Raw genomic sequence first — 72089 nt, 5'->3', positions numbered from 1 at the left:
AAACATATTAAATTACCCTTTGAGGAATGAGAGTGTAGTTTTTATACCAAATGAGATTGAAACTTTGTTACCTAAGACTAATAGGGTGTCTATCTTTGATTGACAGGGTTCTCTCCCCAACAAAAGAAGATTTTTAATTCCGGCACAAGACACTTCACCCTGAAGAATGTCCTACATGTTTGTATAATAAGGACAGAAACTTGTACAAGTCGGGTTGTTTGAAATACACTAATAGGAAATAGGCTGAAAGTAGTGAGGCATAGGAACCAGATCCTTAAGAAATTATTGCAACGTTATTCACCCATGGTGTTCCTACTTGTGTTGTTTTAACATAGTGTATATGTTTTATGCACTATGATCATTTTTATGATTGTTTTATGAAATGTATTGATTCTTAACTAATACAATTTTGAGATAATTAATTCCACCTGATGTGGGAAGAGTGTTAGATGACACCTAATAAAATATCAGACTTTCTTTTTGTATAATAAAAGTATATGCCCACAGCGCAAGAAGTCTGTTGATCCCTTTCTGTGACTTAGAACCGTTTTGAGAATAGAATTCTCACATTCATTACATGTGTGGGAATGTTTGGGTGCGTGAGGATGCCTTTTGGCTTAGTTTCGGCCCCCAGTGTATTCCAGAAAGTGGTGCGCAATATTCTTGGTGGTGTGGACGGCATCACGTTTTTTTAAGATGACATTCAAGTTTGGGAATGTGACAAGAAGGAACATGATACCAGGCTACGGAAGGTGTTAGAGAGACTGGGTGAGGCTGGGGTCACTTTGACTTGGGACCGGTGCAGGTTTGGTGAGTCAGTGGTTGATTATTTGTCGGGGGGAGGGTTATGACCCAATCTCAGTACTGTTAAGGATATTGCAGAGATGGCACCTCCTAAGAATAAGGCTGAAGTGGCTTAATTCATGGGTCCTATTGACTATTATGCCAATATTTTTAAGGAATTGGCAAGTAAGATAGTTGCTCTGAGGAAATTGACTAGGAAGGTTGTGAAGTTTCAGTGGTCAAAGTTATGTGAAGGTGAATTCAGTGGCATAAAATGTGACATATGCACCATCCTTGTATTGAAGCGGTTCAAAGAGGGTTTGAGAACTGTTGTTTACATGGATGCGTCTGTGTACGGTTTGGGTGAAGTTTTGGCAAAAGAAGATGACTCTGGTAAACGCACCATAGCATTTGTCTCAAGGATGTTAAAGGAAGTGGAGGGATGATACGCCATCGTTAAACAGGAGGCCATAGCATTGGTTTGGGCTATAATGAAGTTTTGGGTATACTTCTATGGAAGGTTGTTTGTAATTCGCACTGATAATAATTCATTGGTGGCAAAAAACAAGAAAGGGTTAGATGGTATATCAAGTTGGATTATTAAGTGGATAACCAGGCTGCAAGGGTTGGATTTTGTGCTGGAACATGTTGCTGGGAGGAAGAATGTTTTAGCTGATGCTCTGTATAGAAATCCTATAGTGGAGGTGGAGGAGGAGTTTAACATGTTAATTGAGGATGACATCAATGATTTTGCTTCAGTAGAGAAGTGCCCCTAGGAGTGTGACTGGTTGAAGGTGTGCCGGGAGAATGAGGTTTATCAGAAAGTGAAAAAGTTGATAAGGCTCAAATGGAGAGTGGATGACCAAACTGCAGGAATTGGGTTTAGTGAGTATGGGAGAGCGAAAGATGAATTAAGTGTTGAGGGAGAACTTGTGTGTAGAGGGCAAAGGTTATTAGTTCTGTGAGGGATGAGAGAAATGTTTGTTGATTTGGGACACAGAGGTCATATGGGTATGATGAAATCAATAATTCGATTGGACTTATGGTGTCTGCATATATATGAGTTCATTGAGATGCGGGTTAAGGAATGTGAAGATTGTCATAATACTCACAACATTTTGGAGACTAGGATTCCACCCATGATCATTCCCCAAGTTCCCAGAGTGCTGCGGAGCACAGATGTGATAGATTTGTTTGGGCCCTTGAATGTTGCTGGTTCCTGGGATAGTTACATTGTGGTGGGACTGGACCTCCTTTCCACGTGACCAGAAGTGGGGGTAGTCAAAGACACTTCCTCCAGAAATATCATTAAATTCTTTGAGAATGTGTTTTGGAGAGAAGGTTTTACAACCCAGCTGATGAGTGACAATGGTCCACAATTTGTCTCGAGAGAGTTCCAAGTGTGGCTCAAGGAAAAGGGGCTGGTGCATAAGAGTACAGCCTTGTATTATCCTCAGAGCAATGGTTCCGTGGGGAGATTCAACTGCACTGTGATGTATGGTGTCAGGTTGTCAGTGATGAGCAATGAAGATTGCCAGATGGATTTGTTTTGGAGGGCATGATATAAGATGGCATTTATAACGCGCCTATACACAAGTGTTTCAAGGCGCGACGAGGCAAGGGGGGGACAAAGGGAAGACAGACAACGATCCTACTAGGCCCAGTGCGATTCAGATCGTGCAAGTGCAAGGGAAGGGCAAAAGGGAGAAGTGCAGGGGGAAGAGAGAGGGTAAAGTGCAGTACATGGAACTGCAGGGTACATGGGTATTTCAGTATAGAGTGACTCTGCACTCTACCACTGGAATTTCTCTGTTTGAGGTCATCAAGTGTCGCAAATCCAACACGTTAATGACTCCTGGTTGGTTGAATCATTCAGAAATTGTAGTTACCGACATTGGGCATGTTGAGGATCAAATAAGAGAGAGTGGTGAAGCCTCCAAATTGAAGTATGATGTCAACTTTGGGTGTAAGGTTAGAGAATTTCTGCGTGGTGACATGGTGAAAATTAAACTTCCAAGAAAGGTAAGGAAAGATGAATCTAAGTTTTCAGGATCTAAAAGGACTGAGAAAGAGGATGGCAGTTCTGTGAGGGTGGAAGGTGGAAATGTCTGTAATAAAAAAAAGAGTTGCAAATTAAGATATCGTTAGAAAGCCTGTATTTTGTATGCACATCATAAGGGCGACATGTGCATAGCCTCAGCAAGTTTGGTCACCTATAGTTTATATGTTGTTTGCTGGTCATTTATTTATTTATTTTCGGAAGCTAATTATATATTGTAGTATGCTAATTCTTTTCTCTTCTCCCTATCTGTTCCCCCTGCACATTTCCTCATTTTCCCTGTTTGGCTTTGTAAATTGCACTCAGTCAAGTTTGTTAAACAGTTTAGAGGGAAGGAAATGTGTTGTATAGTAATATATCCAAACATCAATATGCATGCTGCAACATATCTTGAAACAGTCCCCCATAGAATGTTTATTATTGAATATTAGAATGTTGGAAGGAGTGAATGAGAATTTACTGGGACAGTTAAAGAGAGAGTTAGAGAGAGGGAGAGAAAGAGAGGGATAAGGAGCTTGCAGCTGAAGAAAGGAGTTGTACTGCAGTTGGCTCTGTGATGATTCACCAGGTGTCATCCCTTGCCTATGAGGGTAGGGAGGTGAGTTTGCTAACTGATAGTCTCCCTAGAGTTCGTGATATGCGGGATGACCTCGTAGGGAGGGACTCCCCTTCTGGGGATAAGGACATTCGCCTGGGGAAAAGCCTCCCTAAAACCCTGTTACATAAACCCCTACCATCATATTCACCATGTTCTCCCACCATTAGTAGTGGAATCATGTGCCATTGTAAAGCCATGAATGTGACACATGTAAAACATACTGGGAGAACGAAGAACATGAGAAGGATATGGAATAACAATAGGCAAAGTCAGCTAAGTACTGTAATGAGGTGGCTCACTGGAGGCATGAAGAGCGCCATAGAGAATGTCCAAGATGGTGTTGATGTTTTATGCCAGGGCGGAGTCAACAGTATAAAGTATAAAGTAAGAATGGACTAAGGAGAACTCACAGGGAAAGCCAGGAGTACGCAACTGACAACCGGGAACTTCAAAATCAGAACGCTGCAGCTGAAGCAGTGGCGTCTCGCCAGAAGGTGGACAAGAAGAGTGGGACTTTAATGGAGTGTCTTGGAAGTCAGGAGGGAACAGACTCACCTGGTGGTTGTGTGGCTGCAGAAAGGTTGCCCATCAGGTTCAGAAACAATGCTGAGACCACCAGCCTGCTGCAGGAGTGGCAGGAAGACTGGGAGGGGTCCAGGAAGAGGTCCAACTCAAACAGAGTGCATTGGGAGTCATCTCCGTCGTCATCCTGGCTAGCCCACCACTTTCCAAGCAGAGTACATCAGGAGCCATATCTCTCATCGCAGTGGTCAGTTCAATACCACTGCTTAAGCAGAGTGCTATGGGAGTTATCTCTCTCATCACAGTTGTTTATCCAAAACCACTAATCAACCATACTTTGTTGGGAAACATCTTCCTCATTGTAGTAGCCCACCCAATACTGCTGCCCATGAAGAGTGAAATGGGAGCCACCTGCCTCATCACAGTGATTCACCAAATACCTCTGTTGAAACAGAGGGCACAAGGAGTTGGCTCCCTCGACGCTGTGGCCCAACAAACGTCATTGGAAAGTATGAGAGCTTTGGGAAACAATCCCCTCATTACGATATAGAAACCAGTAGAGAATCACACAAGAAAGACATAGAAAACTCTGTAAAAGATATCCATAATCAGAGTGTTGAATGGAAGGCAAATAAGGCTATGAGTTTTTCTACTTCCTGGAAGAAGTTAAAGAGACTTATCCAAGTTTTCTGTAAGAGTGCTTAAAGACCACTGTGGAGAACATTTATAGAAGAAGCAGGAGAAGGCAGTCATTTACCTGGTCCCGTGTGATGGGACATTGAAGGAGTTACTTCTACTAGAAGACTGAAGCAGCCAGGAGAAGGGAGTCATTCTCCTGGTGAAGGAAACATGAGCTTCACTTTAGTTAAAAGACTTGTGTTTATAGTGTTAGAGTTAGATTAGTTGGCTTTTGATGGAATATGTTTAATTATGACTGACATTCTGACAGCTCACTAAAGTTTTCCTAGGTTGGGGCAGGAAAAGCCCTTTAGAAGTAGGGAGAGATAGGTTTTCTTGAGGTACACAATAAAGGTTTATAGCCCACAAAATGACCCCTCCGTGTTCGTCTCCTTCTTCTACACCCCACTCTCCAGCTGTCCAGACACCTCACACCGAATGGGTGACATTGTGGAGGGACCACAGACAACTCAAAGCCGAGTTCTGCTATTGAAGGGTTTTATTGTTCAATCAGAAACCTAAGGGAATAGGTTCACCTGACATTGCTTATTGGGAAAACAACAAAACAGAAACAACTTAGGTTTCTCTTGAGGACTATGATCCCGAGTCCTTTCTTCTCTCTTATAGACTCTGCATCCTGGCAGCTAAACCTCAATCAGTGTCTATGGGGCTTTACGTGACCCACACTTTGTTATTGTCCATTGAGGTTGATTGCTTGTCTTTTGTAGATGTTGCCAGAATGTCACACTTCTCAGGAGAAAGTGGAACCACCAACCTTAGTGCCTTAAATTGTCCGCACATGAGACATTTTGAGATCTTTTGTAAGATTGTGTTTGGTCTTGAAGTTGTTTGGCCTAACCCCTCAGTAGGCTATGTTGGACTTAGCTACAGGTACTACTCTTCCACCAGGTGAGGAGTCTCTTCAGGATCCTAGGTCTCAACCTCAACCAGTCTTCTCTCTTGTTTTCTTTCCCCTTGGCCACATCCTCCTTCTTATCACTTCCCCTTTCCTCATCTCTAGATTTCATTACCTTTCTCTCCATCCCCTTTTCTCAACTTCTGCCCTTCTCAACTCTTTGCATGCCCTGCTCCTCCTCCATGTCACTCTTTTAACTTTCCTTGTCTTCTGCATCTTCTTGATGTTCAAATGATCCTCTTCTCCACCATCCTGGTTGATCCTCCAACTTCTTTCACTTCTCTCCCACCTCTTCCTTATTATTCTTGTCCATGTCCTCGCCTTCTGCTCCTCTTTATTCCTGCTATGTTCTCATCATCTGCTTTTTTGCAGCACCACTTTACCTCATCACATTCCTTCTGCTCTGTTCCTTCCTACCTCTCTCTCTGTCTCTTTCTCTGTCTCTCTCTCCAGTGCTCTCCCTTCCACCTCATTGTAGCTCATCTTTGCTTCCTTCATCTTCTAAATCAAAGCTCATTCGCCTCCTCACATCTTACTCTTACTAATCTATCCCCCTCTTCCATTCTGCTCATCTGCACATCTTCTACTACCTCGCTGCTCCGCCTCACACTCACCTTCACCTCATGCTTCCAAGCTCTGAATCACACACATCCCTCAATTTCACCCTCCTAATCTTTTGTACTTGGCTCACTGACCACCTGCAGCTGTTTGACGAGTGGGTTGTAGGTTACCGCCATTTGCATTAACAATTCTCTTCATTATGGAGATGTGCTCTAGCTCCTGACGTTTCTCACTGTTTGTCATAGATATGCAAGGGATTTCCCCCCTTACATGGGGTCTTGTGAACACCAGCATTCAGGGATAGTGTAGGCATGCACTTTTACTGACCATTCCGGAATGCTGCAGACAATAGCATTTCTCTATTTCAGTGAATTCTTCACCATGGACACCCTTAAGTGCGGGTCCGCAGACTGCAAAAGTGCCATATACCTGCTGTTTTTTCGCATGTGTTGGTTTTTAGGGCATTAGCAACATATTCCTATTGTAGCCCATCAAAACAATTTCTCCCAGGGAGTTACCTCTAGTCAGGTTTGGAAACCTCTCGATTAAGGTGGACAGTAAACCTTCCCAGGACATACCTAATGTTGTATCATACTAATAGGCTGTGAGTTTCCCCTGAGGTGCTGCAGGGGTTACCTGGCAAAGGGTTTCTCCCTGCTGGACAGCGGCAGGAAATCGATATTCACCCCTCCTGGTGCACCAGAGGGGTTCAATACAGATTTATGGGATGACCAATTGACATGGACTATTACTTCTCCCTTCTTTGTTGCTTGGCCCTGGTAGAGCACTTTTGTGATCCTTGGTCACATTATTTTTCAAGGTCCCTTTCACCGGCTTCTAGGCCCAGTCATTGCTTGATGGCCAAGGGGTGTCAGGCTTCCTGGAGGAGGCTACTGACCTAAGGATGGTGCTGGACTCGGGAGCTTTGGGAGAATCCTGCGTGTACTATGTACATGGCCTGCAACATGGAGAGGGTGGTGGCGCTCTTCTACCAAGGTCACTGCAGTACCATCAACCCACCTTCAACGTGGGACTTTTTCCTAAGGGGTACCTGCAGAAACCATATCAGCAGCCAGCTCGCCAGCCTTGGCCACTTACCTGGCACTGAAGATGGAGGTTTTATGAAAGCATTGGTGACACACAATAATTTTAAGCTAAAGAACACCGGCGAGCACAGTCCACCTCTAATGTACTTAACATGGAGCTATCTGAGTGGTTAAACAGGAGCTGAGACCTCCACTATTGTTTACTAAAATGATTCCATTCAGCTTCAGCATAAACCACCTAATGCGTTTTCCCACTTAAGTCAATATTTTAAGGAACATCAGATGGGGACCCACTTGACAGTATGGATAAATAATACCTATATTGTTTGGGGGGGGGCGGTGATTATCCTCTTTTTATTGTTTGGGGTACCTTATGATAATGTGAATTTCCAGTTCTTGTAGACATTCAGTCAAACCTAATGTCACCTGTAAACAGTGCTTAAGGGCACCACTACAAAAGCCATTGCGTTGGGAGAAACCTGGGCCCATCTGATCATTAGCAAACAAACAAGAGTTTTGCAGCGACCAGGGAGCGACATCTTAGTTTGACTTCAGTCAACACAAGTCAGACAGGAGATTTTTAACCACAACAGCAGAGATGAGCTGCCCTTTGTCATCTGTATTCTGTGCGAGCGGGAAGAAGCCAAACCGGTCTGGCAAGAAAGGCGGCGTTGGACATGATACTGTACTGTTGGGAATGTGCACATTGCACTGCTCTGTGCTCAGCTGGGAACAAAGTCCCTTTTCATAACTCCATCAAAGGCAGGACCGTTTTCAATGGCTCTGGGAGGTTTGGATGAACATGATGGGCACACAAAGAACTAAAGAAAGCTCAAGCACCCATCACATTCCGAATACCGGCGATGACCTTGACTGGGGGGACTGTGCACTGTGAACAGTCCCAACACATACCATGCTCTAGCTAGTTCCAAGAGCCACCGACATGCCACAGGTTCTACTATGTAATACAACATTACAGCACATTCTATTACTTTAGGCAAGTGTGACCCCCGTGTCAGTATCCAGCCTAGGGGTCTCTGGGGACCTGGGATGCACACCCACCATGTAATTTGCCAAATGCGGGAGGAATATGGGGGACTACCTATGCTCCGTCCACCCGCATAGGTTCCAGCACATCATGTCTCATACAAACAGGAGGAGCAGTTGTGCAGCCTTTACATAACGGTCCTGGGGTAAATGAGAGTGGCGAGTCTGTGCTGTGTTTCTCTGCAGTGACATGCCCATTCATATGGTTTCACTTCGCCCACCCACCATTTAATTTTTTTTTAAATTGGCTATTTATAACGTGCTTAATACCCAGAGGTTTCTAAGGGCGGACCGGGGATCGAACCTGTGTTGCTCCACACCGTTGTAGCGCGTTGCCTCTGAGCTATCCTCCCGAGACATCTTCAAAAGCAGGAACTGCTATGAACCCCGAATACCAGTAATGCCCTAAAAGAGCTTTTGTACTAGTCAGGGAAGAGGCAAAGGACTGTCTTTCGCCAACTAGTCAGAATGTCGCTCCTCTACCTACACACCTTCAGCAAAGATCGCCTCTGTAGATGATAGGACTGTGGACACCTACAGCTGCAGACGTGCCTGCATTGTAAGCCATCTCACTGACACCTAGATGCACCCAAGTTCTAGAAGTTTATCCAACAAAAAAGTACAATCTGGTTCCACTAAAATAGGCACATGCAAGGAAGGAGGGTGGCTGACTTCTCAGAAGTGATGAGAAGAGCTATAATGGCTTATCCTGTCTGTTCCACTGGGCTATGAATGTGCAAGCAAAGCTAGACGGGCCACTTCATGACTGACCCACAGGCCTAGCAGAGCCTCTAGTCCGGCCCTAAGTACAGTACCAATTCCCTTTGTACCTGGCCGCTAGCTGTGAGCTCCAGAAGGAGACCGGACCCAGAAGCCTTCAGTACCTCATAAGTGAAATTGGTCTGTGGACCCACTGACTGACCCACACATTATGTCAGAGTTACAAGCCCTCGGGCTGCATAAATACAAAAAGGGTTCCATTTCAAATCTAAACCATATACATGTGAGGACAAAATCTTCCAATTTGTCATTCTTGGAAGCACTTTTGTGTGCACCCTTGGAGGACCAATACCGAGATTTCATCACTCAATTGCTGAACCAAGAACTGGAAAGCAAATTGTGCTGTGGTTTATCCTGTGCTGATCTCTCCGTTGACCTACCAAGCTGCATTACAGTGGATATTTAGGTGTTTTCAAACTTTATTCCGAATTTAAATTTTTTCTTTTTTTTTCGTTTGCTACTGTTTCCCTTCAGCAGTCCTCCTTTTTTCATTTCATAGAGGGAAGTACCTTTTTCCTAATTAATTGTAAATTACTGTGTTCTGTGATTAGTTGCTATTTGTAATCTGTAGTGCGAGTATTTATTTGATTACACAACTTCCCAAATTATTCTGATAAAATAAAATGTTTTGGGGGAAAGAGCGTTGAAGATCTTTAATTCCAAAATGGAATATTGTATACACTTTATTGTAATGTCATACCTCTAAGCCAGTTTTCCAGTATCTCTTTTTTCCCTTGTTGTCTTGTGTGGAAATTCGCAGAAGGTTTTGTATCTTTTCAGAACTTGGTTTTGGTCTTCGCTGTCATGTTGGAGCACTAGGTCCTGTGAGGTGTCTGGGCATTGTGGAGCTGGTGTGGCATTTTGTGCTCTCGGGTGAGTTCCAATTTTGGGAGAGGCGACATAAGAGTAGTGCTCGTTGTGAGGACCCTGCAGACTCCTCATGGTGCCAGGGGCCTTATGAGTTATGGTTCCTTTTTTAAGATGGCAGCATCAGCCCGCAGTTACTAATGCTTCTGCTTCTCAAGATGCCACCCTCGAGCACCTTCCTCTGCCATGCATGGCTGGCATGGCTTGTGATGCTGTTGAGATGCTTCACAATTCTTCTCTTTTAAAGAGAGATGCCATCTCTTAATTGGACTAATTTCTGAAGCCTTATGCTGTACTCCAGTTAAGTCATTACCTTCCTATGGGGCTGTATGCCCAGAGGCTGCCTCGCCATTCAAGCTTTTTCCCCTTTAGGCTCTCTGATCTGGTATGCCAATAGAATATAAAGGCTGCCCCTTTCGGCTGAGATCCAGGGAAGGACCAAAACGGAAGTGTGCAGACCTCGATAGGTTGCAGTGCACGCACTTTCTATTAGGAGATGAAGGCACTTCCAGAAGTTTACAAGCATGATTTGTGGTTAAACTTTGGAGGTGCAAAAGGTCAAAATAAAGAATGTCAATTTGAAGCTCTCTCTAGATAACCACCGTGGTGTTGTGATTAATGTTTTAAGGGGGACCTTCTCCGGGATTAGCATATCTGAGGAGGAAACAAGGAGAGTCAAGGGATTTCTAGATGTCTGCTTGGTCCAATTTACTTGTTGCCTTTGTGGCATATCTCAAATCCCCATCTGCCAGTCCCTGTGCCAGCATACAGCCTCTGTGCCATCACTCGCAACCAACTTTGCCATCGCTTGTCTTTGCTAGTCCGCATCCCATCCGGTACTATCCCTCAGAAGCAAGGTCCTCATTGCCAGTGCTGGAATTGGCACAGATATGGCTGGATTTGAGATATGGCAACACATGTCTAGCCGGATCTAGGATCAGGCCCACCTGACTTGTGGGCCATGCCGGGATGTTGAAGGCTTTCATTTAGCTGTGGTGAAGGAAGGAGGCTGCATTTTAGCTGTGTTTACCTGTGTAGCCATGTTAAATGTGTGCAGATTGTACACTGTATTCTTTGGCTGTAGAGCGCCTACTTGTTCCAGTATTTATCTTGCGGTCATTCCCCCTCATAATAGCTGTCACTGGAACGTTTTTCACAGCTTTATATGTTTATTTTTTCTAATGAATGTTCTTGACAAGCTGGTGATAGTTTGTTCTGATTCCCTTCCGCCCTATTCTAGCAACCCCTGCACCTCTACCCCTCCAAAACTTACTTTAGTAAAATGTGTTAAGATGTCCCACTGGCCCGATGCGGTAAGTCGGCTGCAACCAAATGGGCGGATAGGGCAAAAAGAACATGCCAGGAGTCAACGAGATACAGGATGGCACCCTCTGCACCTGCCCTTGCTACTCCTTGTTACATATCAGAAATGGTCATGAGCCGGCCTCTAGTCTGTACCATCGCCCACAGCTACCTGCTTCTGCCCTCATGGCACCCTGTCCTAGCTGTAATAGGCATGGCTCTTAGCCACATCTAGAACTGGGGAGGATGTTTACGCCTGGCTTACATTGTTTAGCCAGATCTTGGACCTTACCTGTCTGAATTGAGGACTACAGCAATTCTGATACGAGGCTTTACATACACACCTAAAGTGCTGTGAGTAGCTTTGTGTATAGGAATCACTGCAACAGGTCACCTGGGTGTGCACATAGCGATTGTCCGAGGCCGGGGGCTGTTGAATGAATGCAACTTTCCAAGCCATTCCCGCCCAGCCACTGCCCTTGCCTTTTCTTTACCGTCACGCGTCGTTATGCACTTTGCTCCTGTAGCTTTCACAAAACTTTTGTGTAGCATGGTGGACTATTTTGCGTGTATATGACTGTGCGGCAATTTGGAAATATCTTGGCTATGTATTATGCGAGTGTGGCTTCGGGAGAGAGGGAGAGAGGGAGAGAGGAAAAGAGGGAGACCCTTCTGTGTGGAAGAGGAAAGAGATAATGATGTTCCGAGTGGGTGGGGGAGGGGTCATGTCTGGGGCATGGCCGAGATGATGGTCCTAGCTCTGATGGGCGTGGCTCCCAAGCCTGTAAAATATTGTCCAGGCTTTTTATTGAAAGAGGAAACTCCCAGCATTTCCCCTTCTAGACCAAGCTCCTAACTCTAGAAAAGGGTGGGCCGGTGAATTCCCCACCTATGGTCTGATAGATTCGGATGATGGAGCATCTACTTGGCTGTTTGTTTATTGTGGGACGATGCAGCAGAAATGGAGCTGACGACGGAAAACGTCCGCAAAATGGAGGAGGCAGCAGGGTAACCCCTGCGGGGTCATGCCGCCGGGAGCCGGGGCCCTCACCCGGAAGGGCAAAGGACAAAGGGGCGAAACGGCGCCAAAGCTGAATGGGCCAGAAAGCCCGCGAAGGATAAACAAAAGGAAGGGGGCGGGGCTTGCAGGATATAAGCAGGCGGGACCAGGGACCAGGCATCTCGCTCCTGCACTGGGACCCGGTCGCCGCCACCTGACAAGGACAAGGAATTTCGTTTGTTGCGCTCGCCCGCCCAGCAGAAGGAAGGAGGACCAGTGACCGGGCCGGGAAACGCGTCGAGAAAACGACCACGAGGAAGCAGCAGGCAGGATCGTGCAGCCGGTGGAGGACAGCCGGCGTGCGTGGAAGGGCGGCCAAGCTGATCGGGAGTTGCGGCGCGGCTGGAAGTAGAGACGGAGGACTGCTAGCTGGATCGCCCGCCTAGCAGAAGGAGCCGAGCAGAGCCAGGAATGCGGAGGGAGGTCGACCGCAAGGATCCGGCAGGCGGGATCGCGCAGCCGGGGGAAGACAGCCGGCGGGCGCGGAGGAGCAGCGCGGCTGATCTGAAGCAGTGGCGTGAGAAGGCGGGCCCAGCCCAGGACCAGGTATCGAGGTGTCGAAGGCGGAGCAGAGCTGCTGGTGAGCCCGCCTAGCGGCTGCCGGAGGCAAGGAGCAAGGAAAGTCGGCTGGGTCACACGGGGCTGCAACCCGGTCGGAGGAACAGGTCGAGGGGAACGCCAGCCGGAGGCGCATCCGCGAGCGCAAGCCCGCCCCCGGTTCCTCGCCCCCCCCTCCCCCCTCACGGCCAGAAACATCCCGGGCGGAGGGGCCAACGCAGGGGCACGCAGACGCCCACGCCCTCCCTCCAAGAGGACGGAAGCATTCGGCAGGCCGCAAGGAGGCAGCCGCAGGGGAGGAGCGGCTACACAGGAGCACTGAACACGGGCAGCAGCAACGAGCGGCCCAGGAGAAGCAAGAAGCAGGTGGTTGACCCATTGCGAGGCCGCCAAATGGATCTGGCGTCATTCATGGAATTGGCCAGGGTGGCAGCAGCAACCCATGGCCCGGACTGGATGTCCAGGATGGTGGCCCAACCTAGCCAGGAAGGGCGCAGCCAGGGGGTGGAAAGCTCCCCTCTGATGTTTCAGGACAGTGGCAGCGAGGCCACCATGATCGAGGCCGAGATCCACAGCCTGGGGGAGGAAGAAGAAGAAGAGGAGACCCAGGGGAGCAAAAGGAAAAGGACAATGACGGCCAGGGCTAAAGCGAGCAAGGAGCAGGCCAGCAGCACCAAGAGACCACGGCAGAAGGGGAGGGCGCAGGAGGATGCGGCCTTAACGGCTCCTACACCTGCTGAGGCTCCAGGGAATCGAGTGAGCCCACCCAACGCTCCTGCGACCAGAACGGTGGATGTCGCGGGTGGAGGAACAACATCCCTGGAGACAGTGAAAGGTATGGTGTTAGAATGCATGCAAGCATGGGGGAAAATGGGCCAAATGCCGAATGTTGTGCCCAGTACTGGTATGGTGGTAGGGGGACCGTCTCAAGGAAGTATAGCCACGCATCTGGGGGCATCACAAGGGCTGGGAGGGCCCTGGTGCAGCGGTAGCACTCAAGGCTGGGCACAGGCGGGTGGAATAAGTCAATTGCCTCAGAAGAGGGGGATACCGCCCGGGGGTTTCTTATCTGTCGGGCTGCCTAGTGTGGGCCCACCTATGGGAGGCGGGCAGCAAGCACAGTTGGCAGGGCTCCCGTGGGGTCAAGAATGGACAAACCAGGGGCCAGGGGCGTCGGTAAGCATGGAAGGAGCCCAGCAGTTGGCTTCAGGGTCGCCGGCAGGGGCACAGGGGATGCAGAAGGAGGCAGGGCCTGGTGCAGTCTTGATAGGGGGGCTGAGCGCGGCGCAGCCCGTAGCAGCAGGCCTGATCAGCAGTGAAACAGGGGGTTTGTGGGGGCAGGCAACCCAGTATGGGAGGCCGATGCCAGGGTTCGCACCTATGCGGGCTACGGTGAATTCTCTGGTGTGGCACATTCCATGGGGGATCAAGGAGAGGTTGTGGAGGAAGGAATTCATTGACATCTTTGATTTGTTGGGGATCGTCCCCACGGGGGGAGGACTAAAGGAACTGTCTGAAAAGGAAAAAGAGAAAAGGGACAGGGAGGCCACCAAGGTGGAGCGTTCCATTAACAACTGGCTAAAAGCTTATAGGATGTATATGTCAGTAATGTTGGAGAGGTACCCGCAGGATGCACTGGCGATGATAGCGTACGAACAATATGTGCATGATTTGTATCAGAAGTATGGAGGCGAGGGATGGCTGGAGTATGACCGAGGCTTTAGATTAAAAATGCAGATATGGCCAGCAATGTCATGGGACGAGATGGATGTCGGGGGGTACATGGACAAAGTGGTGCCCTGCAGGGAATCACAGGACGAGTCACCAGGAGAGAGGTCTCGGGGTGGGAGAGGCAGAGGCGGGTTCCCCCAACGGGGGAGAGGGTCCTTTCGCGGGCCCTCCTCCTGGGTGTACCGGGCAGCAGCCCACCAGGGGGAGCCAGAAGTCTGCTGGCGGTTTGCAGAAGGGTATTGCTCATACGGGAAGACATGCAGGTACAAGCACCAGAGGGGCGGTGGTACGGGCACCCGCAGGGCCACTCCGGGAGAGGCTAAACCCGGGGATGGAGGGAAACAAAAGAATAAAGGGAATGTTGAGTGATGCGCCGACAAAACAAGGCAATGCTGTGGTAACAATGAATGACAAATGTATGATTAAAAGGGCATTGCCCACACCAGTTAGCCTTCTTGCCATGACTCCCTTCCTAAATGAGTACCATAACAAAGCCGACGCAAAATTGCTATGGCAAGGGTTTAGGTGGGGCTTTAGGATCCCGGGGGCAGGTTCTCAAGGGGGAAGGGAGGCGGCCAACCTACGATCGGCTCTGGAGAATCCCGAGGTGGTGGAAAGGAAGGTTAACAAAGAGGTGGGGCTGGGGAGAGTGGCCGGCCCATTTTCTAGGCCCCCCATGAGCAATCTGGTAGTATCGCCACTAGGACTGGTGCCGAAGAAGGAGGAGGGTCAATTCCGCCTGATACACCACCTATCCTTCCCCGAGGGTCAGTCAGTGAACAGCGGCATCCCAGAGGAACAGTGCAGGGTGCAGTACGCCTCCCTGGAGGATGCGATACTAATGGTAAAAGCGGCAGGGGAAGGGGCATTGTTGGGGAAAGCTGACATAGAATCTGCCTTCCGTCTATTACCAATCCACGAGGATAGTCACCACTTGCTGGGTTTTAAGGTGGGGGACAAGTACTACTATGACAAATGCCTCCCCATGGGGTGCGCCATTTCCTGCTCATATTTTGAGGCATTCAGCTCCTTTCTGGAGTTTACGGTAAGGCAGGAGATAAAAAATGGGGGAATATTGCACTACTTGGATGATTTTCTCTTCGTGGGGAGGGAGGGGACGGATGAGTGCAGATCCATGATGGAGATATTTCAAAATAAAATGGAACGACTAGGGGTTCCCCTTGCACCAGGAAAGACCGTGGGGCCAGCAACGACATTGACATTTCTGGGGATCGAGATCGATTCAGTTAAAGGGGAGTGTAGGCTCCCTCAGGACAAGGTAGAAAAACTGAGGGGCTTGATTCGGGAGCTGATGGGTAAAAACAAAGCGACCTTGAGGGAATTGCAAGTGCTGGCTGGAAACCTCAATTTTGCAGGCAAAGTGATACCAGCAGGGAGGGCATTTGCCAGAAGTATAGAACTAAAAACGGTGGGCTTACAACATGCCGCACAGCACGTCAGATTGGGTGCAGAGGTAAAAGAGGATCTCAGAATGTGGGATGGCTTCCTGTCAGGTTCCAGCGGGGTGGCAATCTGGAGGGCGGACTGGGCAAGCAGTCAGAGGCTCAAACTGTTCACGGATTCATCCGGGTCCCTGGGTTTCGGGGCTATCCTGGGGGACAGATGGTGCGGCATGGCGTGGCCAGATGAATGGCACAAGGAGGGGGTCACAAAAGATATCACGCTACTAGAGCTATTCCCCATAGTGGTTGCATTCAAGCTGTGGGGCGGGCAGCTGCAAAATTCCAAGGTCTCGCTATGGTCGGACAACTTGGCTGTGGTACAGATCATTAACACAGGATCGTCCAGTAACCCGAGGGTGCTGAGGCTCCTCAGAGAACTCACCAGGAGTTTGTTAGAGTTGAACATTGAGGTTAGAGCACGGCACATTCCAGGGGTGAAAAACACGGCCGCTGATTCTCTGTCTCGTTTACAGTGGGACCGGTTCCGGGAGAGCTGCCCCGAAGCAAGGGAGGAGATGACCCCATTCGAGGTACAATGGTGGGGGATGATTGGGGCGATCTGACCGCATTAGTTGAAACTGCCCTGGCACCCGGTACAACCAAGAGGTACAGGGCTTGTTGGATTCGGTTTGCACAGTTCCAAGAGGAGGTACTAGCAGGGGACCCCGGGGAGAACCCGGTGAGAGCATTCATAGGCTGGTGCTGGAAGACAGGGAAGACTCGGGCTTGGGTAAGCTATCACCTAGCGGCCATAGCCCATCATGCAAAAGTACACGGGGAGAAGGACCCCACTAAGGAGCATTATGTCATACTAGCCATGAAAGGCTGGGCGAGGCAAAGCACAGCAAAACCGGATGAGAGACGGCCAATCGATATTGGGAAATTGCACGGATTAATTAAATGCCTGGGGGAAGTATGTCGGGATGAATCGGAGCGTGTGCTCTTCTCGGCGGCTTTTACTGTGGCATTTTTTGGGGCGCTCAGAATCAGCGAATTGGTGCCGGAAAACAAGAACGGCAAAGGGAGTGGGTTCTTGCGCGTCAGGGACATCCAAGTGGGGAGCGCTCAGGTCATCATTTATGTGAGGCGGTCAAAGACGGATCAGAAAGGAAAGGGTACGGCGCTGACCGTACATGCCATTCAGGCGAGCAGGGTTTGCCCGGTGGCGGCAGCGGCAAACTTTATGCGACAGAGGCGGCCATCAGGGGCTGAGGCGCCATGGCTCACTCACAAGGATGGGTCCGCGCTAAGCCGATTTCAGTTCAAAAAAGTAATGTCCCTTGGGCTGGAGAGAATGGGTATGGCAGGGGGCCAGTTTGGGACACATTCCTTTCGGATTGGGGCCGCCACCTCAGCATCAGTCGGGGGGCTAGGGGCCGAAGAGATTAAGAGATTGGGGAGATGGTCGTCAGGATGTTATAAACGTTATGTCAGGCCGGAAAAAGTGTAAAGATAACCATGCCGTTCCCTCCATGTCATTTACCAGCAGTGCACCAAAGGAAACTACGCACAGTATGGGTGGTGGGACACTCATTCATCTCAAGGGCAAAGGCAAGCTGGAACCAGCAGCAAGAGATCTTGACGGCAGGAGAATTCAAGATCAAATGGCACGGGGTGCCAGGGATGAAATGGGCCCAGCTGAAAGGGCAATTGCATACGCTGCTAAACAAACGGCGGAAGCCGGATGTGTTGGTAATACACTTGGGAGGGAACGACCTGACCAGCTTAGGGAGGGGGACCTTGCTGAGAGACATCACAAGCTCTTTACAGGAAATATCAGCACAGATGGGGGAGACGGAGATCATCTGGTCCGAGGTGATTCCGCGGTTGCAATGGAGGGGGGCAGCAAACCATTCGGCGGTAGAGAAATCAAGGAGGAAGCTGAACGGGGCAGTGGCCAAATTCTGCAAGGGCAGAGGTTTCTATCAGATCAGGCATGGTCTGATTGACGGGAAGACCCCCGAGTATTTCTTAGCCGATGGGGTGCACTTATCCCCTAAGGGAATGGAGCTCTTTTTCTGGAACATTTGCACCAAATTGCTGGAATTGTGAGAAGGAAGGAGGAAGAAGGGAGCCAACGGAGGGCGGGAACCCACCGGTTGGCGTGCGGTGTTTGGGCAACCAAGCACAAATGATAGACTCCGGACGAGCCAGAAGGAAACAGAATGGGTCTTCGCTCTTCTGGACCAGCGCCTCTTGGGCCTAAACGGCGGGGGCGCCTGGTAGGAACAAACAAGGCTCAGCTTCCCCCCCCGAAACAAACGGCGCTCTCCCCACCCACGGACCCCTGCACGGGCAGGATAGGAACAGGTACAATGGGTCGGGGGAGTTGGGGGCCTACTATACCAAGTATAGGGGGAAGCAAAGGAAATCCGGCAAGCAAGCGCCACACGCGCAGAATGAGGTCACTATTGTGTACAAATACTTCTGTTGTCATGGAAATAAAACTGCGGCCAATTTTGCCAATTGAAATCTTGTGTCATGCCAATTCATGGGGGTTAAAAACATTGTGTGCATGCGCAAAGATAATTGGGAGTAAAGGCAAATGGACGGCTGCAGGGGTTATGGAGCTGACGACGGAAAACGTCCGCAAAATGGAGGAGGCAGCAGGGTAACCCCTGCGGGGTCATGCCGCCGGGAGCCGGGGCCCTCACCCGGAAGGGCAAAGGACAAAGGGGCGAAACGGCGCCAAAGCTGAATGGGCCAGAAAGCCCGCGAAGGATAAACAAAAGGAAGGGGGCGGGGCTTGCAGGATATAAGCAGGCGGGACCAGGGACCAGGCATCTCGCTCCTGCACTGGGACCCGGTCGCCGCCACCTGACAAGGACAAGGAATTTCGTTTCCACCCACCCACCCGCGAAATACAAGGAGGAGGACACCCGGGTTGTGCTGTCGCAGGGCACCCAGGTCAGAAGATGACAAGTTGGCGGTGTTTGGGCAACCAAGCACAAATGATAGACTCCGGACGAGCCAGAAGGAAACAGAATGGGTCTTCGCTCTTCTGGACCAGCGCCTCTTGGGCCTAAACGGCGGGGGCGCCTGGTAGGAACAAACAAGGCTCAGCTTCCCCCCCGAAACAAACGGCGCTCTCCCCACTCACGGACCCCTGCACGGGCAGGATAGGAACAGGTACAATGGGTCGGGGGAGTTGGGGGCCTACTATACCAAGTATAGGGGGAAGCAAAGGAAATCCGGCAAGCAAGCGCCACACGCGCAGAATGAGGTCACTATTGTGTACAAATACTTCTGTTGTCATGGAAATAAAACTGCGGCCAATTTTGCCAATTGAAATCTTGTGTCATGCCAATTCATGGGGGTTAAAAACATTGTGTGCATGCGCAAAGATAATTGGGAGTAAAGGCAAATGGACGGCTGCAGGGGTTACTGCGGCGGTTACTCCAGCATGAAATGCTTTGCATGAGTCTAGTGGGAATCTCAGCGTTTACTAGTCAATTATTATTTATTATTTATTTTAACATTTTTGTAATTCCCAAACCCACAAGTATCACAGAGTTTCTACAGAGTACAGGATGCTGACAGACAGGCTTAACCGATCAGGCAGTTAAGGCAAGCTAGGAGACAGATAATGCTTAAAATGAGTCATACTTATTGAATAACCAAGTTCTGAACAGCTTTTTGAACGCTAGGTGAGACGGTTCGACGTTTAAGTGGGGTCGTACTTGCAGTTGGAATTTAGCAAAGAAACTCAGACTTCAGAAGAGTTTGAATTACCAAGACAAGCTTGGACATTAGATACTTGGGAGCTGTAAGGATCAAACTGAACGTGCGTCTTTTGACATCACACGTTTTAAAACATTCCCTGATAACTTGACTGTGATGAGAGTATTTTTCCTTGAAATTAACAGCACCATGCACAATGCAAACAATGTGCTTCGCTGAAACAGCAGCACTGCTTACATATAAACACATTTTAAATGCCATCATTGAAAATAAGTGAACTCCCTTTTCAGGGAACCATTTGGTACTAGAAAACGCTCTGCACTATTGAATGCAGGGATCTGCATGTGGGACGGTGTGGAGCTCGCCAGCGTTTATGTCGCTAAGATGTTGCTACAGAGTGAATGGTGAGCAGTGCATGAAACATGACAGAGTGAATGGTGAGCAGTGCGCGAAACATTGCAGAGTGAATGGTGAGCAGTGCGGGAAACATTACAGAGTGAATGGTGAGCAGTGCGGGAAACATTACAGAGTGAATGGTGAGCAGTGCGCGAAACATTGCAGAGTGAATGGTGAGCAGTGCGGGAAACATTACAGAGTGAATGGTGAGCAGTGCGGGAAACATTACAGAGTGAATGGTGAGCAGTGCGCGAAACATTGCAGAGTGAATGGTGCGCAGTGCGGGAAACATTGCAGAGTGAATGGTGTGCAGTGCGGGAAACATTGCAGAGTGAATGGTGAGCAGTGCGGGAAACATTACAGAGTGAATGGTGAGCAGTGCGGGAAACATCGCAGAGTGAATGGTGAGCAGTGCGCGAAACATTGCAGAGTGAATGGTGAGCAGTGCGGGAAACATCACAGAGTGAATGGTGAGCAGTGCGCGAAACATTGCAGAGTGAATGGTGAGCAGTGCGGGAAACATCACAGAGTGAATGGTGAGCAGTGCGCGAAACATTGCAGAGTGAATGGTGTGCAGTGCGGGAAACATCGCAGAGTGAATGGTGAGCAGTGCGGGAAACATTGCAGAGTGAATGGTGAGCAGTGCGGGAAACATTGCAGAGTGAATGGTGAGCAGTGCGGGAAAGATCGCAGAGTGAAAGGTGCGCAGTGCGTGAAACATTTTCTCATCAACAGTGGAGATTGCTAGCATGCCATTGCTGCATTATGAGTCACTGGTTGACACTGATGTCATTCGAAAACATCCCTCACTCTATGTTGGTGGGGTTGGTGTCGGTGACTCAGTGGACTAATAGTGTCCAGTACAGCATCTGTGTTTGACCTCATAGTCAATGGTTCAAATCCTGTAAAATCCACCCCGCCCTTCATCTTTCAGTTATTAATAAAAAAAAAAGAGTACTATTGAGTTGGGTAACAATAAACACCTGTTATCAGTGCCAAAAGGTTCCACGCTGGTGGAAAGTGTGTTCTATTAATGCATGCACTTTTTAAGTTGTGTCTTCTTTAAAGACCAGGGTTGTAGAATAAGTTGCATTCTTCCTCTTCTACCCGGCTGATCTGTTTTCTCTCTTGGCACCGTGGACCTGGCCACCGTCTGTCCTTTGGGCCCAGGTACCTGCTCACCGTATCTCCCTCCTGCACTGCCTCCAGGCCACCCCTTGCACTGGGATCTGTATCTGTACACACTTTTCTTCTGCACTTATCAGATATACCCTGTCTGACTAATTCATGTACTTGCCACTTGCTGGCTGCACTACCACTTTTTCATTGCCCGTATTTATTTATTTATTTCACCTATTATTTATTATTTTCTCTCCTCTGTTCCACACTTCCCACTTCTCCCCTTTCCACGCACGTTCCCCCTTTTCCCTTTTCCAGGCACTTGCACGTTCATAAGGTCACTGGGCCTAGTAAGATTTTTGTTTTTGTTCTCCCTTGTTCCCCTCCCTTTCTTGGTTGCACTCTGAAACACTTGTGTACGAGCGCGATATAAATAAAATATGATATCATATCATAGAGGCTGTTGTTCAAGCTGTTCCAAAGCTGTATGGGTAGGTGTGGGAGGCTATCGTTAAACAGTACATCGTTTACATGTGAAGGATGTGGTTAGGGTTTGAAGTGCTGTGTTTTAGCTGTAACATAGGGTTCAAATGTACATTTTTGTTGTGCTTGACAGCCTCTCAATATTTTGATCATCAAGGCAGGCAGAAGCAGAGGATTTTGTTTTTGGTGAATGAGATCCCATTGAAGCCTATGGACATGTAAGCCTAGGGACTTGGCAGGTGAGTGAATTGACTCCATGGCAGATGACACTAGTCAAAAGCGTGTGCGTTTAGAGGTATGCCTACAGCTCCTCGATAGTACCTGTGTAGCTATGCTACATCTACAGCACACAACTGAAAATAAATTAGATGTACAGCTAAAACATACCTCTCAAACTTTGGCATCCCCTGGGTGGGTGAAAACAGATGCTTTTGATTTGGAGAGGGAGAGCCCATTACAGTGTTTGTATCAGCCAGGGGCTTGGTGGGTGAGTGAATTGACTCCATGTCAGGTGGCACCTGCCAAATGCGTGTGAGTTGAGAGATACAGCTAAAACACAACTTGAATACGGCCACTTTGCATCCTTCACCAGAGCTACATTTAAGCCTTCAACACTTTCAACCTAGGCATTGCTAGGCAAGTGCATGTTTTGCTCCAACCCATTTCCATTCCCCTTAATTAAATTTCCATTTGTGCACCACTTATGTATCAATGCTGGGCCAGGATCCAGATGTAAGAGCCCTACAAATGGAGGGGTGACTTGGTTTGGTGGGCAGGGGCTGCAAGGGTGGAGGAAATGGCAGCATCCCGGCCCAATGTGCCTGCGCCCCCCCCCCTTCCCTCGTGGCACACATTGATGGTGTTACAATGCCAGACTCTAAGCAGACACGAATGTTCGCAGGGAAGGCGATGGGTATGGCCGGGGTGTGGGATCAGGCTTTTGCGGGCTTGGCAGGGGCCGGGAGGTAGCCTGAGAAGGGGGTGGGAATCGGCTTCTTCCTCCTCAGGAACTCAGCCACCGGTCCTGCCGCTTGCCTTGCCCCATGAGAGGTCTTTTTGGTCCTTACCCTCTCCTCTTTGAGATTGCCTGAGCCAGCTTTGGAACCAGCATCGCCCTTTTTCGACCGCTGCATCTTCCATGCTGCTTGCTGCTGCGTCTTCTGGGTCGTGAACACTTTGGGGATAAACAGAGTGGGTGTGAGGTTCCCCGTCCTGGGGGAACCAGTGTGAGTGTGTTCGGATGTGTGGCGGGTGACGTGGTGGGTGCGGCAGATGTAGGCTGTGTTCGCTGGTCAGCACAGGAGGGGAGGGTCATCTAGTCTGTGTTGGTTGGGGTGCTGATTGCCAAAGATGCTGGGGAGATGACCGGTGTGTTGAGGGCAGGAAGGATGGCCCTGTGAGGGATAAGGGACCTCTGTGCCACCGTTGGCTAATTTTGTAAAGAGTGCAACACCGGGCGTGTAGGTTCTGTTGAAAGGAAGATATTTGCAGATATCATCACTTGTCTTGGTAGCAGGGTGGATAAAAATTGTCCTAGGTATTCTGCTAATGGTTAGAGGGATCTTAACAGGGGGGCTAAATGGGTACCATTGCAATGGATGTTGCACAATTCGTGGCCATCTTTGCTATGGTGCAAGAAAAGGGGTTTGATGCAGTAATGTCCCAACTAAAGGGGACAGGGAACAGTGTTGGTCTTGGGGCACAGATACAGCACAGCGAGCAGCCTTTGTTAGGAATGGAAGGGTTAGACCCCATAGAAAAACAATTCCTCCCAAGGCAGCATTCCCTCTAATTAAGAAGAGGAATCTGGGGAAAAAGGGTGTGTGTCCGCAGCCAGATCTGTGTCGCCAGTGATGATCATGATACCCGCAACACCAAGGCAAGTCCATCTGAGAGCGGTGGTCTAGGTACAAGCGAAGGGACTGGATGCGAGTTGCCAGGATGAACAGAAGGCCAGGGGAAGGAGGTGGTGGCACCACAGGCACCCAGTATTGAGTGGGTGGCCAAGATAGCTGGGCCGGATGAGTAAGGGACAAGGGCGGATCAGGGCAAGGGGAAAGGAGTCAGGCCTGCGGGGAGCCCCGTCAAGGCATGAGCAGCCCTGGGCAGCAAGGGGGCCAACTTGGTTGGAATCCGTGGATGGGAGGGCCATGGGGGCAGTGGTGGGGGGGTTACTGCCTCCCACCTCCTACTTGGGTATCGCAGTGGGGTCCATGGTCACTGCATCCGGGATGGGCGGTCCTGTATGCGAGTCACCAAGGGAACATTGTGGTAGGGAAGCCCACTGGGGTGAGGAGTGTGCGCCCAGTGGAGAGAGGTGCACATTTAGGGGGTCTTGGTTAGGCCCCAGCACAACCAGTAGCGGATGTGGTGAGGTCAATGGGTGCATCCAGCGGTCTGAGGACTAAACCTGCCCCGTCTTACCACAGCAAGGTATTCTCACTTGGCACATTGTCCCGGAAGTAAAGGAGAAAATCTAGAAGGAAACGTTTGTGGATTTGTTCTCCTTGCCGGAGCATATGGTGACAGATGAGAATAAAGAGAATAAGGGGGACGCCAAGGAAAGAAACTCCTAGTAGACAAGAAAATATTGAATTGGGCGACAGGATTTGCCATTTTCCTGCAGAAATGGTGGGAAAGTATCTTGAGATTAATCCCAAATTGTTTGCTCACCTACACCTGAGTTTGTCCATGTATCGTGAGTGTGTTCACGGGGCTTGGTTGATGTATGATGAGGGCGCAAAGGCAGGCAGCATTACAGTCGCCTGGGGCACGAAAGCTATTGATTTGTGGGTCAGTTGCACAATGGTGAAACTGTACACTATTAGGGTTGCGGGCTAGTATTTCTCCAAGTTTAGCCAGACCCTTTGAGCAGCCTCGCAATCAGCTGAGAAGCAGTGGATATGTTGGGCCCACAACATGAAACCCGGCAATAGGTCCGCTTGCAAATCTAAGCACACATTTGCATTTTGTGTGGTTAGAGGACAGCTTGAACGACACTGTCCCAAGGGGACAAAAGAGAAAGAGAATAACTGAAGGGTGATGGGGCAGGTTGATGCCCTATGGGCAATGGGGCTGCCCATACCGGTGTTGCGGGTGTGGGAAAATGAATAGGTGTTTTTGTTAATAGGTGTCTATTGGATTTCGTATTCCTGCTCAATGTTTGGCCATTCCAGATGTGCCAAGGAATCAGGTATCAGCCCTTAGGTGGGCAGAAGTGATAAGGGAAATGGTGGGAAGGAAAAGGGACTGGGGAGAGATATCAAAGCCACTTTTCAGCTACTGCCGGTGCACCCAGAGGACTACCACCAATTGGGCTTTCAGGTAGAAATGCTCTTTTACTAGGATACGTGTATGCCTATGGGATGATCTGTTTCCTGCAGTTACTTTGAAAAGTTCAGCACTTTCCTGGAATGGGCTTTGGGGGCCTCCCTCTGGAACAGCATCCCTGCCTCTCTAAAGATTGAGCTGAATCATCTTAGGTTCCAGAAGCAACTCAAGACCTTCCTCTTCGCTTCAGCTTTATCTGTTCCTCTCCCTTGCTGATGACCCGTTTGTTCCACACACCTGGTCACCTGCCACCCTTTGAATTTGGGTCCAGGTACCTGCCTGTCTAGTTGCACATGCACTGCCTCTTGTCCCCCCCCCCCTAGTATGTGTGGTCTGTATCTGTAAACCTACAGTACATCCTCTCTCTCCACTTATTAGCCACACGCTGGCTGCATCCTCCCATTACTGGCACTCTGTTGACTGCTCTTCTCATGCTCCCCTCCCTTTTTGCACTTCTCCATCCCCCAGCCCCCTCCCAATTTTGCACTTCTCCCCTGCCCCCTCCATACGCTTGCGCGATCTGAATGAAACAAGGCCTAGAAAGATCATTGATTTGTCCTCCCTTTGTTTCCCCCTCCTTGCCTTGTCGCGCCTAGAAACACTCGTGTACAGGCACGTTATAAATGCATATATCATATCATAAAAGGGCACTAGGGTGCTACACTGTCTGGGCAATATCCTGGTCTTGAGACAGCCAGGCACGAGAAAGTGTGAATTGGCATTGAAGATCTTCCAAGAGGTGACTGGTAGGCTAGGAGTGCCCTTGGCCAAGGAAAAGACTGAAGGTCTGGTCACCCCTTTTTGGGCATCAAAATAGAGCCTCGCTTAGGGGAGTGTCGGCTGCCAATGAGGAAGGTGCAGGTGTTCAGGGATTCTCTAGGATTGTGCTTGAAAGCAAAGAAGGTCACACTGGAGGTATCCCATTTACTTTGACGGCATAACTTCACATTTTCTACATATAGTGGTGGTTTAAGGGTTAAAAAGGGGTGCAAAGGGGTTTGGGATAGGGGTGTCAGTGAATGGGAAGGGGATTCAGGGGTGGACTCCCCAAATTAAAAACTAATTTGTAGCCAAATTTCAAAGTAATGCCTTAAATTATCACAAAGTAATTCATTTCAGCAAAAGAACATGGAACCCACGCTAGGACAAGTACAGAGGTTGTTCGGGCAATTGAAATTTGCCCTCTGGGTAATTCCTAAGGGTAGGCCCTTCTCCAGGTCCATCGCAGAGTTAATGAGGGGTCTGGTAGAGAAGCAAAACCACACAAGGCTCTCACAGGAGGTGAAGGAGGATCTTAGGATGGGGGCGTCATTTTTGTCTGATTTTAACGAGGTCATGGTTTGACCGGTGGGTGAGTACTCTAGCATCCAGTTGGACTTACATACAGATGCAGCAGACAGTGTGGGTTTTGGGGCCATTCCACCTAACAGATGGTGCTGTGCTCGATGGCCTGCGGAGTGGTTTGAATGTGGCTTGGTGCGCAATGTGACATTCCTGGAACTCTTCCTGATAGTGGTGTCTCCCACTTTCTGGGATGGTGTGCTGCATGGGAAGAGTGTGATATTCTGGTACAACGGTATGTCCGTGGTACATGGCATCAACAGTCAGAGGGTGGCTTGTCCCATGGTCTTGCGATTGTTGAAATGGCTGGTGTAGCTGTGTCTTAAGTCAAACATTCAGTTTTGTGCATGTCATGTGCCAGGTGTGATACATAATGCTGCTGATGCTTTATCTCTTTTCAAGATACAGGAATGTTGGCGTTGGCTCCCATAAACAGAGCAGAGGCCTGGTGCCCACTCCTCGGCCCAATGATTGGAAGCTCCTTGGTGGAAAAAAGCAAGAAAGTATATGAAAACACATTCATGCAGTTCAGAGAGTTCTGCAGGGAACATGGCTCCTTGCCTTTTTCATAGGGACTCGCTCATCCTCTACTTGAGGCATTTACATGGGCAGGGGGCATCCAACGGCTTGGCACAGAGGCATGTGGCTGCAGTACTGGGGTTTTCAGGGCTGCAGGGCGTAGAAAGTCCATCAGCATACTTCGCTGTGCAGAATGCCATGGCAGGTTGGAAGTGGTATCCAGGGCCTCAGAAGGACAGCAGGAGGCTGCTAGATCCAGCCAAATTATGATATGATAGGTTATTTATAACATGCTTAATACCCAGAGATTTCTAAGCGCAGACCCAGGGATCGAACCTCTGTTGCTCCGTGCCATCTTGCTCCAAGGCGAGCCCGTTGCCCCTGAGCTATCCTCCCGAGACTAAATTAGGGCTTATCTTGCAGAGTCTGAGAGGGACTTGTCAGGACAGCTAAGAGGAAACACTATTCATGGTGGCATTTGTAACAGCTTTTTTTTTTGGGGCATTTAGAATCAGCAAACTAGTGGGGTCCTCCACAGCAGATCATGAAGGTGGATGTTCGCGAGCGGATGTGCCAGTCTGTGGGTCAAGGGCACCAAGAAAGGTCTGGAGGGGTGGGGTGCGAGGGTACCATTGCATGGGTACTGCGATACATGTATCTGCCTAGTACAGTCTATATATGATCTCCAGGGTGGTCAGTCATAATATCGAAAAAAAATGTTGAATTACAATAAATTCGAAAGCTTAATGTCGAAAAAAAATCAAATTCTTTATTTTTTTATTTATATATTTTTTTGGGGTTCCGCATGAAAAAAGGGGGGGTTTGGAGGGGAACCCCCTCATTTCGAATAAAAAACGTATTAAAAAAGAAATTCGTTTTTTTCCGACATTCTTTTTTCGATTTTTTGACTTTTGACATTTTTGCATTCGATTTTATGACTATAAACCGATCTCCAGGAAAAAAGGGAGGAGGGCGCAAGGCATTGTTTTTTCACCAAGATAGCTCTAGTTTGTCTCGTTTTCAGTTTAGGAAGGTTTTTGAAAAGGCACTTTCAGTAGCAGAGTGTCTTTGTTTTGAGGGGATTGTACTGAATGTATCTATGTTATATCTCACGTGTGTCCTGTTTGTTTCACTTTAGAGGATGGCATCAAGAGTGATGTGGGTCGTTGGCCACTCATTTATCACAAGAATCGAACGGTTGGTGCATTCCCGGCCAGCCCTCCAGGTGGACATGGGGGTAACTGCATTTTTCATTGCAGGGGGGCCTGCATTTACAGCAGGTGCACAAGGTGATTGTAGAGGAGAGCAGGAGGAGGTGGCTGCCGGACTTTGTACCTGGTGATTGTGCACATTGAGGGAAGAAATTGGTTCCTTTGCCCAGGAAAGAACTGATGGAAAGGTCGGTGTCCATTTTCTCTTGGGTGGCCAGATATTGCCCACGGCCGATTGTTGCTTGGTATGACATGATATGATATTTTATTTATATTGCGCTCATACACAGGTGTTTCAGAGCGCGACCAGGCAATGGGAGGGGAACAGAGGAGAAAACAAAAACAACGATCATACTAGGCCCAGTGACATTGAGAACACGCAAGTGCATGGGGAAGGGAAAAGGGGGAAAGTGCATGGGAGGGGGGAGGGGGAAGAAATTGGAAAGTGCGGAGCATAGGAGAGGACAAGATAAATAATAAGTAAATAAATAATCAAAAACTGTGATAGTGCAGCCTGTGAGTGGCCAAGTGCAAGGTTAGTCAGATAGGGTGTATCTGATAAGTGCAGAAAAAGAGTGGTGGGAGGCCTGTATGGGTACAGATACAGGCCCCAGTGCAAGGGGTGGCCAGGAGGCAGTGCAGGGGGTTGGCAATGTGAGCAGGTACTTGGGCCCGAAGAGCAGAGGGTGGCCAGGTGCAGCAGTGCCGAGAGAGAAAGCAGATCAGCAGGTCGAACACAGATGGTCACAGATCATTCCTCAATCTAGGTGGGGACTGGAAATGGAAATCCGCCCCTTGAACATTTTGGCAAGTAATTAGAACAATGTACTGTCTTGGTTGCCACCCTGCCATAGGCGTTTTAGGAATGTTGTCTATGGACTGGTGAGGGGCACATTATATTTTCATCGGGATCTGGTACACTTGCCCAATCAAGAAACTGAACTCTTGTGGAAGAACTTTAAGACTTTTATGAACTTGCCATGGGATGGGGGGGTGCCCCCGGCCGGTAGGTCCAGGTCCCTGTGGCAGGTGGTGGGGATCCAAGTTGAAGGTGATTTGCCCCTTTGGGGGTGAGGGGTGGAGGGGTGCGCGGTGCTTGGGATTGGCCAATGGTGAAGTCAGACGGCCTCTCACTGGGGCGTTTCGGGCCGGTAGGGGTCATGAGGGAGCAGGATCAAGAGGCGGTCGGTATAGGTACAGTGTATAGACCCTCCTAGTACCACCCCCAAAAAGGGCATGACACGGAGGCCAGGGCCCACCTCATCATCATGCGCTGCCCATGTGGGGCACATTAGACCCCCTGTCTGCAGCAGGAGACGGGATGCATGCCAGTAGCCTCTTTGTTGAAATATTGCTATGATATGATATGGCATTTAAAGTACGCCTATACACAAGTGTTTCAAGGCGTGACGAGGCAAGGGGCGGGGAACAGAGGGAAGACAGAGACAACGATCTTACTAGGCCACGTGACATTGAGCTTGTGCAAGTGCAGGGTATGGGGAAGGGGAAAGTGCGAGGGGAAAGGAGGTGGGGAAGTGCAGTGTATAGGATAAACAGAAATGAATACAAACAATACATATGAACAATAAATAAGAAGTGCACCCAGCTGGTGGCAGGTGCAAGGGTAAGTGCAGACATCAGGTGTCAAGTGCTGTTAGGGGGCTGTAGGGATACAGAAACAGTCCCAGAGTGCAAGGGTTGCCAGGGGGGAGTGCAGCTGTGCAACTGGCAGGGAGGGGACCTGGGCCCAAGAACAGAGGGTAGGCAGGTGAGCAGTGCAGTTTCAGTTTCAGCCATGAGTTCAGCAGGGGAGAGGAGGAGAGAAAGCAGAAGCAAAGAGGAAGGTCTTGAGGTGCTTCCAGAACCGGAGATGGTTCTCCTAAATTTTCAGAGAGGCAAGGAGGCTGTTCCAGAGGGAGGCCCCAGCAGAAGAAAGAGATCTACCACCAACTCGTTGCTTGGAGAAGCACCTGACCCTGAGAGAGTTGGAAGCGGATGAGCGAAGAGCTCTAGAAGGAAGATATTTGGGAAGAGAGAGTTGAAGGTTTGAGGCCCCTGTCCCCAGAAGGCCTTGTGGACAATGCTGAGGGTTTTGAACTTAATCCTCGCAGCCACAGGGAGCCAGTGCAGAGATATCAGTCCTGGAGAGATATGATCCCTGGGCTTGAAGCCAAGGACAAGTCTTGCAGCCCTGTTTTGGATGAGTTGCAGAGGGCGGAGAGTAAAGACAGGCAGGTTTAGAAAGTGGCTGTTGCAGTAATCCAGCCTAGAAAGAACCAGAGCTCTGGAAATAGTGACCTCTGGGGGAACGAGAGGGAATGAAGAATACCTCTGCAGAGGTGCATCTGGTAGTGTGACTTCTTAGAGACGTCAGAGATGTGAGGAGAGAAGGAGAGTGTGGAGTTCGAAGATGACCCTGAGGTTTTTAGCCTCACAGGTGGGAGCGGGAAGAGGGCCAAGAGAGGGCGGCCAGAGAGTGACAGGAAAGGAGGGAGTGGGTGTGCCGATGAGGAGAATCTCAGTCTTACTGGCATTAAGGCAGAGATCATTGACAGCACACCACTCCTGGGTGGGTTTCGGACCGGTAGGGGCTATGGGGGAGCAGGATCAGGAGGCAGTCGGTATATGTACTGTGTATGGGCCCTCCTAGTACCACTGCAAAAAAGGGCATGACGGTGAAGCCGGGGGCCCATCTCATCATCATGCGCCGCCCATAGTGAGACAAACTATAACCACAAAAGTGATGGGTGGAAGGTTTTGAATGAATCTGAACCACTGTTTTTAGTCCTTCTGCGCCATTGCAAAAGCGGTCCAGCCATATGCAAATCAGTCAGGTACTGCCACCAATGGTAGCAGCCCAGGCCGAACTCCTAGGCCAGGTCCCCTCTGCACGGAAAAACAAGCAACATTGCGCGTGTTTCTTTTCGGGCTGGGCTGCTTCTACCCAACTCTTTTGTGGTTATAGTTTGTCTCACTATGTGAGAGAGGGTATGCCCAGACGTGGGCCCTTTGCTTGCTGCATCACAGAGAACCAAACTGAACCTCACACAGGAGGCCTTTGCACACTGCCCCCTGCTCAGTCCACACAGGGCAGCATCATGGCTCCATGGCTGGGTCCCCCCACTCCCACCACTCCCCTAGCAGATTATATTTGCTGTAAATAAACGTGGCACTTGTTTGACAACAAATGTGGTCTCGTGTCCTCTGCACGTGCGCACTGCCCCTTGCTCAGCCCACTGCATCTTGTGAAAGCTGCAATAAATCACTAGCCTTCGCTTCATCTTGCGCCTCAGGTTACCAGCATGCAGACATTGATGGCCTGAATCCTGTTATCGAGCCTTACCCCCTCCCTAAGGTCCCATTTTGCGTGTAATTTGTCAACCTTTTATGTCCCTCATGAAATCCGCAGCGAAGACCCTGCTTCGGGATGGATCACAATTGGGTCAGTAATCGTTCCTTTCCTCAGTCTTTTCCCGTTGTTTGTTTATTTATGTCGCTTCCGCTCCTCATGAGGTAACGTTCGTCGAGAGCACTGTAAATCGTCCATCATTGATGATGACGCGTGCGCGCCCAGGCGGAGTGGGGAAGGCTCGCGCCAGTTTCCCACAATCCTCCCACAAGGCTGCCTTTAAAGCTGATGTAAGTGCAGTCATTTTCAGTATTCCGTCTGCGGACCTGTGGGTGTCAGCACGCTGACCTCAAACGAGCTTTTGTGGGGATGGCTTGGAACCGGCTGCTGCTGCTTAGTTCTCAAGTGGCTACACTGCTCAGTACGAATTACATAATACAAATACAAAAATATAGAGCGCTCACTTTCAGATGACGGCGTCCGCCCCTAGTCAATCATGCATATTATTTTACCAACTTTCCGACTGGAATGATTTTTTTTTCATATTGTTAAGTTATAAACGTGCATTTTGCATCCTCATTGAAGAGTTTTTGTTTTCTTATAGCAAGCCAAATCGGTGCGTCATATTTCTTTATAGAGAGTTATTTGCAACTAGACTGGTACTGTCTCTCCTTATAGATAGCATGAAAGGGGGCGATGCCGTATGCATGCAGCAGTTAACAGGAGCTCCTTTTCACATAGTGCACACTCAGGAAGCCTCCTCCACACCCCTCAGACTTGATCCGCATCTCCTTAAGTTCCGGAAACTCGTCAAGACTTTCCTTTTGTCCTCCTTCCCTTTCCCTCTCCCATGCTAATGTCCGTCTACAGCTGATACTGGTGCCCAGGGCTTTAAGTGGGCTGGGGCCTGCTGGGGCTGGGCCCCGGCAGGCTCCGAAATTTCGTTTTGAGGTGGGGCCCTCCCGGGGCCCACTAATCTCCCCTGGCAGCCCCGGCCACAACACAAAAGGCATTTTTTTCTACAGCCTGAAGCTCTCGCTCGTGTGCGAGAGCTTCAGCCTTCAGAAAAAAATGCCTTTCAGCCATAATGGTGGCACCGCACCTGCGAGGCATCCCTTTAATCAAGTGATGCACGTGGGCCGGCGCCACCATTATAGATAAAACGTGAGGCCGCTGGAAGCAGAGGCCTTTCTTTCTAAATACTAAAGCTCTTGCGGATTCGCGGGAGTTTCAGTCTTTAGGAAAAAGGCCTTTGCTTCCAGTGGCCTCACCCTTTCAGCCTTAATGTTGATGCTGACCCTCCCCAGCTGGCGAAGTGCAGCACCACCATTAAGGCTGAATAGGCGAGGCGCTGTCCCCTGCCAGGCAAGCCTATACAAAATAAATGCAGAGATCAGCACCCTCTCCCCAATAGGGGAGAGGATGCTAATCTCTACAAAAGGCTGCCTGGCAGGGGTGCCAGTAGCCCATTGAGCCGAGGTGTGGGGGGCGTGGCCTAACACAGGCCATCAAGATCACCGTTGTTAGGCCACGCCCCCTCAATGAGCCCCGGCTTGATTTGTAGTGCCACTTAAGGCACTGCTGGTGCCTGGTCCCTTATGTGTCTTACCAGAGCCACCTCCCTGCCCTCCCTTTAACCAGTCTCCCCCCAGCACTTGCCTTCGGGCACCCTTCCCGGACTAGCCAGAATCTGGTCCACCCCGTCCACTGCTCTTCTTGCTGCCTCTCCTGTCTTTGCTCTGGCACTTGCCCTTGTGGCTCCCCTCAGCACTTACTCATCCATCTGGACCCCACCTCTGCATTTCACTCTCTCTCACCCCATCATAGCCCTTCCCCTGTTTCCACTCAACCCTGCATTTCCTTGTTGCTGGACTTGCACAGTAAGAATGTCACAAGGCCTTTTACGACCGTTACTTTTGTTTTTCCTATGTCCCCCACCCCTCCTTTTTGTTGTCTTGTGGCGCCTGGAAACACATGCGTATTGGCACCATACACATTTCCAATAAATAAATAAAAAATAAATCACGCCTAAGTGCTTGGGGTGAGGAGCTTGTGAAAGATGACAAATTGTGGCATTTTCAGACTAAATGTATCTATGGTTAAGCAGCTCTGCGTCATTTCAATTAATGGGGAAAAAAATGACTGAATTCCACTGAGTAGTGGAAGACGGACAAAGCGATGGGGGCAGTGTTAGAGGCGGTGGCATGGCAGGCAAGTGATAGGCTTGTAGAAGTTAAAATAAAAAGCAAAGGGCTAAAATGGTAGGCTGGGACTGATTATGGGTAATTGACACTGTAAGAGGATTCAATTCAACACTACAGCTAAATCAATGCCTAGTCTGGGATACTGAATGGAAACCCTTATTGATATATCTTTATGTCCAGTTCATGGTTCTGGATGACTACCCCTATATAACACCCCTCTCTTTGAATCCCCCTGACCCCACTGAGCCAAGAAGTAGTTCTGTTTTGCAAGTTAAAAGGTTTATTTGATAATTTAAACAATAGATATATATATCACACTTTATAATAAATTAATAATTGGATATCACACTTAATCTGATATGATAAAGATTACAACGGAGAATCTGGCACTAGCACACTTGTGAATAGGAACAGAAGAATAAGGTGGTAGAGAATACTTTATATAAGTCAGATGGATGTAATGTTGAATGAAAATGCAATACAGAAAATACTCAATATGATTTCAACAAAACAATGTAATCACTTTTCTCTGGCAATTCCCACCCCCTTTATGCAATGCAAGGAAATGGAAGGAAGGCGCACAGTTCTCAGAAATGCAATCAAATGTAATCCCGTTCACCCCAGCAAGCTTAGAGTACAGATCGGAGTTTTAAACACAGGCCCAAAATGCACATGTGCTGGCAATGAAGTGAAAAATATGCTAAAATGCTTTTAATTCCCTCTAGAGGTTCAGGGTGAGTGGTATCAAGTTAATATTAGTCCAGGCTCACTTTAGCAAGGATCTAGGGTGTAACTAGCAGGTTAAACAAATTTTTGGCAAATGAAAGCAAGAAAACTGCTGTTTTCACACGTGAAGAAATTTTGCAAATCGCGGCAAATTCGCGAGTGCGTTCTTTGCGATTACAGCAAAAGTATCGGGGGTAGGAAAGTTACTGCAAGTCTCTAGCACAAACGGTCACGGAGATATGAGCGATTAAATAAAGGTCGTTTTTCAGATTTGAAATTTTAAAGTTCAAAAAGACAAGTGACAGCTAGCAACTAGAAAATGACAGGTGACAGTTAAGAGGCAGTTCTACTTAGATTAAATAGATTGAATTATATTATTTTAACTAAGAGATTGGTTCTGCACAGTTCTACTAGGTACTCACACTATATTCTTGAATTAAATGGGCCTTGCCACGGATCTGGTCAGGTTTTAGACTGGACTCTGGTCTGGTCTCTGCACTTCACAGTGATCTGGGTCAGCTCTCTCTGGTTCTGCTAACAGCGGTCTGGTCTGGGTCTGCTCTCTCTCTGGATTCTGGAGATTGATGGATTTAAAGTCTGGATCTTTCTGCACAGCTTTCTCTAGAGATTGATGGAGGTAAAGTATGGATTTTTGAATGTTGCATGGTCCGGCAGAGCGCGTTGCAGCAAATGGAATTGAATGTCTCTATCTGTCCTGACTGTCTGCTTTTATGTGTTTTGAAAATGGGTGTGTGAGCAGCATCACGAGACCCTACCCCTCTACACTTGCCATTGGCCCAATTCTCCCCTCTCCCATGATTGGGGAAGGAGCTGTGAGTCAGAGTGATGCTGTAGGTTTTATGGGTCAGAGGATCCTCCCCTGTCAAATTGCACACAATCTAGATTTGAACCAAATACATATTTGCAGAGGTACATATTGTTTTAAAATCATATGCACCCCTCACATATCACAGGAGGTGTACCCTGTCCAAATCTGCTCTTCCTGGGAGCTTGCATTCAAAAATGGCGACATTTGCACTTTTTAACTGGTTTCGCAATATCGGACATTAACCCAAATTTACACACATGTGCGCAAGGAGTATGGTCATTAGTTGATGAAGTGTCAGATATTTCACATGCACACATTTTGAGTAATATCCTCTTTTCCGCTAAAACCCCCCTGAACATACCACCGGGTCCTAACACGTCTTAAAATGTGGGCAGAAAAATCACAAGAATTATGGTATCATTTAAATAATTTTCACAAGTCCGCTCTATGAGTTATTCATCTTTTTCTAAACCCATATTCTGGCTGGCAGGGGTGTGTCTTTTCAGGTCACATGGTACAGAAACCAGTCTTTCCAGTTTCTGCCAAGCTCAGAGACCCTGCCCCTCCCAGCTTCTGCCAAGAGGAAGCTGTTTTACGACATCTGCAATAAACCATCTGCCTGGGTGAAGGGGGTTACATTGTTCAGAGCTCCTGTATTCTGTGGGGGCTCCCCTTAATTCAATTATCAGAGAGATGGCATATCCTTAGTGTGGCCAGCAGGAAACAGCCAGGCCTGGGAAGTTACTTGTGAATCAAGTTTCACTCCTGATGGGGGTAGTTGCCAGGCAAAATTGGAATCTCTTTAAGCCAGTTTTTAGCCACATGTCATTTCTGTTCCCCAGTTTTCTGCATTCAAATAACTAACAATTTTTTACATATGCAGCTGGAATGCTGATTCTAAGTTTAAAACTATGACATTTAAACAATTGCAGCCTATGTGACACTCAAAAGTAGGTCACTCATTTCTTTTAAACATTTAGATTTTTATTGCCTTTCAGTCCAAATTTACTTAAACTGCTGAAATCCACAGCTCAGCCAGTCTTGTGAACATTGTTTTAGGCTCATCCTCTTTCCAGATTTTGTATGCCCACAATACTTTATTCTGCCAGATGTCCGCTGGTGTTCAGTGAGATTTTTGGATGTGTTGCAAATAGGCATTTTGAGCTGGCATGCAGAGAAACAAAAGGTGATTTTAAAGTGCGGTTTTTCCTTTGGCACACATTTCACTCATGGCACCCCGGCCCATCCTGCTCGCACTGGTGGGTGGCAAGCTAGGCAACCATTTTAGTGTGCACAACTGCGCGGTTTTCATAGATTCTGGCGCACATGTGGGCTTTTTCGGCCATCTTGGATTTCCTAAGCCCACAGCACCAAATGTTGTAGCATAATAGTCCAAACGTGGGTCAGAACACCCAACAACACTCTAGTAATTGCCATTACCACATGCAGTGATTTCAAACATTCCACATTATTACGTATTTGCCAAGCATGCAGTAACATTAATTACAGGAGGCAAAAAAAGATGACATCATATCCAATACTTCCGCAAGTGCAAGCAAATAGCATGCCACTGAAGAAGGATGGACAAAATCACCCCTTTCTCCCACACTGATGAAGTATATGATGCGGAAGAGGAACCAAAGATATTGTGAACGTCCATACTATTTTGCACCAATCCTCAGTGATCCAATCATTGACAAGTACGTCGAGAGGTACCCACTCTTCCAATCGTACAGACCAGGGGCAGTAGAGCCCCTACCCAGAGTGGATGAAGACCTTCAGGTGGCAACGGAGGAGACTTCAATTGACAGTATTAACTAAGGCGTCAAGAGGCCACTTTTCTAAAGTCCTTAGAGACACCATGACTTAGAATTGTTGGACAAGAAGCACATGTGCCATCCGCACAATAAAACATTATGCACACACTGGAATACACGAAGAACACGGATGCGCAGCTCTACATTTAGAGGGCATATATAGATATTGTCACTGCTTTATTATTTTGTCACTAGCTTAAACGCAGCAACACAGAAACCGCAAGAAGCAAGAGATCCTGACTGAATGCTTGCAGATGCTCATGTGCAAATTAACCTTATGGAACTGCAGGAGCACCCATGGGACCTGACAGACCAGTGTGACTAACATATGGAAAATATAGAGTAGCATGAACGTACAGAAGCCATGATATGGGTTAGGAAATCACAGAAGGACACAGATCCTCACCGAGAGCTGAGCTGAATTCAGGCAGCACAGGCGACTAAATGTGTAAAACGAAGCTGACTTCCAAGGCCAGAGATACAAGTGACATTCCATTCCCTGAACAACAGTAACACTGGCTGCAGTAAAACGAATAATTCTCCAATATTCAGACTAATTCAGAGCTCCAAAGGCACTCAAACACGGTCTCTAGACATTTGACTCGCCAAACCTGGATGATGAATTGAAACTGGCGCTGGGAAGAGACGCAATCTCACGCCACCAGACAGAAGCTGGCAACAAAGTCGTTACAGTAAGGAGACAAGAGTTGTATGTTACGAATGGTACTCTCATAGACTATGGTGGTGCACACAAGTTACAATGCAGACACATAATTATACTTATTACCTTGAAAAGGAACATTGCATTTAAATGTTTCCATGATCTTGCACCCGCCTACATATCATCTCTTATTTCACAATACAAGACAACCCCGTTCACTACGATGTTCCTTCTTACTACCTATCCTCCTCGTGCTCTGTCTCACTTCTGTAATTTCTCCCTTCTTGCTCCTAAACTCAGGAACTCTGTCCCCCTTTCTATCTCCCTTCTTGCATATTTCGCGTTCCTGCCTCAAAGCCAATCTTCGTTCTTTGCTCTTTAACTGACTTCTCAAACCCTGGACTACATGATTTGTATCATTGCATACATTGTTTGTACTGCTGCATTTAAATTGTACAGCGTTTTGGTGAAATCGCTATATAAGACCAAATAAATACAAATACAAAAATACAACAGGTGGAGATTTGCCTGCTATATCCGAAGAAATGTATGCATTGTCAAGGTGGCCTACTTTTCATTGCAGATATGTGTGCAACCAAGAAAAAGCAGATGTCACACCTCAAAGCAGGGAAGCCTTGTTCAACTACATAATATCTATTTCCAGTCACAGAACTGGAATGAGAGCACCATGCATGGGCAGGCATCTGACTCCTGTACACGACACCTAGTCCCTAAACCCATTGGTAAAACTAGTGGCTGATTTGGTGAAATGTACCTATTGCCAGATTTCCATTCCATGCCCACTGTGTACTCATTCTGCTGGGTACACACCTATGTGGGGGAGTGCTCTTACGTACACACTGAAAGGCTTCTTATATGCTAGCAATCTCTTTGATACTTCACTGAGGCACTGAGAAAAATAAAATGTCTATATCTATTTCTGCCCCGTAATCAGATCTTCACACACATCACACTGGGGATGTCCTGCCGGTGGTTCCTCCTCATCAACATCCTCTTCACTGTCAGGTGTAATGTTCACGTTGCAGGGCATCAGCACATTGTGCTTTGTGCACCGATTATGGTGTACGCAACATGCAATGAAGATGTTAACTTTCCGTGGTGCATGTGTTAGGGCGCCAACAATTCTTCAGAGACAACAGAACCCTGCAGAGTCCAAAGCTCAATGATGTTGCATGTTTGAATGTGGGCTGCATTATACCACCACACCTCTGGCCTCTGTGTATTGATGTTGGGTGTCAATGACCATTTCAGGTTGGCATCATCTGTATAGTAGAGGGTGAGTTGTGTGTGGAGTGCATGGTTGCTGGGGCTAGGTGGTGGTTTTGTGTATCTAGAACAGTGGACAGTGCAGTGCTTTCCCCTCACACTAGCCACTCTCTGTGATTAACGCTGCACCCTCCCGCCAACAGGTTCTCCCTGTGGTGAACCCCCACCGCAGCAACCAGGCCCTCTGTGTACTTAACACTCTCTCTACAGGTACTCCCTTGATTCAGCTTACCTAAGAGCGACGTCCGATACCCCTGGTATGTGGTCATGCAGGCTGGCAGAGTACTGTTGATGGAGACAATTGAAGTATGTGTGGAACCGGGGAACACAGCACTGAGTGATAGTTCTGTCTGCATCGCAGGCCTACTAGACATTCATGGTACGCTGTGGTTTCCAATTTCTGTAGACCTGCTTTGTTGAATGGTGTGAGGGTCAGTAGGCAAGAAAGACAACTGTTTGTAGGTACCTCAAAATTAGACATTTTACTAAAGTACACGTTTGCAAATAAAGCCTTGGTTGCCCTACTCTGTCACGGAATTCCCTACCTATTCTAAAGGCCAAGGGAACAATCTTTTACATGGGTAGACTGGCCCTCACTCTCAACAATCAACATTGAAAATAAAATAATGTAGCAACATAAAATAATAAACAATAATTAAACAATATTTGGATGACCATCACTTGCCGTGGGTAGATCCCTTCTCCAGGTTCTAAACTCAGCTTCACAATGTTCAAAGAAAGGAAAAGTCTTGAACCAGTTCCTATAAGTTCCAAGTGAATAGAAAAGTTCATCAACCAAAAATCCACTTGTCGCAATTCTCTGGTTTCAGTTGAAAAGATCCCCTTCCAATTCCAGCCAAGAAAACAGCACCAATGGTACTCCTGGATCTCTTCCTTCCAAGATAATTTGCCACAGTTTAAAGAATAGGTATACAACTTCTTCACTTACAACTTTACAATTGATTAGGACTTCTGCCGTTCATTTGGTATATTTGTCAGGATGCTTCTGTTTGGGTTGCTGCTTATCTTCGAGCAACCATCATTCTACTTTAGTTACTATGAGAACAGTCACTCTTGCCCCACAGTATGCCACATCTTCGTACCACTTCACTGTGACATCCACTGGTAACTTTATATTTCACCACAGTTCAAGTAGTCATACTTCTACTTTGTACTTCAGAATTATTAGGCATGAATGAACACTTCGACCTTATACAGGTAGGAAATGCACTCTTCCTTTCCATAAGTTCCAAGAACAGGGCAGCCTCTTTGCCTCTTTATCCTGGCACACTGCCACAAATATAACCCGCCTTTCCCCCATGACTGTCTTCCTCTCAGCTTCAACAGTCTTCAGCATTAAAGGCTACATCCATAATGTTCTCAGGATTTGGGTTGTTTGACTGAAGTGCAGTTATTCATGGCGGAATTGACAGTAGTCAATTTTGCCACAAATCGCCTTGCACCTCTGCCAAACATCTCTTACAAAACCCCACCCCACCTTCCTACTTACCTGCTTGCTCACCTCTGCTTCCTCTGCACCCCTGCAGCATCAGATCAGTCCCTCTAACGTGGTTCGGATATGACGCTGCATGGTCCCTTTTTCTATTGTTTCCTTTTTTTTGTTCCCCGCCTCCAATGTTGAGTAAGCAGGGGACACCCTTGCAACCACCAAGGCCAAAAATACCGAACATGGGGAGCGTGGGACACCCCTGAAACCCCTGCTCAAAATATTCTGTATTTTTTATAACCGATCAAATGGTAATGGACGAATTCGGTCAAATGTACCATTTCATTGTTTATAAACTATCTAATTGCCTAATACCTGTTCTCTACAAGCACCCAGCTCCCTTCCCCAGCTTTACTCACACCAACTCTGTTCAAGTTACTACCCAGAAGCTGTAGTGCCACTCTTTCATCTTCAGGTACCTATGCCACACTTGTACCAGAGACAACTGGACTGTTAGCAACTTCCCAGATTAGGTGGATTGGTTTAAACAGGACTACTTGCACTATAGAACGGGTTTGCCTCTTGTCTTGGGTAATGCTTGTTTCTCCTCATCAGTATAACAACTTCTTGAAAAATAGAAGAACAATTCAGGATACTGCAAGGTTCTGTCTTCAAAGGGAAAACATAATTAGACACACGCGTCCACTCTTTAAGATAGATCTTTAACCTTAAATGGTTGCAAGTAATTGTATTCCCACATAACATCACAGAGATGATTTTGTACTTCTCTCAGGAAACAAAATTGGCCACACCCTACCTTCCTTTGATACTGTATTCACTTGTAACTCTCTTACAAAGCCAATGTTACTGTTGAGAATGGTTTGAGCAAGCATTCCCTTTTCAATTAAGGGGTGCAACCACTCCTGTAACAGAAAGAATGTTCAACATTGGTTGAATGTTCCTCACTTCTCACGGGAACACTATGGGCCTCATTACAACCCTGGCGTTGGACCATGGTGCTATTAGCACCATGGTCCATGCTGGATTCCGCCATGGTGGATGGCGGATTTACCGCCCCATTTGAAGGTTGGCGGGGCGGTAAATCCCCATTCACCATGGCCCCTTCCCCATTCCCATTTTTGGCCCATAGGGCTCAATGGGAATGGGGAAGGCGCTAATTATGGCACCGTAAATTACGGTGCCGTAATTAGCACCAAGGTCCCTTAGCGGATGGACTTTAACGCCTGCAAAAAGCAGGCGTTAAAGTGTGAATCTGGCGTTAAGGGTTTGACGGCGCCGCAGCCTTTTACGGCACCGTTAACCCCTTAACGCCAGGGTTGTAATGAGGCCCTATGACTTTTACAATTAGTGCAAGTTCTACACTTCCATTGTTAAGAATTGGTTTCATGGCAACAACATGTATTCACTCGCTTTTAAATATACATGAGTTATTTAGAGCTGGTTACAGTTACTGGCAAGGCTTGCTCAGTGAACCTGAACGCTGAGCTTCACTCACCGGCAGCAGGAACACTGTGGTTGTGGGTTGCTTCACTTTTCCGACATCCTCAACTTCTGCTACTACTTTGGGCTCATTTGGGACCCAAACCCTTCTCTAGCACGGGTATCACCGATCCGGTCACGTTGATTGGGGATCTTCTTTACTCCCCAGTCCCTCGGCTTGCCTTCTGCTTCCGGTGTCAGGCTCTAGTACGGTTACGTTTCTGCAATCACAGCAACTCGGTGCACATGGTGAAATCTTTACTCTCAGCACGTCTTCCTCGGTGCAGCCATGGCAATACAGGTTTTGAGTACACAGGACCCTTTTAGAGCTTGCAGGTGAAATCTGCTGTCTCCACATTCCGGCATCCCTTCTGTCCTCCCACTTCCTCATGAATTGCCAGCCACATGCTCCTCCTCTACTCCTACTACTGCAAGCCTTCCAACACCTGCTCCAGCTCCTTCTTCCTCTCCTTTCCTGCTCCTGTCTTCTATGCCTCACAAGTTTGGCAATTGGCTTCTGGTCTGGGCCATTCATTTCAATTGCCTGATTCCTGCAATGGCTGTTAGGCCTATTTGCCTGACTATTACCCCTGCATGCTCCTTCAGCTCTCTTCCTCGTCTCAGTTCCTCTAGGATTCTGGGATATGTAGTTTGTTTCTTTAAAGCTAGGTTTTTCTATCTTTTCAGTTTGGCAAAAAGCCATTAAAGGGGTGGGAATATAGGGAAAGTTAGAAAGGGGTTTATCCCAGTCTTTCTGGTCATATTCCCCCCATTTGTGATCCCATATGTACACCACCCACAGGGTTGGATCAGGAAGCATCTGCCTTTCCCTGTCCACACGAGGAGGGTCCCAGATCAGATTTCTGACGAGAATCCTATCAGATTCGTCACCATGGGCTCCAATGGCACATGTGTGCAGCAAATACTAATAATATTAAAGAATTGTGTAAAGTCACAGACCATCTTTTGGTTGCATGTATGAGTTGTGGGTAGTGATTAGTGCAATATGTGTTGTTACATCTGTACTTTCCACTTGTGGTGAGCCACAATTACCACATGCGTTACCTCTGCACTCTTCATGTCTGTTTTTTTGCATATGCTATGCAACTCCAAATTGTTTAGAGCAGTAAAACATCCAGCTTTCAAAAATACCAGGGAGCTCGATTCCAAGATGGCTACCTGCAGGGGGTAGACGTGCCGGCGGAGCTCCCATGTCCTGAGGCGGGGAAATGCCCACCACCCAGCAATTGGGAGAGGAATTGCGGCGGCAGGCACTCTGACGCAGAATTTGTGCACCCGGTACCCCGAAGCAAACGAGGGACAGTGCAGCGGTGTGTCTCCCATGGCTGCTTTGGCGTTGGAGCGAGCGGGCCAGAATTTGAGGGCGAGGAAGGCCGTCGCGGCCCTGATGAGCTGCGCCCTGTGGCCCTCCCGTGTTAGAGGAGGAAGAGCTGCAGAATTGGTCGCGAGGCACCGACCAGGCAGAAGAGGAGCGGGTGGTGGCCGCTCGCGGGGCTGTGGGGCCCGCGGTGAGGAGGTCCGCTCCGTGAAGAGGAGGAAGAGGCAGGGCGGCGCACGGCTGTTTTGGCCCCCGAAGAGGTCCAGGGTGGGCGGTGGAATGCCTCGGCACGGGGGCCGGGAGGGCTCTTTGACAAGTCAGTCACCATCAGAGGAGGAGGGGGCGCCCCCCCAGGGGCATTGTGAAGGAGATTGGCAGCGGGCACCCCGCGATGTCGGGGGAGCCGGCACTGAAGAGGAGTGGAGAGCGGCCTCATTGGAGGTTGAGGAAGGTGTCTGACATCGGAGCCGGTTGGGCCGCGGCCACCAATGGGGCCAGCATTGCGGAGGTCTGCTCCTTGAAGAGGATGAGGAGGGGCAGTGTGCGGCTGTTTCGGCGCCCGGGGAGGCCCCGTAAAAGGCCCATTACCATCAGAGGAGGAGAGGTACCGTGAAGAGAAGAAGATCAGCAGTGGGCTGACATTGAAGAGGAGCGGAAAACAGCCTTACCGGGAGTCAGTGGAGGTGGCTAATAGCGGTGCCGGTCGGGTCGCGTCCCCAGTGGGGGGTACTCACCGTTGTTTGAAAGAACTTAGCAGTGAGTGGCAGTGGTGAGGAGGCAGGCGGAGCACCTGGTCGGGAATTTGGAGAGAGGCCTGGGAGGCAACTGCGAGAGGAGGAGATCAAAAAGCCCATGAGGAGAGGGTCCTCAAGCTGCACAAATATAGAGCTCACAGTCAGAGGCCGCCCGAGTCCATCAATGTCTTAAATCATACACAAGGAGGCGAAGTGTAACGCGGGGGTACCTCACCACCCGCAGGAGAGTTCCTACCTAAGAGGAGCGGGGGAAAAGCATATCCTCCCATTGCGGTACTGTCCAAGGGAGCGCACGGTGGAGAGGCTGGTGTGGGGGGCACTGGACCAGGCATCCAGGGAAAGGAACCACTGGAAGAGGCACGGCAGGGGGAAGGGCCTTGAAAGACCCCAGAAGCATAAGCAGTGTGCCCTGTGAAGCGGCGAAGCGCAGACGGGGCAACGGGTGCACCACACAGACAAAACCCGTGCTGATATGGCAGCGAAAACCAAGGGGAAGGGCGGGAGAGCACTGCAAACCTCAGGGGATGCCCCAGGTACTCTCCCCACTATTTGGCCAATGCAGGAGATGAGCGAGATGGCTAAGGCCATGAGGGAGGGCTCAGAAGGAGGTGACTCACCATCTGAAGGGGAGAACCCAACCATGATGTCAAGGCAGTACTTTAGGGGGGAGATGCTCACCCTACAGACCAGTTTAACTAAGACATTCCAGGAACATGTAACTTCTACGGGCAGACCTCAACTTGGCCCTGGGGGAAATAAAGCAGGAGTTGCGGCAGCAGGTTGAGCGGAGGGACCGTTTGGAGAGAGGCATGCAGGAAATGGATAAAGAAGTGACGGCCAACAGTGAAGCAATTGATAGGCTGGAGGCAGCCACGCAAAATCTGGAGATCCAAATGGAGGACATGGTAAATAGGTCTCGTAGGATCAATATAAGGATTAAAATGCTGCCAGAAACCGTTCAAGACAAAGAATAAAAAGAGTGGTCCAATCTATCTTCGCCGAGATATCGGGAGTTTCGCCTCCGGATAAGATAGAGCTTGATCGCATTCATAGAGTGGATAGAGGGGGCAAAGGGTCATTGTCGAGACCTAGAGACGTTCTGGCAGCGTTCACCATGTATGCTCAAAAGGAAGTAGTCCTCCAGGCGGCAAGAAAGCAAGAGCCAATTATGTTTAATGAGCACCACATTGTATTGTTTCAGGACTTGGCGAGCATCACCCTGACAAAGAATCGTCAAATGGGATTGTTCTCAAGGTACTCAACAATAGGGGGATTAAATACAGGTGGACCTTTCCATTTGGTCTGTTGTTCGAGTGGGATGGGGCCCAGAGGCGGATAACCACGCTGCAGGAAGGGGCGTGCATTCTACAACTGGACTTGGATGATGCTCCCATTGGATCTGGAAAACAAACCATGACCGCCAGGTCAGAGCCAAAGGCATGGGCTTGGACAACAGTGGGAGAAAAGAGAAGAGGAGCGAAGCTGAACAGCATGCTGCCTAAGGAAAGGAACAAGAAAAACCCTGGGGGGATGGGTGGAGATGCACAAGAGGAGATCTAAATCACAACGTGCTATAAAGGTGGTGGGCCACTACAGGGAGTAATTGGCAGGGGGGCTAGCACACATCTACGAATCAGAAAGGGTGGGTATACCCGTGGAGTGGGGGGAAGAGGGAGGTGGGACGGGCAAGCCCTCCTTGAAGGGTGGGAGGAGGGGGTGGGTGAGTGGGGTGGGATGGGGCAGTGGGGGTGCGCAGGGCAGCGGAGGCATTGTACAAGGGCCAGGGCATGGGGAGTAGAGATGCTATCTACCGTCAGGGGATGTAGGAGGGAGCAAGGGGGCGTCTAGAGCGCTCCGCTGGTTGGGTGCCCCCACAAGAGGAAGAATGGGGGGACCAAAGGCAAAATGCGAGCAGAGACAGGTTAACCCACTTTCAAGTGGCTAACACATAATGTGAGGGGACTGAACACCCCCCTCAGAGAAGGAAACTAGAGCAATTTACGAGAAAGGAGAGCCCAGACATCTTGGGATTACAGGAAACGCATCTTAGACAAAAAGACCAGGGGTGTCTAAAGCTGCGGGGGTTTGACCAGATCCTGCATGCGTCGGGGGGGGAGTAGGTCGGGGGTGGTGGCCCTAGCTATCAAAAACTCAGTGGATTTTAGGGTCACTGAAACTATAAGGGATAAGGAGGTTAGGTACATCATAGTTAAAGGGATGCACCAAGACAGCCCATATACCCTGGCGGTGGTATACGCCCCAAAATCAGGTCAGGAGCAGTTTCTGAAGTGGGTTCTAGGAAAGTTGGAAGACAAGGCTTGGGGGCAAATAATCTTGCTGGGCGACCTTAATATAGCCTGGGAGAGGGAACGGGATAGATCAGGGCGCCACAAAGGAGGAGGTGGAGCAGTGATGTTGGCAGACCTTAAAGAAAAAATATGCAGTGCAGGGCTGAGAGTTGTGTGGCGGGAATTGAAAGGGGACGAAGAAGGTTACACTTTTTTATCCGGGGTCCACGGTTCTCAATCTAGAATCGACTATATCTGGGCAACATCGAGTCTAGTGGGCCGGATCCGAGAGGTAGTGACGGGCCCCATTGGCATAGCAGACCACAAAGTGGTTTCCATGAAAATGGACTTAGGTCGTAGGGAAAGAGGGGTGTAGACGTGGAAGTACCCAAGATATCTTCTCAGAGACCCAATAATTAGGCAAGAGATGGAAGACAAGATCAGGAATGTCTTTGTGCTCAACAAGAGGGGGGACACGAGGGAGGAGACAAGATGGGACGCTTTCAAGGCCACGCTGAGGGGGGAACTAATAGCAGCAGCGACTCATAGGGAGAAGCAATTGAAGGTGTTGGAAACGCAGTTGGAAAAGGAGGTCGAGACTGCGAGGCAGAAGGCGGGGGTGACCCCGACTAGGGCTTCTATGAGGGAGTATCACAGGGCACTAGGACAATTGGAGGTCCTGCGGACCAAAAAAGCTGAAGGGGCTCTGCTCAGTGTTCGTCAAAAATTCTATGCTAAAGCAAATAAGGCAGATGCTAAACCTCACGCGCTGGCTAAGGGGAGTGAAAGCCAGAAACGTGATCACGGCTCTAAAAACAGGATCGGGGGAACGGGCAACACGGGCAGGGGAGATACGGCAGACGTTAGTAGAATGCTACAAATCACTCTACGCATCACAGGACCCTCGGGACTGTTCGAAGGTAGAGTTTTTAGATAGGGTGGAGTTGGGGAAGATCGGGAAGGAATCATCAGAACTGCTTAGCAGGGAGATTACAGAGGAGGAAGTGGGAAAGGGTGATTAGAAGTCTACCTTCGAATAAAGCTCCAGGCGCGGATGGCTACACTGCGGCTTTCTACAAAACTCTTGCAACTGAATTAATCCCACACCTGACTTACCACTTTAATACCTTTAGGACAACGGGGAAAATAACTCCATCCATGGAGGAGGCCAGGCTAACCCTTATTCTGGAAACAAACAAGGATCCTGAAGAGAGGACATCTTATAGGCCCATAGCGTTGATTAATATCGATGCCAAGATTTTCACAAAAATATTGGCGAACAGGCTGGAGGGTCATCTCCCCGACCTGATCCACCGGATCAGGCGGGTTTTATATGAGGCCAACAGATGGCAGATAACATCAGGAGGGTGGCCCACTTGGTGGAAAAGGCTCACAGGACAGACACTCCCACGGTCCTTCCATCTTTGGATGCAGAAAAAGCATTTGACCGCATGGAGTGGTCTTTCCTGTTATGCAGAAGATGGGTACTGGTGTTTTTTTTTTGTATGGTCCAGGCCAATTACCAGACGCCCACCATGAGGATAGCAGTGAATGGGGCTATGTCTATGTCCTTTAGATTGAGTAGGGGCACTAAGCAGGGTTGTCCCCTGTCTCCTATGCTTTATGCAATGTATTTGGAGCCCCTATTGCAGGCTATCAGGGGGACAGAGGGGATAAAGGGCATTCCATTCGGGGGATAGAACAAAAAGTAGCAGCTTTTGCCGATGACATGTTTCTAACCCTGACGGTGCTTACGAAGTCCATCCGATCAAATCGAAACCTGCTGGAGGAATTTGGGGAAGCCTCTGGCCTCAAGATTAATATTGGCAAATCGGAACTCATGAATCTGACTCTAAAGGCAGGGGACCGGGATTCGTTGAGGGCGGCTACCCCATTTAGATGGAGCCTGGGGGGAATCAGATATCTAGGAGTGAAAATTACTGCCAACCCTGGCAGGCTGCTACCTAGCTAATTATCCACCTTTGTTAAAGGATATTAAACGGGACTATCGTAGAAGGAGGGGCCTTCGGATCTCGTGGTTAGGTAGGGTGGCAGCGGTCAAAATGGTAACACTTCCGCGCTTGTTGTATTTTTTCAGGCAATACTGCGGGTTTCTTTCTATGCATTTTCTTTGTTGTTAAACCAATAAAAAGAAGTTACAGAAAAAAAAAAACAGGGAGTTCATTTTCCATGGGACGTAATGTGAATGAAAGGCGTAAAAGCCTTGAGTAAGGCTTTACCGTCTTTCATTCATGCCACCCCCATATTTAATCATTTATATCGTGGAGAGAAGGGCAGAACACAATTTGTATTTCTGCCGCTACCCTTGCTCTCCATCATACAAATTCTCCAGCATTGCTGGAGATCCCTATTGGGTCCGCCTGCTTTATGCACCAGCAAAAAAGCAGGTAGACCACATAGGGATCTATTGTAGTCAGTGTTCACAAATGAAATTAAACGCTGTCGGACTCTCGTTTAATTTCAGTTGTGAAGACTGCTTACCATGCATGCATGGTAAGCAGTCATCACACTGCAAATTAAAATCTGTCCGACATGTGACTGACATGTGACAATGTCAGACAGTATTTGATTACAATTGTGAGTGCTGCCTGCCATGCGAGCATGGTGAGCATGACAAGTGTGGCCCACATTTAAAAGTAATCACTGGCTGGCATGCAAGCATGGCAGTCTACATTTACTCACTTTGCACTGCAGAGTGCATAAATACAAGGCAAAGGGCATCATTCATGCATGTACACCGCCTTTTTTCATGCACATTTGCACCCCGCAGTACAAAGTCACCTATGTTAAAGTGTTAATGTGAAATTACATTAAAGATCAAAATGAGCTCCCAGATGTTTCACCACTACCACCAAACTTGTAATCAGGCCTTTACTTGAAATGTAATCATATAATAAACCAACCCGATCATATGTATACTCTTCTAGTAACATGTTGAGCAAAAAACCCTCCCGAATTGGAGCATTCATTTACCATCAAATCTGTTTTACAACTGTACTATCAAGCTTGAAAGGCACATATATCCCTCGCATTTCTAATAATTAACCATTAGCCCCTCTTAATGGACATGCCTAACACAACAGCCACACCCATTACACACACACTGCTGTACCTGCAGCCATCTAATGGTAATAGTGCTTCATTGCTATGCCATGTTAATATGCTTTTGTATTGCACCGAATCACCAGCAAAGCAGTTTCAAAGACCCTATCAGTGTCCATAAAATGGCACATTGTACCCCTAACTGGGAAGATCAGACCACAGACGGCTAGAAAAAGAGTGTATACAAAGGTAAGAGAAGAAAGTGAGAAAGCGGGAAAGAGGTTGTAGAACAGAGGGAGGCAATGCAGCAGAGGAAGAATGTTTTGTGTTACTCTGTAGCTATGTTAGTCTGGATGCATGTCAATATCTAACTCGATTCTAGAGAGAGAAAAATGGATGAGGTATATTTATAATAATATACTGATTGTTCCCAGGGCATCTTTGGAGTAGTATGAGATAAGAATGGTGAAGTCCTGGATGCTTGAAGGGCTTAAGAATGCCCTGGGGGCAATCCTGTAATACAGGTAGGCTCAATTACTGGCGGGTGCATGTTTAGGTGTAGTCTAGGTGAATGCTGTAGGTAATACAAAACAGACGAATGAGATGTGAACAGCCTGGCGCCCAGATGAAAGATACATTATGCCTGAAAGTTCCAGGTTCATGAATGATTTGTTCCCTTCGTGAAGAGGACCAAATGCCAAAGGGAAGAAAGCGTGTGCGGTTCATTGCATGCATGATGCTGATAGAGGGAGAGAGCATATAGAGTCCAAGGTCCGAGGCAACCCAGTGAGAACCAAGGTCATTCTTTAACCTCTTAGGTCTCGTGCAGAATACCATTGACATCATAACGCCACTTGCACTGCATACACAGGTGAACATTGCTTGCCGAATCCAGCAGAGTATGTCAATGCGAGAAAGAATCAGGGGCTTTACATGTAGCAAAGGATAAAGGGGCGGTTTTGAGTGCATTTTCTGGGTTCTTGACCTTGGGTCAACTTCCTCTTCTGGGTGGCTTAGGCTGAGTGTGATTAGAGCGAGGGACACCCAGGGCCGTAACAATGTAATAACGTAATGCGATCCAGATGTTGTGTCTACAGGCAGCTGCTTCAGTAAAGACACTAATACTGCAGCAATTCCTATACACGTTACAGACTCAAGAAAGGATAGTCTGTGCGCTGGGGCACGGCCAGTGTTCCTATAACATTATCGCCAATGCAAGAAATCATCACACGAGAAATAAAATAACGGAATATTATCCGAAATGTGCATGAAAATGTCCTATTGTTGTGGGACCATCAACCTGGTACACGAAACTAAGTATCCTATGCCACCCTAAACTAAGTATCCCAAGACCCCATTACCCCACAAATGCAACATTTCCTGCTGCATGGGGGTGGGGCCCGCTGACGAGAGGCAGAGACACAACTGTATTTTGCAAATGCAATTGTTTCCATTATTTTCGTGCATTTTAAAGCACAGATAACACGCTCCACTTCCTTCCCCAGATAATGTGAATATTGCTCACTAAATCGAAAGACGGGATCGTTTAAATGTATTTTAGCTTCCTTCAAATATTTACCTTTGTCAGGGCAAGGCTGCTCCTGCTTGAGGCACGTCAGCAGAATGGTACTCAATACTGATTGTTTCTGTATTGCCTAATTTGGTAGCACCAAGTAACCAGAAATGAGCACGGAAGCAAGAAGTGACTACGACGCAGGGCATACAATGGGCGTACCGCTAGCATGCCTAAAGCAAGCCACTTCACATCAATCTGCGAAAGTCAGCAACAGGCCCACCTTTGAATACACTCAACACCTACACTTACATGAATCTACACCTACAGCTCAGAACTCTTATTTTACTTAGACCGAGTTCCCAAGAAAATGACCAATTTAGGAATTATGAATGCCAGCCAGTAACATCCAGTGTGGTAAGTAGCTACTCTGTTACAGTAGGCAACAGTGCTATTAAATACTTACTGTGGGAAACCAAAGGGCGTCTCACTTGCTAGTACCCAGGGATCTCTCTCTCAGGTGGCCAGGGCACGACCATCGCATTTGGATCCAGACCCTGGGGTGGACCAGTGCGGGAGGATCACCTGGGTGAGGGGGCTTCGGGAAGTGGGGGTGAGGCAGCCGGTGGAGGGACGTGGTATTCCTCATTTTCCCCAACCCATGATCCCTCCTATTTCATGGGATTCTCCGATGTCCCAACCTCCTGCCCCATTTCCACACAAACACTGAGCCGAGGAAGAGGGCGACTGAGAGTAAACATGCTAACTTGTACAAATCACATTGGACATGTCCCACTAATTGGGTCAGGCGAAGTCAGGCACTTAACCCTAAGTGCAGACATCTGATATAAATTAGCTCTCCTCACACAGATAAAAGGTGGAACGTAGAAACACACTCTGAGCATGGTGGAACATGAGTAAGAGCAGAACTTCCCCGGAGACGGCAAACTAGTGGAGCAGAACAACAGACCGAGGGACGAGAGCCATGGGTGGAGAATCCCATGAGTTCCCTGCCGCAGGTTGTTGCCTCCAAAATGCTGTGAAAGACATGTGGAGAAGGCAGAGTCCCACACAAGAAAACTGCATTGTGTTTCAAGGATGCCAGCGACCCACCTGGGTGAACGGCAGAGTTGGCGAAATGAGGTCAAGCCTGTGGTACTAACCTTGACTCGAGAATCAAAGCAGCACAGAAAAAGGTGAACTGTCGTACATAATTCAGTGGACTACCCAGACCAGGAAACACTGGGGCAAATGATATAGAAGTGAGAGTTACAAGTTGGAAAGTCAAAGTGGTCCTGTAGAGGTCTGAAGAAAAAGCCATGCATATTCGAAAGTCTTCAACATCAGCAAACGGTCCAAGCCTGATAGAAGGTTATGATATGATTGGTTATTTATAACACGCTTAATACCCAGAGGTTTCTAAGCGCGGACCCGGGGATCGAACCTGTGTTGCTCCATGTCTTCTTGCTTCCAAGTTGAGCATGTTGCCGCTGAGCTATCCTCCCGAGACAAGGGAGACAGAAGTTGTAACGAGTTAGGGGAGGGGAACCCTAAAGGAGGTGAATGAAGCTTGGGGAAGGGAATGACAACAAATCTCTTGTTTTGCTCTGAAAGGTCCGAGCCCGACAGAGGGAGACCAATGACCATTTGGCTGTGAAAGGTCTGAGCCCGATTGAGGGAGTCCGATGTGAACTTCTGCTTTAAGAGGTCTGAGCCCGGCTGAGGGAGGCCGATGTAAACTTTGCTTTAAGAGATCTGAGCCCGACAGAGGGGGATCAACCTGAACTGTTTGGTGAACTCTGTTTGAAAAACTGTAAAGAAAGACTTTAACGTGGAAGGCCAAGCGGGCCTCGATCCACGTATTGAACTGCCTTTCTTGTTGAGCCAGAGTTTGCCATCTTGCCTACAGGGAGCGCCTTACTCTATGCTGTCCAATAGGGGAGGTGAGCTGACTCAGCCGCATTTATTCTGTATATTTGAACGCTGGCTTTCCATTACATACATATTCTCCTTTTCACATTTGTGTACAAGGTATAGGGCAGTGTGAGAGACCAGAAGGTGTCTCACTCACTGATCCCCAGGGATCTGTCATCCAGGTGGCCAGGACATGGCCATCGCTTTTGGATCCAGTTCCAGTTCCTGGGTGCGGGAGCATCACCTGGGTGACGGGTCTTTGGGGAGTGGGAGTGGGACACCGGATGGTGAGATGCGATATCCCCTTCCCTGTAACACCTTTACTCCATCCTATTAGGTAGGATATTTAGGAACTCAATCCCCCCTTTTACAACACAAACCTTTTCACACAGACAGCCCGCTATGCGAGAAAATGGACTAACACCTGAGCTGTGTACCTGATGTGTCTCAATACAATGGTCAGGCAAGGTAAGGCAATTACTGAGTATTACTGACTATTTACACACACCTGACTTCTATTACACTTCCCCACAAGGATAAAAGGTGGAGCACATGAGGAAACACAGCTCCAAGGTGGCAGTCTAGCAAGAGGGGAAAGACAGCGAAACAGAAAGGGATTGCAAGGCGGTAAGTTCCCTTGACCTTTTTGACATGAAACCTCCAGAATAGAAAACATAAAACCAGGAAACCCAGCTGAAGAATCCTGCATTGTGTGTCGGAGTTACTCTCCCGTGTCAATAATTAAGGCGGGGAGAATAACCAGCTGCCGTGCTACTGTCCTTGGCTCCAACAACAAAACAGCTTCAGTGAAATCCACACAGCCAGTTAGTTGGGGAGACAGATATAGGACAGGTCTGTGTTGAAGCCAAGGTTGTAAGCGACAACATTGTATGGCAAGCGCTGAAATGAACTTTGTATGAAAAACACGTGTGATAACCAACACAAGTGAAGTTGAAAGGCAGATGAGTGAACTTTGAAACCAAGATATGATACCTTTGACAGGGTGGTCCTGTACCGCATGTGTGCTCAATCGAAGGTCTCTGTAAGGTATCCAGCTGAGAGTAAACAAAAGTGAAAGACTGGAAAAGAATTGTGAATCGAAATGGTCCTGCGATGAGTCAAGCAAAATCCTGCGCACATTCGAAAGTCTTTGATGTTGATAAAGAAAGTTTATGGCAAAGTAGGTAAAGTTGGTTTGCGCCCGGCAGAGGGAGATCAATTGAAAGCTTTGGCTTAAACAAGTGTGTGTTATAGGTTCGAGCATGGCAGATGGAGGCTGATTGAAGATTTGATGTCAAAGTGGATCTGAGCCCGTCGGGGGGGATCCTGGGTAAACAGGTCTGACCCTGCCAGGCACATCGGCTATGGTAGGCAGACCATCACAGAAGCACAGGCACCGTTGGCAACAGTGCTGGTGCTTCCGTAGTACCCACGCCCATAAAGTCCGAATGGGGACTTACAATTTACCAGCGCCTGACTTTCTGGGCCGCTGGGTTGGTAACCCCCCCGGTGGCACCGGGAAGTCAGGCACCAGTAAATATTTAAGGGTCTGGCAGCAATATGCCGGTAGCACCAAAACGGCTACCGCCAGGACCCATAATGAGCCCCATTGTGTGTGATTATATCAAGCGTCAGAACTTAGATATATTGTTTGTTACAAAGTCCTGGCTTCAAACAGAGTTTGAGAATAAAGGCCCATCGAACAACGAGGAGATGCCCAGGCACTCTTGTAGGGATAACCCAAAACTGCATCTCAAAAATTGCATCAAAATTAAGCATTTAGATTCTAAAAAGTTCAAACTGTATTTATTATAATTAATGAAAAATGCAAATTAAATGTATACATATATATATATATATATATATATATATATATATCATACTCAACAAATATAAGTGATATGTTCACAATAATCTTCAATACACAAAACAATACATCAATACAATATAACAATAAGATTGTGCCTCAATGCAACATTGTTGACAGTGTGATTGCTAATGACTGCTCAGAGGAGCCTATTTTGAACAACATAACCAGTCTTCATAGTGCAAGAGATGCTAGTAAGCATGTGTGTATTGATCCTTCAGTTGCTTCTCTTGAATTCACACAACGTGTTTCAGAGTATAACTCCTTCCAGTATGTCGAAACGTCCTTCCTACAGTAATAAATGATAGATACTAACTATTAAACTAGTTGGTTGGTGAATAGACACAAAATTTGAAAGCTGAAGCTCGACTAACCTGCGTCTTCCTCAGAGCCTCTAAGCTCAATCATGCCAATGTATTAAAGGATCTACAACTAAAGACAAACAGAACTCTTATTAGTGATGCAGTAACATGTGTGATGTAAGCTGTTTCACCATTACTTCACTAAATCACGAATATTGTCCAAGCATGTAATTTGCTTTCCCTATCTGTTCAAAGCCAGCCCAGTCAATGTCAATGCGATTGCTGATAGGGGTCCCTTGATGCACACTGTGATCCTGTAAAAGACATAGGGCCTCATTACACGGTAGGCGGTAACCATGGCGCCATTAGCGCCATGGCTGCCGCCGGTATTTTACCGTGTTTGCCTTGGTGGATGGCGGAATTACCGCCCTACTCCAAGGTGAGCGGGGCGGTAATTCCCCATTCACCAAGGCACTTCCCCATTCCCATTTTTGCCCCCATAGGGCATAATGGGAATGGGGAAGGTGCTAATTACGGTACCGCAAATTGCGGTACCGTAATTAGCACAAAGGTTTAACGGCTGGTAAAATCAGCCGTTAAGGTCGGGTCCCACAAAGGGAACTCGTAGTAAGGCGGTAAGGGTTTACCGGTACCGGTGCCCTTACCGGTAAACCCTTACCGCCTACCGTGTAATGAGGCCAATACAGAGGTCCGGCTGTATTTCTTTGACAATCAAGACCAGCCGTGGTACCTGACATATCACAACCAGAACACATCCTCACCTTTAATGTGTTTGTGATGCTTACACAGGGCAGGAACAGCTGGAAACTCAGCCTTATGCCCCGCATTCACATTATACTTTAACGAACCAGCACATGATCGCCAGCCGGCATGCAACTCAACTACATCATTCTGCTTTCTTCAAAGTAGTACATGAAAATAAACTACATCAATGCAGGATGACACAATAATCAATACCCAATGTTACCACCAGTGTTTTTGAGATGGGATACACGGGGCAGGGACAGCTGGTAAACCAGCAACCCGCCCGCCCAAGCATCATATCTTAACAGCCCATCATAGTGCCATTCGGTCATCTATAGGTACAGTGAATGACATTCAACTGCAGCATCAATGCGGATGAACCACTATATGTTTCACATACAACTAATTGTATCTGTATTAGTCCCATTGTGTAAAACACTAAACGTTGTTTGTGCATCAACAGCTCTCTGACCCCGAACCATTCAAAGAATCAACAGACCAGCGTCACATTAGATAACAAGAGAACCGATAGTACCAACCTAGCTCCACACTCGAAGGAAACGTTCAATACAATACTCAATATGACACAGCTGGATCCGCGCGGCACCACCAAAGCAAGACGGCACCCACAAGGAACGAGCAACATCATCACCCACAAAGATACAGCTCAAACAGAACAGCAGTACCAGAATCAGGATACAGATCCCACTATCCCAACCCTCATTTTTCTACACAATCAACCCACAAAAACTCACACATCCATTTATCTCCCAGCAATCTGCACGCACTTTACCACACTGCATCAACAACACATAAACAGCACCTACAGCACACAAGGTCTTGCCCGATCCGATACTTGCACCAAAGCCCATTACCCGGTGCACACCGAGCTGAAGCTACCAACAGCACACCACCTCTCCCACTCTCCTACTCCCCTCCTCCCGACTAACCCTACCCAACCTCCTCTTGTTTACAGAACCGCCAGAGCACCTGGAGACCAATTCTGTGGTGACGGTGCACTAGGTAAGTACTGTTAACATAATGAAAACATCCTACCTGACCCAATTTCATTAAATATTATTACGGGCAAGTACTCCCATATGCTGTGTAGAAATTAAATGCTCACATGACAGCATAGTTTAACTTTGGTGTAAATAAATCACTTGTGGCATCTTCCCATTAATTATATTAAATTCAGTACATGTTTGATCTCCTAACTACAAGCCTGAGAGTGTAACAAAGTCGTGAAAAGATTCTATTCCCTAATTACAATTGGGTATTATCAATAACAGTGTGTCCCAAGTCTGCACAGGTGTGCTATTTACATAGTTTATTCAGCAAACTCAGTTAGTATATGCTATTCAGACTGCAACATCAATATGTTAACTCTCCAATGACAATAGATTTATTTAACATTCGTCCTGTATATCTGAACACTTTGCAACAATTAGATTATACCATAACATCAGTGAAATATAACCATAAATCTTCAACGGTATAAGATTGTTCAACAAAACTGTGAACCATTTAGCTCAACTCTATGGTCATTGTGCACATAAACGTTTGATCTTGTAAGGGGTGTTTGCTGAACTCACAGTAACATTTGTAGCTAAGATTTCTGCTAACAACAATAATTGACTCGTGATCACTTTATAATGATATTGCATTAGGCACTATACAACCACTCCTGAATGATAATCAATAAATTACCTCTTCATGATAACATATGTCCTATCAATGTTGTTTCTAATATATAAAACACATTTTCTGATGAACCCCTAACAACCAAGATAAATATATTCAGGTCACAGAAAACATGAAAGATCTCATTCAATGTTCATGCCTCTTGGGGCCAGAGCTTCAAGCCTATCTATCCATTGAATGTCTCTCTGTAATACTAATGTTTTCAAATCACCTCCTCTCCTCGGAATAACAACCTTTTCAAGAATGATGAATTTCATTTGTGCCACTGAATGATTAGCTAACTTGAAATGTTATGTCACAGGTGAATTATCAGATCTTGTTCTCACATGCGACTTGTTTTCTGTCCAGCAAGTTTTTTCTTTCCTTGTGGTAATGCACTTATTTCCATGGACTATGTTAGCAGAATCACATGTGTGGAATATTGCAATGGAAAACTCTTACCACTATATGGCTGATTGACAGAATCTCCCTTTATGACCTATGGCAATGTGGACAATTATTGCATGGACGGATTCCATCGTATCCTGATATCCTGTAGGACCTACATCCAGAGGAGAATGATCTGCCTTACCCAGAAAGTGCATGAGTGATTTGCTTTTGCAATACGCAAATACCAGAGCTTCTAGAAATAGCTTCAGCAAAATGGGATCTAGTTTCATCAGGTCACAATGGCGTTTCAATGTGTTTTTGATCTTAGGACTCTATTGTGAATATGTGTTATACATAAACTAAATTAGGAGTTGTATGGGGCTTTTCAGGGTCAGACCTGCTTCCCTGGTGACATATAGCACCTTGTTAGTGCTAGCCATCACTGTATCTGGCAAGTACCCTCTCTTTAGAAATCTTTCTGTCAGCTCAAATGCATTTTACTCATATTTTTGTTTGTTCGTCAGTAATAATTCTCTTATACCTCAATAATTGACTGAGAGGGATGTTTTTATGGTACTTCTGGGATGGAAACTCGATGCATGCAAGATACCATTCTTGTCGATCGGCTTAGAGTAAACTGTAGTATGTAGCTGCCCACCTTTAGTGTAGATATCTACATCCAAGACCTCAATCTTGGTTGCACTAATTTTAGGGGTGAACTTAATCCTTGGTGACAAATTATTCATGAATTCAAAACAGGTTTTAAGTTCATCAAAGGGACCACTCAAAATGCCAAACAAATCGTCAATGTATCTGTGAAAGCATTTGAAGTGTTTGTTTGTTTGTTTGTTTGTTTATTAATTTGTATAGCGCTCCCGACCCAGGGGTATATGGGCACTCAAGGAAATGGTTACAGGCAATATATTAGGGCAGTTGTGTTTTGTCCACTTCTCACAGTTCAAAACATGCTCTTATTCTTAATACAACATATATGTTTCACATAACCTGGGAACATGTTCGGCACCATTGACGTTCCAGATATTTGAAGAAAATATAATTCTAAGGACCTAAAGAAATTGTTTGAGAGGACACAATTTTCAATAAACTCAAAATGAAAACTTTGTCACAGCGACTTTGGTCAGATGTCAACAGTGACCACTCCATTGCTTTCAAAGCAGCTTGGTGGGTGATGTTGTTATATAAGTGATGAGAGAGTGGCATGTTCTTCATTGAATTCAATTGAATGTATTTTATGCAACCAGATTTTAATCTGACTGATTTCTGAAATGGGATATTAATGTGGCGGTTTTGCCAGATCTTAAAGAACCTATTCGACGTCAGAGAACTACCTTGTATAATAACAAATTCAGCAGATACTGTATTTGTGAAGTGCACCCTTCTGCCCACGCACTCAGAGTATTTACTTTTAAATTACATAATTCTTTTGAAGAATGTCTAGACGAAATTGCTTTAACCTCTAGTACCCTTTCACAAACAACAATCCAAGGTGATTTTAATGTTTGTGCTGAAGATGTACAAACAAATAATGTAAAAAAAAAAAACCTTATCAGAAAACCTATAAGGTCCTGGCTTCATTCAAACAGTAAAAATGCTGACACACAACATGCGTCATGCACTTGAGTGTATTTTTAGCAGACCGAGGACAGATTTCACAGTTCAACCTCCCCTGCCTTTGTGTTGCGCTGTTAATTTTATCCTACTATTTCAAATCAATTACAGTTACTACATTACCGAAATCTACAGATGAAATAATTCCTAATAAACGCTACTGAAAATTCTTCAGTTTAAACCGATTCACTAAGGAGTTAAACCACATGGTTGAAAACGGTCATGCGATAGATTTATCAGGACAACTTGGAACATAGTAACATGTCAAAACTGAAAGAAAGTGAAAGGCATAACATTTGATTTTCAGAGATGACATTTTCAAACAAAGAAATTATGAAAGCAAACTCAATGTAGATGGTGAAAACCTTTTGATCTTGAGATCAAAGAAATTTACCGGCCTGTTAAATCTAAAAAGCCTCGATTTAAAAGAGAGCATACAATGTGGATATAATCTATTATCAACATAGAATAGCCCTCCTTTCTGTCCCACAGATCTTATTCTTTAATATATATATATATATTGTTTTATAGTGCTTTTTTTTATTCTTTAATATTTTACAAGACTTAAAACATCCATTAGTATTGAAATCGGCTATCACACCATCATTGGCAGTTAAAAATGTAGTACAATCCTTCTTTATTAATAAAATCAGAACATTTTGAGGACATTGGTGATGACACCAAAGGAGTAGCCAAGTTCACTATGATGCTCATGCAAGTGGTATGGCAGTTACTGAGCTCCTTTTCGTACATCACACAGACTGATTATTCACAAGAGCACAACCTCAGCCTCCCTCTATATCTCTAGCCTGTCAATTTGTTTTCAGTAATTGTAACCGTCCTTGACTTGCTTGCATTTTCTACTTAACAAAATCAATTATTTTCTATAAACTGCAGTATTTCCAGATTATTTAAAACAAGATATAGTAACCCCACTGCATATCCAGACATGCGTAATTATTGTCTCCTAGATTACTAAAATTAAACTGGCCACGTCATAGTACAGAATCTGTCATAATCCTGACGTAGAACACCATCAGACACTAGGTGAATGGTGGTGTTGTAAGAGCAGCGATCCTATCGGATCTATTGGATCTATCCACCGCATTCAACACTATCAGTTACTACCTTCTAGACACGTTGTGAAAATTTAGTATTGCAGGTTCGTTGTTGAACTGGTTCAGTGAACTAATGTCGGGAAGAAGCTTTGCAGCTTCAATAGGTCGTTCCCAATGGATCTATCAACCTCTATCCTGTACCCTAAGGTTGTGCACTTCCCCTAACTTGTTTAATGTTTACGTTCAACCATTAATGAAAGTACTGCTCCATTTTGAAATCCTGTGCCTAAACTATGCAACACGGTCGGCCTTAGGGCAGAGAGGGCCGGGTGCCTGCCCGGGGTGCCATTAGCCCCTCAGGTGCCATTAGCCCCATGGCATGCCAGCTCGGTGGAGTCTTTCATGGGCTCCCCTGAGCTGGCATAGACAGGACAAGGTGCAGCAGGCGCTCTACTGTCATTAATTGAATCTGTGGCAGCGGGGCTATTTTAATAACAACAGGGTGCTCATGCAAATGATTACCTCCCCGCTCTGATGCAGGAGCAAGGCGGTTTTCATTAGAATAGGGTGCTCTATTCCAGTTATTAACTCTCTGCTCAGGCACCGGAGCGGGGAGTGCACAAAAAAGAAAACTAGGGCCTGCGCAGACAGGGGGGGTGCCAGATGTTTTTTTTAAACCACCCAGTGCGCTGTCACCACTAAGGCCGGCAGTTCTATGCAGACGTCACACAGATGCTCTTATGGTCTAACCAGCCGCTGACTCTGAACATGAGAACTTTTCGGCACTGAAAAATAAAATTGATTGCTGGATGTCAACCAACAAAGTAAAAAATAATGTAAGTAAAAACAAGATTATGATTGTGCAGGTTACAAACAGTCTTGGTAAGGGCGATCTGGCTTGCCTCCCTGGGATCCTACTCACTCGGAGTAACTCAGTTCAGAAAGATGTGGGCCATAATTAACTCCCAGTTGACTTTAGAAGCTCAATTTAGGCAGGTCATAAATTCTGGATATTTCAAGATATTTTCACCTGCATATCGTTTCTACTTAGTTAATATTTGTTTTTAAGACTCATTTTAGCCTTAGTCATTTCCTTATCGGAGTTCTCAAATGGGATTTAGCATAGATTGCCTGTCTATTTTCTGGAAAAGCTACAAAGACTGCAAATTACAGGACAGAGCAACTCATCCAAACTGCAAAGTATTCATTGGTATTTCATTCATTGGACAAGTTTCATTTGCTCCGGATAAGAAACATAATTGTTTTCAAAGGCATAATACATCCCACATTATGGCTATTATGACACAGGTCAAAATCCTTGTAGATCACTCGGATCAAAAGAGCAAATGTTATTTCGACCAGCAAAGAGCAAAAAAACATTAACACAATTCGTTATACGATAAACGATATTATTCCCTCCAAAAGATTTCCATCCCAGAACAGTGCAGCACAGACCAGGTCACTTTTAGTCTGTCTGCTCTGTAGGGCTGTCATCATTTGCAGAGCATTTGTTAGAGACCAGGTGGCACAGACATCACACATCCTGTTTTCCGTAGGGGACGCCCTTTTATATAATCTTATTCAACAAAATCCTCTAGTCAAATGATCTTTGGGCCATTACAATTGCCACAATACGGACCACCTGGCCTACCAAATATAGGAGAGCACATTGAAAACATCTGCTTGGAGATGAAAATGGACACACATGGGATTCCCACTGGTTTACAGTTGCACTTTTCACAGCTTGTTCATATTTTACACTGCTCCCTGTTAGGAGTGCGCTGGCCTCAGCGATCAGTGCCTTAATTACTTTGTGGACTGCTGTAACATAAGCACTGCCTTATGTATTTCTCGAAAAATGCCTGTAAATGCTTGTCTCGGGAGGATAGCTCAGGAACAACGGTCTCGCCTTGGAAACAAGACGACGCGGAGCAACACAGGTGCGATCTTCAGGGTCGCACTTAAAAACCTCTGGGTGGTTAAGTGCTTTATAAATAACCAATTACAATGCATTCATAAAGTGGGGATGTTTTTCTTGGGTTGCATGTTTGCCTATTTCCACTCTTATTCCTTCTGTTTGGTGTGGCCCTATTTCTATTATGTGGCCAGGCTCCAAGTGAATCACTGCCTAGTTCGGGCAGAGTAATTGTCTTATCATCCATTTTGCCCTAGGTCTATCCCTACGAATAAAGTCTATCATGTTGGCTTGTAGGACAAAGTCTCGTTAAGTGACAAGGGCATCTATGTGCGTCCTAAATTCCCATAAGGTCTCATTGTAGGTTCCAACCCAAATGCCTCAAAATTTGCTTGTCACTAGCCATTGGCGAGTGATCATTGACTTGTGGCGAATAAGACATGGTGCGCTTTGTGCATGTGGAGAACTGAGGGTGAGTGTGACTTTTTATGCCTGGCTAGTAGCTTGCAACTTGAAATTATTAACCAGAACATAACTGTCTTGGCCTTGCCGGTGTGAGGTCAAAGCATATCCACACATACACAAATAGACTGTTTGGATCTCTCAGCAACCTTCAGCTAAAGCTAAAGGTCATGGTTCCATGTGAGGTTACCGAAATGAATCCTAATGAATGAAATATTACCGGAAAAAAAGAACATTCATTTATTTTTAATAGGGGGGTCCTTTTACAACATGTTGAATGCGTTCTATAAATCAGTTACTCAAGACTTAAACAAGATCTCAGACAAGCAGGGAAAAAAAGGCAAGAAATGTGGATGCAACAGCCTAACGACCCAGGAAGTACAAGCTCTCAAGGCACTAAGACAAAATCAGGACATAGTTATAAAAGAAGGCGACAGAGGTAGAAATATAATCATCAGGAATAGGAAGGACTATGTGCAAATGGCCAATAACCACCTTAACACACACAACTAATATGAGATTTTACCCACTAAGCAAAAGATGGACATTATCAAAGAATTGAAAAACATGATAGAAAGTTGGCACCACAAAGGTCTAATTACAGACGACGAAAAGAGATATCTATTCATTCCAAAACCAACATTACCAGCAATCAATTTTCTTCCCAAAGTGCATAAACCTTTCTTAGACATCCCTGAAGGTCGACCAATTCTCAGTGGCATTGGCTGGGCCACTGAGACAATTGCGGAATATATTGCCAACGTTCTCAGACACGAGGTCCATAGGGTCAAGGCATACCTGAAAGACACCACGGCAGCCATACAAATAGTAGAAGAAATCCAATGGGAAACAATTTATTACCTAGCTACATGGGATTGGAAAGCCTTATATACATCCATTGGGTACGATTTAGCCCTGGAAACAATTGATCATGTATTTAAAGATGAATCTGCATCACATTTTCCCTCTGCCTGCATGCTAAAGGAAATGCTAAGGGCAACACTAGACAATAATATCTTTCTTTTTGACAACCAATTTTTCAAACAGAAAAGAGGAGTCGCAGTGGGCGTGAAAGATGCCCCTGCAAAGGCAAATCTGGTCATGGGCATGTTTGAAGACCTTTTCATAGATATAGCCAATGCGTACAGTGAGAACGTTATCAAATGAATACGGTATATAGACAACGTCTTTCTGGTATAGAATGATACACTGCAAGAATTAGATAATTTCAGACTCAGAATTAATGAAAATCAGGTTGGAATAGAATTCATTGGAACCAGCAGCACAACAGATATTAACTTTCTGGATTTAACAACATGTATGTGTCGGGAAACCATCTAAAGACTAAAACTTACCGCAAGGAAACAGAAGTGAACGCAACACTGTTTGCTACCAGTTGTCACTATGAACCCATCATAAGGAACATCCCCAAAGAGAAATTTATAAGGGCACAGAGAAATTGTGGGGACACAGAAAGTTTTGCTGCAGAATGTGAATTACTACCCACGCAGTTTACAATCAGAGGCTATTCCAAAAAATGTATCCAAACAGCACGTCACAAAAAATTAAGGAGCAGAAACAAGACGACATTTATCACTACTTATTGCGCTAATAATAACCTGATCAGGAAGATTCTCAAAAAGAGTTGGTGCCTGCTTAACTAGACCCACACATAGGCAGGTTTATTAATGACTATCCATCTGTAATTTACAGAAAAGCCAGAACACTCAAAACTAGCTTGAGTCCATCATTATCACCAGAAGTATAAGAAGAGGCCACCATGACGTGGCTACAATACCCCCATATGGGCTTCAAGAAATGTGGCATTTGTTCGATGTGCCAGTATGCTATGGAAAGATACCTTCAAAGACTCGAATGGAGTTCAGATCAAAATCAAGGAACACATGAACTGTCGTTCCAGATTTGTGATATGTGCCATCATATGTACATGTCAACTTGTCTACATTGGTAGCACGATTCGTGAACTGAGTATTCGGATCCATGAACACTTATCAAGAAACGGCAGTCAGGGTAAAAACTTACTTTTAGCAGACCATTGGCAACACAAACACCAACTTAGTGACAAAAAGGACATAATATTTATTGCATTAAAGAAAGTTACCCTGGGTCGACGTGGAGGCAATCAAGAATTGCAGCTTCGTCAAGAAGAAGCCAAATTTATCTGTTGCTTTAGATCAGTTGATTTAGGTTTGAATTCAGACAATAAGATGGCATAATTTCTCTAATAAAACAAGACATTTGTAAATGTAAAGTTTATAAACCATCCACATACATAGAGTGATGAACACACAGACAATCCGTACTACATTTCAGTTGTTTTATTAAGATTGTGTCTCATACTTTGAAGATATTATGTACAATATGTCAGGACGTGGACAAGGATGTGACACTGAACACATTACCCAGTGGGGATTGTACCCAGCATCACATTAGAAAAGTGCACACTTGCGTGATATAGACAATATATCCACAATACATGTACACTTAATGTTAGGAGAAACATTGTGATTTGGAACATATTATTATTCTCCCTTACTCCAATGAAGACTGCATGATTAGTGATAATACAAATTATAATTGGCAACTTCTTAAGTTCGGCCGCAGCTATATTATCATTCAGTAATTATAAATGTTTGCTTAATTGGGTATTTAACATTTTTACGAGTAAGTCAATAGAGGCAGAGGATAGGTATTAAAGGACATAATTCGCAATTCTAATACCATTCGCAATGTGTCACATTTGTATATATAAGTGGACACAGACACATTAAACAAACATTGCCCATAGACTTCATGGTATTTTCCTCAAAACATGGCCGCCAAACACACAAGAACCATGGAAACTGAAGTAAGACTACACAGTTCCCACGGAGAAGTTCTTAAACAGGAATTAGAGCAGCCGGTACCATCCTCAGCAACTGATGCAAGACGCGCCAAAACACAGAACTTTCAGATAAGCCCTGGGGTCTTTGCAACCCACCCCTAATGGTAACCAATAAGAACGTAATGCGCCAAGGGACGGACATTAGATATGCCGCTATGCACAAATAATCAGGCGCCAGCTGTGATATGTTTTCAATACTTTTGATCTCTCTTTTTTCAAATACAAATCTCGTTAAGATTACTACAGCACTAGCAACGAATACGCTACGACTAACTTCTAAGCAGCAATGCATCTTCGTAAGCGTGCACATAGTACGCGCGAATCTAAATAATACGAAACACAAGGGTTAACTTTGAATTTAAGACGAAATGGAGTCTCTCTTTTCATTTTCTAGCTAACTGCTAAGCAAATTAAGCATTCTCGTAAGCGTGCACTTAATAGGCGCGCTTTTATAATAGGAAACAACAGGGGTAAACTTGAATTTAAGAGGATATGGAGCTTCTCTTTTCATTTTGTAGCTAATCTGAGGGGTGACCCTGGACAATGGGCCTCATTACGAGGTTGGAGGTAAGGGGTTACCGGCACTGGTAAGGATGCCGGTGCTGGTAACCCCTTACCTCCATATTCTGAGGTCCCTTAACGGGTCCAAACAAAGGCCAGATGGTTTTACCTATTTGCGGGCCCCGTTATTAGCTCCTTCCCCATTCCCATTGAGCCCTATGGGGGCTCGAATGGGAATGGGGAATGGTTTTCAGAATGGGGACTTACCGGGTCCTCCAAGGTTGGAATGACCCGGTAAGTCCCTATTCCGACAACCCGAACCCGAAATGCGGTAAGGGGGTAGCCATGGTGCTAAAAGCACCATGGCTACCTCCAATCTCGTAATGAGGACCAATGTCTTTTCAGGTCACCAACAGTGAAGCTGAAACAGCCAACATGTCTGAATTATGCACTTCATGATGATAGATTATATGCAGGAAACTCATACAAGTTATTTATTACATCACAGGTGGGATTTAACCCATGACTTTTTACTTTGTGCAACTACACAGTGAGACCTTCTTTTGTGACCAACCATGGGTAAGACATTTTCTGTCAAACCATCGCACATCAGCATTTCTACACCATCAAATCCATATGCTTCTCACTTGAACACTTTTAGTCATGTTTTGGGGGATTTTTCAACATCATTTTTCGAAATAAAGAATTAACCTTTTATGTATCAACTAACGTACCACTTACAAACGGTTTTAAAAGAGAGTGAATTAGAAATTAATAGTTCTCAAAGATTTGAACAGTATGTGACATCATGCTCATTTCTGTTTCTCAATTTCTTGTTTTTTCCCCGTCTACCATGTGTGTCTAATCCTTATTGATCCATCCTGACCCCCATCCCGTATCTCTGTGTGTTATTTTTATTTTGGTTTTTCATTTTTTATTTTATATTGTTTTTGAGTCGCTATACTGTGCGCATTTGATGATAATTCTTTTTGTTTGTTTGTTGTTTTGTTCTTATACATATCATACTGTATGCTATATAATTTCAACCTTTTGTAACGGATCAATTAGATATGCCCTGATTTGAAAAAGGCACGGAGAAGTGCCGAAACACGTGTAATCACAAAGGGCCACTGTTAAAGAAAAGTGGAACATCCCAACAGATTTCGGAATCATTTGTGGCGCAGCAAGTGGTGTGGAAGAAACACATTTTGTACATTTTCCTCCAAAGGAGTCGAGGAACTCTATGGGCCTCATTGCGAGTATGGAGGTAGCCAGGCCGCTTTTAGCAGAATGGCTACCCCCATACTGGGTACCGGGTCCGGATTCCAGGAATGAGGAATTACCGTGCCATTCCGACCTTGGAGGGCCAGGTAATTCCCTTTCCTGGGACCCGGACCAGGTACATCCCCATTACAATTTAAGCCCCAATAGGGCTCAATGGGAATGGGGAGGATGCTAATAACGGGCCCGTTAATGACGGGCCCATTGTTAGCATCCTGATCTGCAGCGGGTCCCGCTAAGGACACCTGGTCTGACCAGGCGTTCCAGAGCGGGACCCGCTGCAGATCTTGTAATAGTGCAGCACGTAATGAACGGTGCCAGTCCCTTACCGGCACCGTTCATTACAGGTCTGCACTCGTTGTAATGAGGCCCTATGTCTCCGTTGTTTCCCACCCACACTAATGCGACACCCCTTCTAAACTGAATCCAAATCCGGTTGCGGAGGTACTCCAGTTGATATCCCAAAAAAGTTCCTCATTTTGAAATACCCCTTTTATGTAATGTAGCACAAAAGTTCCGCTTGTCAGGATGCGCCCTTCGTTAATCAAAGTTCTTTCAGGGGCAGTATCAGAAACTTTCGAGAATGCCAGGCTCTTTGCTCCTCCATAGCGCAACCACTCTAATGAATAACCCCTCACCTGTTTCTTGCTCCTTTTTCCTTTACTGTGCCTCTTGCACATTTCTCACTTTGTTGTGCACACTTGCACCTTTCCCTTTTTGCTGTTGAGTCGCTTGCACCCCTCTCTTGCTTTTGTATCACTCTCACCCATTCCTTAATTTCGGGTCGCTTGCACCCTTTCCTTGCTTTCGGGTCGCTTGCACCCTTAGCTTACTTTCGGGTCCCCCTTAGCGCGACCACTCTGATGAATAACTCCTCTCCCTTTCTTCTACTTTCATAAGTCTCCTAACCTTCCTGTGTTGGGGTTTCCTGCACCTCTTTTCACACTTTCAATGCCTTTCATACTTTCTTTCCACCTTACTGTGCACACTTGCACCTGTTTCTTGCTCCTTTTCACTTTACTGTGCCTCTTGCACACTTCACACTTTGTTGTGCACACATTTCCCGTTTTGCTTTCGGGTCGCTTGCACCCCTTTCTTGCTTTCAGGTCACTCAAACCCTTTCCTTGCTTTTGGGTCGCTTGCACCCTTTCCTTGCTTTCGGGTCACTTGCAACCTTTTCCTTGCTTTCGAATCACTCACACCCTCTCTGTGTTTCTTTCGCTTTACAATTCTCTTCTTGTCTCAGTGCCTCAAGCACCTTTCTCTTATAAAGTCTTTTTAACTCTTTGCCTCTAGAGGCATTAAACCATGCTTCCTTTCTGCCTTCTTGCAAGACTTGCAATACGCTTTCCTTTAAACTTTCTTTACTTTCATGCCGCTTGTAACAATGTTTCAGCCAACCGCACGCTACCGAGTTTCTCTCTTCCTTTTCTCATGAAACTCAACGGTAACCGTGGTGCTGGGAAGTAGTCTTTCTCTAGTTGCTTGGGTCGAGGTCAGGGTCTCACCACATGACCCTCTGAGACCATTGGGACTGGCACAGGTCCCAGGGGAACAAGCAGTTCTTTAATCACAGCCAGCAGCTAGCAGTCGAGTACTTCACTCTGACTCCTTGGAGACTTGGCTCCCTACCCACGCTGGACTCCCTCTGGCATACCGGGTCAGCGTATCGGTACTCCATTCTGCTCCAGGTTCTCTCAGTCTTCCTCACTGCTTCCTTCTGCTGCTTGGCGCTCATGCTCCACACTGCATCTCCACCTTGCCCCTTCACCTGTGCAGAACCACCCCTTTTACAGTCCTCAGTAGAGTCAAGTGGAGTCAGGTGTGCACAGTTGGGGAGAATTGCCTGACATTGCCTTTCTCTATTAGTGGGTCAATTCAAAGGTGTTACATGGTAGGCCTTACTTTTTAGCCCTATATTGTTTCAATGGGTAATCCTTATTGCTCCTGATTGCCTCTTCTTCTTCCGAGTACTTATTGGAAGTTGGGACGGGGAGATGGGGTGTAATTGAAAATACCCCATTAAGGCTGAGGGAGAGTGGGTTGGTATATAATTGGGAAAGGGGCAGGCCATCTCTCACCCTTGGTTATTTTCCTCCCAATCCCCTGTGACCTTCCACTCAGGTGATCCTCCCTCGCTTGTCCAACCCAGGGTCGGGATGCAAATGCGATGGCCCATCCGTGGCCACCTGAATGGAAAATCCTAGGGGAGGAGGTGGGAGAATACTATCCGGTTTCTCACAATTCCTACATGGATGCAGATGCTTTTAGCATGTATGTTTTTCTATCATTGGTAATTTGATCATGTTACATGTTGTAGTGTGACAGCATTATTATTAAATATATTTTCATTATTGTTTTTCTCTAATTGTTCTGGGATTCATTTGGTCCCACGCCTGTTGATGGCTTGAGTATTACGTTTTGATAATTCTTTTTTTTTTAATCTATACCATGCAACACCAGTTTTTTTGTTGTCATGCATCACCAGCCTCGCATACCTGTCACAGAATACTGTATGACAAGTTTATAACCGTAAAGGCCATTCCTGCGATGTGATATTTATAGGTATTGCATATTTATGGTCTCATCCTCCTGAGATCTACAGCATCTTCTGAGCAGCATATCGGCAATGCTGTAAAATCAGCCCAAACCTCCATGGGGCAGCACGCTGTCCATATAGATTTCTTCTGCGCCAATACAGTAAAGCATGTCCCTTTTTTAATTGTTTTTTTTATAACACGCTTAATACCTGAGTTTGGTTTCTAAGCGCGGATCCAGGATTCCAACCTCTGTTACTCTGCTTGGTCTTGCTTCCAAGACCAGCACATTGCCGCGGTGCTATCCTCCGTTCACCTTAATTATTGCATGTAATTTGGCAGTTTGGGGAGCAACCAAACCTTCATACTTCAACATTTAGCCAATAATATTGCTAAACTGCAAATTTAGCTTGCATAGGTTGGAATCATACATTTAGGGATAGCAGAACCTCTAGCGGCCCTCTTGGATCTAGCTTAACAGTAATTTGTGAAATTTCAGGAAACATTTTAGGATTAATGTTGATATCTTGCCTTGCTGGGTCTGTGAGTTCATCAAATTCTAATCTGGAATGTAGTTTGTGCATTCTCTGCGTGTTCTATGAGTGACAGTTTGATCTGGCCGGTTAGAAAGAGATGGTGCCGGTGGATGTGCTTCTGAGAGACTTATCTGAATATGTCCTAATGTTCCTGCATTCCCTCGATGTTAACTGTGCTAGAGGTCTACCTAGTAAAGAAGTTCCCTAAGCTACACTGCAGTCTCTGCGTCATCTGTACTGTCAGACTTACATTGCAATACTGGCGATGAGTTAAATGTGCTGGTGGGGCACAGAGGGGACAGGAACAGCGAGGAAAGCAACATCCACATGCACCCTCCAGAGCAGAAGACCCTCTCTCTCCAGTTGTTCTCCAGAGAGCTGTCATCAGGCAAAGCGTCCTTTGGGTCTGCATATGGCAGTGTTGAAGCTGGAATTTAGCTTTCCAGTCCGCGAGGGGCAGCCGACGAGCCCTGCTGGGAGCAGTTGAGTGAGTGAGCCAGTGCTTCAAGAGGCGGTGTGTGCCCAGGGACACAAATCTTTCCTGCGAGGGGCAGTAACGCCATTTCTGGTGGTGTCAGGACCAGTGCGATGTCTGGACCAAGGAGGTTAGTCTATCCTGCAAGATCCAGTGAGGTACATGCTGTGGTGCGAGTGGCAGCTGAATTGACCGTACTGCAAAGGGACTCAGGATGCTGCGAGAGAGCTGTGTGTGCAGCTTAGAAAACTTGTCTTCAAATATCCTGCAAGTCTTCGACATGGCAGCGCAAGCGGAGCAGTGTTGTGGCAGCGAGCCAGTGTCCTTTGAAGCAAGTGCTGGAGTCAGGGTCAAGAATTTGTTGTCTCCGGAGCCCTTTACAGTTCGGCTTTCAGAGAAGAGTGATGACGTTGGAGAACGTTGTCAAGGCGAGAGTTCAGCAGCAATTGTTGGTTACACCACGGCCGCGTTTGACGGTTCTTTTCTCAGCATCAGCGGTGCATCTAGGGCGATGGATGGAACACTTTGTGATAATGTAATGATCTGACCTCCTCTGGAGGTCGGGATTGCGTTCACACACTTGCCACCACACTGTTCATGCTGATATAAAGTAAGACACAACCCACCAGGATATGGTACTACTGGGTAATCCCCTTACGGGGATTCTCTACTTTATTTCCTGTATCATGTCCCTTGTCACGTGAGGCAAGCTTCCCCTGGGTCACGTGACTGAGGTGTCTACTGACATCACATACCTCCCAAACTTAGGTCTTTTGAACACAAATATCTTTTCCCACTGTTAGTGTCTCTGTACGTTCTCACTCGCCGGACGTCTATCACTTCTTCATGTTCCTCTGCGATATATTATGTGCAGGATGTACCCTCATACTCGGGTCGATGGATGAGGCTTTTCTCTGAATCCATATCTGGTGTTTGCTCTCCCTTAAAACTCTGCATCATTCTGGATTTCCCATGGTCATCAATGGTTGTTGCCGGCAGTGGCGCCTCCTCTTGCAGGGGGGTGGCATTGTTCATTGGGG

This window comes from Ambystoma mexicanum, chromosome 1p (assembly GCF_040938575.1).
Source record: "Ambystoma mexicanum isolate Mex_15411 chromosome 1p, UKY_AmexF1_1, whole genome shotgun sequence".
Taxonomy (NCBI): Eukaryota; Metazoa; Chordata; class Amphibia; order Caudata; family Ambystomatidae; genus Ambystoma; species Ambystoma mexicanum.
Note: the sequence above shows the minus strand (reverse complement) of the source record.